The sequence below is a fragment of the Heterodontus francisci genome, unplaced genomic scaffold, assembly GCF_036365525.1.
Source record: "Heterodontus francisci isolate sHetFra1 unplaced genomic scaffold, sHetFra1.hap1 HAP1_SCAFFOLD_93, whole genome shotgun sequence".
Lineage (NCBI taxonomy): Eukaryota > Metazoa > Chordata > Chondrichthyes > Heterodontiformes > Heterodontidae > Heterodontus > Heterodontus francisci.
This window is the reverse complement of record NW_027140438.1, coordinates 5,520,404-5,592,492: the sequence shown is the minus strand read 5'-3', so window position 1 is coordinate 5,592,492 and position 72,089 is coordinate 5,520,404. Positions and strand designations below refer to the sequence as shown.

Sequence of the window (72,089 nt, the reverse complement as noted above, 5' to 3'; positions counted from 1 at the left end):
AGATTTAGATTAGAGATGCAGCACTGAAACAGGCCCTTCGGCCCACCGAGTCTGTGCCGAACATCAACGACCCATTTATACTAATCCTACACGAATCGCATATTCCTACCAACCATCCCCACCTGTCCCGACATTTCCCTACCACCTACCTGTACTAGTGACAATTTATAATGGCCAATTTACCTATCAACCTGCAAGTCTTTTGGCTTGTGGGAGGAAACCGGAGCACCCGGAGGAAACCCACGCAGACACAGGGAGAACTTGCAAACTCCGCTCAGGCAGTACCCGGCATCGAACCCGGGTCCCTGGAGCTGTGAGGCTGCGGTGCTCACCACTGCGCCACTATGCCGCTTTTCCCTGGTTCTGCCTTTGCTAAAAGTAATAATCTCAATCATTACATGGTTCTGAAGAAATCGCATTAACGTGCAAAGCTGGTGCTGTTTCTCTCTCCACAGATGATACCAGACCTGCTCAGTGTTTCCAGCATTATCTGATTTCAAGTCTGATAATGCTCGCCTTCTGCTGGTGGTTACAGGTGTTTCAGTCAGCCGACCAAAAACAAAAATCACCATCAGCTGGAGAGTCAGCACGATGTAGTCGTTCTCCCGACTGAGTAACAATTGCACACCACTGGTGACGAACTAAAATACTTAGAATTAAATTGCAAAAACACATTAATTTCTGATCAGATTCTCCTGCTCTACCGCCATACTCCGGGATAGTGCAGCACAGTAAAACAACATTGTATTGTATCTAGGAATTGGTGTATATTTAGAACTTGAATCATAATATTGGAATTAATATTGACAAAGACACACATTACAGCTAAAACATGGAATCAATGTCTTTATTAATTTTGCATTATTTCCATTGTACATCAACACTTACATTATAAACTGCAGTAATTTGTCCACATCGAGTAGATGGCGGTGGAGGAAGCCGATACAATAAATGCAGATAAAAGAGACAGACCATTTATTCTTCGACAGACGTATTCTAAACATTCTTTAATAGGATATGAACATGTGAAACGGTTACAGAACGAATTTCATACCAACTCTTTATTAATAAGCAATGGATTTAATCTCTGTATCAGTGTTGGTAATTACATGTGGAGGAATGTATCTCAGTATTTGTACAGACAGAGAAATGATCCAAAATCAATTCTGTTTGGTATTTTAATTAAACAGATTACACACACTTTCAGAGAAAATATGGAGAAAAGCCAAATTTGTTATTCCAACACCAAATAATCTGGTGACTGATGAACGCAAAGTGATGCTTATATCGTGAAGTAAAGCACATTCAGCATGTTCACACTGTTGGAAATGTTCATGCCAATGTTTCAGATTTAACACAGAATATTTTCCACCAGTCTGTGAGACACCTTTAGACATCATTTGCTGGATTTGAGGCTGACCTTTTAGCTGAAAGGATAACAGAAACGACTTGAGAGGGTTACAGCAATGCCAACCATCAAATAACCACATCAAATACAGTACATGTTCTCTGCTCAGAATATTTCAGTTTCAATAATCCTCCTATTTCAATAGTAAGTACACAGAATGTTCTCTGCGATACTTTAGAATCACTGACTGCTGAAAACACCAATCATTATCATATTAATATAAGAACCAGCCGGGACTGTACACTGTCAGCACAAATAAATGGAACAAATAATACAGCATTGGTCTTACCGGGTTTATGCAGATGTAAGATGTTGAACCGCACAGTCACTGCCCGTCATTGGTGGAATGTCTGCTGCTGTGAACGTGTCACAGTGAATATCCTCATTGTTTTCAGGATTGGAGGGAACCAGCAAAGCTGTTTCAGTGCGGGTCTGGGAGTTGTATACTATGGAGAGAAAGATGATGGATTAATTATTGAACTAAAAGTGAGTTCAGTGCGGGTCATCTGTATAAGTGTCAATGAGGTGATGGGGACTGGAATTTGAATGGTTTCCATCTCCATTCACCGTGTTGTTATTTTCCCGCTGGGTGATAGCAGATGAAGTGGATCTGCTGAGCCCGAATCAGGGTGTTTAGATTGAGCACCTGAAGGATTTCCAGTGAATGTGTTCATAACAGAGATAACGTCAGGATGTATTTTCTAAAATAAGTCCAGCATTTACTTTTGTTCAGAGATACAGCACTGAAACAGGCCCTTTGGCCCACCCATTTTCGACTAATCCTACACTAATCCCATATTTCTACCACATCCCCACTTGTCCCTATATTTCCCTACCACCTACCCATACTAGGAGCAATTTATAATGGCCAATTTACCGACCAGCCTGCAAGTCTTTTGGCTGTGGGAGGAAACCGGAGCACCCGGAGAAAACCCACGCAGACACAAGGAAAACTTGCAAACGCCACACAGACAGTACCCAGAATTGAACCCGGGTTGTTGGGGCTGTGGCTGCGGTGCTAACCACTGCACCACTGTGCCGCCCCATTGAGGAGACTAATTTGCTTTAATCACAACATGAATTTAAATCAATCAGCAGTCTGTGAGATCGCCGATTGGAATGAAATTCAAAGTAGAAACAGAGAGATGGTGACTGTGGGAGTTTAACTCACTGATAGTGGAGAGATCACCGCCGGCACTTGTCAGTGTGAAGAGATCATCAGGAACACTGTCCAGCAACAAGTGACCATCCTGAGTGTCAATGGCTCCAGTCTGAACATCATCATAATCACCGGGGACCAGACCTGAGAGGAAATAATGATTTTCACAAAAATCACATGGTAACACTGGATATTTAGAATGATATTGTTAGACGCCAATCTACTCAAGCTTGCCAGGTTTGACTGTGATATTCAGCTGGAATGAGATTTGAGGCTGACGAATGGTAGGACCATGTCGTGCCGCAGCAGTTGAGTCATCATAGGCCCGTCATATATTTTAAACGGCAGCCAGCAATCGATTGAAAGACAGGAGCACTGTAGGACATTGGGTGGGAGGACTGACAACTGGTGTGTTTGTAAGATGGCAGCAGTCAGAGCAAGGGTGGAGCCCAGGTTTTCTCATGTCTCCCTGTACGTGTTCCTCCAAGCGGCAATGGCAGGAGGGAAGCGCTTTTCCCATCGGAACGGGTGGAGGAGGCCGGCTAGGCTGGCAGGCAGGGCCTGGCAGGAGGTTGAGGAGGAGTTGAGCAGACGTGAGGTAGTCCCATGTAAGAGGCTTCAGTGCAGGAACAGGATCAATGCCCTGATGTAGTATGGCAAGGTGAGTGCAGTGCTTTACATTAAGCTGACAGCCTTAAATGTCACACAATATGAAAATGAAATTGGAGGAGGGGTGCCCCCACTCATTGGTTCAGATCCTCCTCCATCAGATCCTCCTCCAGCTCAGTGACCACCTCCCTGATATGGCACAATCTTCAGTGACACTGCTGCTCTGACATTTGCAGGAAGCAGAGCCTCTGATGGTAAACCCACTCGTGGGTAGCATCATCTGCACTCAAGAAGCTGCTTGTGTGCTACTGTGCTGCCCTGCTAATCCACACTCTGTTCCAGCCTCACGATTCCTGTCCCTCTCTGGGTGCAGCAGACCAACCCTTGGGGACTGCTGTTCTCTCCATCTCTGATGCTCCTCCACAATGGGAGATCTCAAAACAGGAGTGGATGACACCTATTGTAAATTGCTGCACTCACTTCTCAAACCCTTCATTGTTTTCATTTTTTATACCTATCTTATAAGTCAGAGAGGATGCTCATTCTGAATACCTCTGTTGTGATCGCCAAGATCGGTCAGCCTCCAGATTGCCAATACCGTGATTCAATATCTCTCCCCCTCCCTCCAGTGCCACAATGCTTTTCACAGCCAAAACTGACCTTCCTCTGAACTTCCCCTTGGTTATCGATGGCGAGTCTCTGAAACTGTTAGTCTCGCCCGCCTTTCACTAAATTGTGAATAGTTTGGAAAATTGCCATGAATTTCCTGTTTTCTTTGCTCCGTTATCTGCCCAGCGTCTTAAAGTGGAGCCTCCACCCACGAGATCGGTCGACTCGGGGAATATCACCTAACCGTGTAAGGACGTCAGGTTTCCTTTGCACCGCTATCCAGCGGCATTTTCACTCCCAGACTGTGGTCACTGTGCAACAAAATTCTGCCCTCCATTTAAAAGTCACGTGCATCCCATTGAATCACCCATCCAACATACACGCAAATTTCACATTGCACCGCCAAGACAACAGTGTCAGAAAACATCATGAACTGAAAGTTTCATTCCTGGATACTACTGGATACAATCGGGATGATTTTGTAGAAATCCAAATTATTTCTCAATTTTTTAAAACTAAACTCACTCAGCAAATCTCCATGTCTTCAGCAGCATCATTTTCGGGCGAGCGAGTTCTGATTGATTTAATTGTTGATTTTAGATATCAGACAGAGTGATGGATTAAAAAACGTGATGGTAACAAGTAAAAATGTACCCACCCCGAATTCTAGAGATGTTCCCTTCAGGATATTCTGATCCAGGATCCGTGTCACCCAAACTGTAACTGGTGTAATATTCAATCTGATTGAGGCACTCAATGGAATCAGTAACTGTTAAACACAAACATGGATGGTTATTGGAGAGATTGATTGGCACGTTCGAATAAATAACATAATACCGTCATCATCTGGTGACAATGTCCTGGGACTTTGTATCTGACGTGATTGTGGAAAATTCATCACAGGGACTGCAGTGGTTCAAGAGCAACTAGGGTTGGACCTTAAATGTTGGCTCATACAGCGAGCCGTTAAAACAATACGCAGTACAGCCGGTCGGTCAGATTTCAGACATCAGAGCAGAGACAATAGTGTAAAACATAGTCAGTGAGCACAGTTTCTTAATCCAAAATCCCTCCACCCTGTCTCTTTCCCTTTCAGAGTCTCAAACGGCAGGTGGTGGGGCTCCAAAACCGAGCCCCACCCCGGATAATGGGGTAGAAAAGTGTGAAAGGAGGGCAATAACGGATTTGAAATTCGAGTCATAGAGTCGCACAGCATAGAAACAGGCCCTTCGGCCCACAGCGTCCATGCCCACCATAATGCCTATCTATACTATTCCCCCTGCCTGTATTAATTCCACATCCCTCTATGCCTTGCTCATTCAAGTACCTGTCCAGATGCCTCTTAAATGTTACTACTGTTACACTCTCCACCACCTCCTCTGGCAGCTCATTCCAGATAAACACTATTCCTTGTGTGAAAAATTTTATCCCCTTTAAACCTCCTCCCTCTCACCTTAAATCAATGCCCTATAGTTTTAGTCACCCTTAACATGGGAAACAGACTCTGGCCAGTTAACCTATCTATGCCTCTCATCATTTTATATACCTCTATCATGTCCCCTCTCAGTCTCCTTCGATCCAGGGAAAACAGACCCAGCCTATCCAATCTCTCTTTATTAATCAAGCGCTCCAAGCCAGGCAACAGCTTTGTGAATCTTTTCTGAACCCTCTCTAGCTTAATCACATCTTCCCTGTAGTGCAGCGACCAGAACTGCACACAGTACTCCTAGTGCAGCCTAACCAACGTTATGTGCAACTGTAACATGACGTCCCAACTTTTGTACTCAATGCCTCGGCCGATGAAGGCAAGCATGCCATTCGCCTTCTTCACCACCCTGTCTAACTGTATTGCTACTTTCAGAGAACTATGTACATGCACCCCAAGGTCTCTCTGCTCAACAACACTCCCAGGGCCCTGCCATTCACTGTTTATCTCCTTCCCTGGTTTAACTTTCCAAAATGCATCATTTCGCACTTGCCTGCGTTAAATATACCATTTGCCAATCACTTGCCCACTTTCCCAGTTGATCTATATCCTGTTGTAGCTTTAGATAACCTTCTTCACTGTCCACTATACCACCAATTTTGGTATCATCTGCAAACTTACTAATCATGCCCCCTGCATTCTCATCCAAGTCACCAATATGTATGACAGACAACAGAAGGCCCAGCACCGATCCCTGCGGCGCACCACTGGTCACAGGCCTCCAATCTGAAGAACAACAATCCACTACCACCCTCTGCCTCCGATCACTAAGCCAATTTTGTATCCAATGTGCTACCACACCCTGGATCCCATGTGTTCGAACCTTCCGGAACAACCTACCATGCAGGACCTTGTCAAAAGCCTTGCTAAAGTCCATGTAGACAACGTCCACCGCCCTGCCCTCGTCAATCCTCTTGGTCACCTCCTCAAAAAACTCAATCAAATTCGTAAGATATGTTTTCCCACGCAGAAAGCCATGGTGACTATCCCTAATCAGACCTTGCCTTTCCAAATGCATATAAATTCTGTCTCTCAGAATCCCTTCCAATAAATGCCTCACCACTGATGTAATGCTCACCGGCCTGTAGTTCCCTGGCTTATTCCTGCTACCCTTCTTAAATAAAGGCACAACATTAGCTCTCCTCCAGTCTTCCGGTACCTCACCCGTTGCTAATGATGATACAAAACTCTCTGCCAGGTCCCAGCAATCTCCTCCCATAGCCTCCTAGGATACACCTGGTCAGGCCCCGGAGATTTATCCAACTTAATGTGCTTCAAAACCTCCAACACCTCCTCCCTTGTAATGTTGATATGCTCCAGGATATCGCTGGTCCCTCCCTTGAACGCATTAGCTTCCGTGACGTTCTGCACGGTAAATACAGACGAAAAGTATTCATTTACGACCTACCCCATTTCCCGTGGCTCCACACATCGATTACCACACTGATCCTTAAGGGGACCTACTCTCTCCCTAGCTACCCATTTACTCTTAATATACTTATTGAATCGTTTAGGATTCTCATTTATCTACCAAGGAAATCGTCTTTGTGTGTTTTGTTGTAACCTCAGAAATTTATCTCAATGGTTAAATCGCTCCTTAAATATATCACAGGACAAAGCTTTCATCGATTTTCTAGTGTTGTTGCCCCAGTATCATGAAGTGGAATTTGTAGATATTATGTTAAGCTTCAGAATACAAAGTGTCAGAATAAGTTTTTTTGTAGAAACCACTGATTTCAGGTAAGGAGTTCCTGATGGGAACGTGTTTCTGATCCAGAAATCCAGTCACCTCGAGAAATAAAATCTGAGTCAATGTGACTGTCTCCTCCTGAGAGCAGTGATTATTTATGGTCTAGTTTAAATGGAATAAAATTACATGAAAGTTACAAACAAACTGAAATAACGTTCTTTAACCATTCGCGATGGGTGGGAATCTTCCCAAACCCATTGCTCATCTTACTATACACACTGATATAGACACACTCGCACTGTGATAGGCCACCTTCACAGGGTGATAGTGAACGGATTTCTGACAGTGTTCAGTCAGTAAACTGACCATTAAAATGGGGTATTTAAGTGGAAGTGACATTTGTTTCGACAAAATTCGGTATGAAATATAAGACACAGACCTGAACGCCGGATCTGATAGGAATCCTTGCCAGGTGGAATATTCTCAATCTCTTCATAAATTGCTTGGTATAAACCAGCCGGTGAACCCTTGCCACCAGTGACAGAACCTGTCAGATGAAGGGTAGGGAGATTAAAGTTTAGTTGCAAACCACGAGCGTTTAACAGTAAATTATCTGCGAACACATCCAAATCACAGAGATGCCGATAGTAAAGAGACAAAGCCAGGTATTGTGAATGCAGAGTAGTTTTGTTGTTCATATTTTCGGATAAGTCTATGTATCTATTTTTTTTGCATTCTCATATATTTACCTGCAGCAGACTGGGGATAAATTCAATCAAGTTTGTTAGAAACGATCTCCCCCTGACAAAGCCATGCTGAGTTCCCCGATTAATGCCTGCCTGTCCAAGTGGAGATTAATCTTGTTCCTCAGGATTTTTTCCAATAGTTTCCGTACCACTGATGTTGGATTCACCAACCAGTAATTATCTGGTTTATCCCTGCTGCCCCTCTTGAATAATGGTACCACATTCACTGTCCTCAGTCCTCTGGTACATCTCCTGTGATCAGACAGGATTTGAAAATCTGTGTCAAAGCCCCTGCTATCTCTTCCCTTGTCTCACGTAACAGTATGTGGCACATCTTCCCAGGGCGGTACTGTGGCGCAGTGGTTAGCACCGCAGCAACCCGGGTTCAATTAGATTAGATTAGAGATACAGCACTGAAACAGGCCCTTCGGCCCACCGAGTCTGTGCCGAACATCAACCACCCATCCACACTAATCCTACACTAATCCCATATTCCTACCAAACATCCCCACCGGTCCCTATATTTCCCTACCACCTACCTATACTAGTGACAATTTATAATGGCCAATTTACCTATCAACCTGCAAGTCTTTTGGCTTGTGGGAGGAAACCGGGGCACCCGGAGAAAACCCACGCAGACACAGGGAGAACTTGCAAACTCCACACAGGCAGTACCCGGAATCGAACCCGGGTCCCTGGAGCTGTGAGGCTGCGGTGCTAACCACTGCGCCACTGTGCCGCCCTTACCTGCGTAATGCCTGCGTGGAGTTTGCAAGTGCTCCCTGTGTCAGCGTGTGATTCCTCTGGGTGCTCCGGTTTCCTCCCACATGCCAAAGAATTTCAGGTTGACAGGTAAATTGGCCATTGTAAATTGCTCCTAGTTTAGGTAGGTGGCTGGGAAATATAGGGACAGGTGGGTATGTGGTAGGAATATGAAATTAGTGTAGGATTAGTATAAATGGGTGGTTGATGGTCGGCACAGACTTGGTGGGCCGAAGGGCCTGTTTCAGTGCTGTATTTCTAAACTAAGCTATCTCATCTGGGCCTGAGGATTTATCCATTTTAAGCCCACTAAAACATCTAATACTTCCTACCTTTCAATGTTAATTTATTCAAGTATATCACAATTCCCTTCCCTGATCTCTACACCAACATCATCCATCTCCATGGTGAACACAGATGAAAAGTAATAATTTAAAACCTAATCTATGTCATCCGGCTCCACACAGATGTCTACTTTGGTCCCTAATCGGCCCTACTCTTTCCCTGGTTATCCTCTTTCCATGAATATACTTTAAAAACTCCTTGGTATTGTCCTTTATCTTGCTCACAAGTGTTTTTGCATGCCCCCTCTTCGCTCTCCAAAGTCATTTTTAAAGTACGGCCTGTGCTTTCTATACTTTTTTAGGGCTTGCGCTATTTTCAGCGCTCTGAATCTGTCATAAACCTCCTTTTTATTCCTTATCTAATCCTCCATAACCCTTGACATCCAGGGTTCCCTTGGACTTGTTGCTCCTACCCTTCAACTTTACGGGAATATGTTGGCCCTGATCTCTCCTATTTCCTTTTTGAAGGTAAGAGCCCATGGGATCCAGGGCAATTTGGAAAATTGGATCCAAAGTTGGCTTAGTGCCGGAGGCAGACGGTTAAGGGTTATTTTTGCGATTGGAAGCCAGGGACCAGTGGTGTACTGCAGGGATCGGTGCTGGGGCCATTACTGTTTGTAATGTACATTAATGATTTAGACGTGGAATAGGAGGTATGTCAGTAAGACCGCAGATGACACAAACACTACTGGTGTCATAAAGAGTGAGGAGGAAAGCCTTAGATTGCAGGACGATATAGATGGGCTGGTAAGATGGGCGAGGGAGTAGCAAATGGACTTTAATCCTAAGAAGTGTGAGGTGATACACTTTCGGAGGACTAACAAGGCAAGGGAGTATACAATGGATGGTAGGACCCTAGGAAGTACAAAGGGTCAGAGGGACCTTGGCGTACTTGTCCATAGATCACTTAAGGCAGCAGCACAGGGAGATAAGTTGGTTAGGAAGGCATATGGGATACTTGTATGTATTAGCCGAGTCATATAATATAAGAGCGGGGAGGTTATGATGGAGCTGTATAAAATTATAGTTAAGCCACAGCTGGAGTACTGTGTACAGTTCTGGTCACCACTCCAAAGGAAGGATGTGATTGCACTGGAGAGAGTGCAGAGGCGATTCACCAGGATGTTGCCTGGGCTGGAGCATTTCAGCTATGAAGAGTGACTGGATAGGCTAGAGTTGTTTTCTTTAGAGCAGAGAAGGCTGAGGTGGGACCTGATTGAGGTATACAAAATTGTGAAGGGCATTGATATGATAGATAGGAAGAAACATGCTCCCTTAGCGGCGGGGTCAGTAACCAGGGGGGATAGATTTCATGTAAGGGGCAGGTGTTTGAGAGGGGTATTGAGGAAGAAACTATTCACAAAGAGGATGATTGGAGACTGGAACACACTGCCAGAAGGGGTGGTAGAGGCAGTACCCCTCACAAAATTTAAGGTATTTAGATGAGCATTTGAAATGGGATAGCATGCAAAGCTAAGGGCCAAGTGCTGGGTAACGGGATTAGAATAGATAGGTGCTTGACGGCAGGCACAGACACGTTGGGCCGAAGGGAGTGTTTCTCTGCTGCATAACTCTATGACTCCATGACCTGATCTCGTGCTTGTGATCGTTTGCAAACTACTTCCAGTCTAGTCAAGTTACAAGGCTCGATCTTTTCAGCTTTATGATTATCTTGTTACAGAGGCTGTTCTGGCCGGGTACTTGGCAGAGATAACAGGTCTATGCTGTCCTAGCTATGGACTCATTCTTATTCAGAGAGAGAAAGAGAGATTTTTCTATAAGAACTCTATATTATTATGAAAAGTGCTTTTTATTAAGAGGTCCATTTCTTATAATAAATCAGGAGTGGGTTAGATGGGTGAAATATGAGTGCAAGCGTTGTTTTGGAATGTCGAATCACCGCTGGTGAATACAGGAGGTCCTATACAAGTATTTCTTGTCAAAATAACTGACAGGCCCGGTTAGACAACTCGCGATTGGATGCCCAGAGCCCGAATCTGAAGGGCAGGAATTGATACCCAATGGATGAAGGAAGATGAACAGTCAAATAAATAGCTGAATGCACAGCCCAAAAAATCAAATTATCTTCCTGATCCATTGTTACAATAAGTAAATTCTTCCAGAGTTTCATGTATTATGTGATGAACTCTCACAGTGAATGTGAACACTTCAAATCACTCTCCGTTTTGAATGTCACATTTTATTCATTCTGGAGCACCTTGAATGGAGAAAACCAGCAAAAACGACTGCAATGTATTTCTAACAAGGTCACCTGACAGTCCATAGAAAGCTGCATTGACCGAAAGTCTTGCAAGTATATGACATGAAATCTGCGATTTTCTGTTTGTTCCACGGTAAGATATGAGCCTCACCTCTTCTGATTGACTTTTTCTGTATAACCACCATCAGTGAGACCAACACACAGATTAGCAGGAATCCGAAGCAGACTGCAACTAGGATGGAAGTAGTTTTATATCCCTGTTCTTAATGACAAAAATAAAGAAAGGTTTAGCACAGACACAGTCCATCTTGTGTGATAAAATATTTGCAAGAAGTATTTAATAATTATATCCACTGCTTCCAGGCAATGAGTTGGGCTGAACATTCCCCATTATGTGGTGCACATTGCACCAGAGGAAAGTGTGAAACAATCTAAATTACAGAGACAGTGCCCCCATGTTTCTGATCAGTGCAGGACAGTTCAGGTACAGCCAGAAACTGGGATTAGCGGAATTTAAACTGGACCATTTGAAATATGCGGTGAGGCAACAAAATGTTCCAGTCAATGAAAACGTGCACATAGCATCTTCAGAAAATGACAACAATACCAATTCAACTAATACAAACTCTAATGCTAGCTGGACTATTAATAATGGTAAGTACCTGCAGATGTGGATGGGAAAGCAATTGGAGGCACATCGAACCCTATGGAATATATTGTACAAAAAGTTCAGGAGGATGAAATTTCAGCACTTTCCATTTAAACGATAAATACTGTTCTTAATTTCCCGAACTAATGAGTCAATTTAACAAAACAAGGTACCCTAACCCCACTCTCCAAACCCTGCCACCCTCACCGGAACAAATCACACTGGCATCTTCCTTGTGATCACAGTCAGATTGAGCCGGCGATGAGGAAGGACAGTCGGCCAGAGAAGATTCGCTTCCAGTGCACTTCACCTCATCCAGCCAGATAACACCGTCACCCTGAGAAAAAGTAGCTCCTCCGGGGGCCAATAGAGCGTGACCACAACCCAGCTGTCTGCAGACAACATTGGCATCGGACAAATCCCAGGAGTCATCACAAACCGTGCCCCAGCTGTTATTGCACAATATCTCCACTCTCCCGGAGCAGTTGGTGTTACCTCCAAACAGGCGCAACCAATGTCCAGAATCTGGCAAAGAGAATCAATTATTATTATTGATGTAGTATAAGACAGGAGTACAAGTCAGATAGTTGGTATAATAAAGAGGAAGTAGCACCTGGTGAAAGTACATGTTTACAATCATATTCTCGAATGCAGTCCTCTGATCGATGGAGCTGCTCCTCAGTTACTTTTGCTTCTGTTGAGAAGAGAAACATGCTGACTGTATCAGCCACCAATGTTTGAAATGACACTCACAGATTGAGACGTTTGTTGTGTTACCTGAACAAATAACACCAGCATCCTCCCTGTGTTCACAGTTGTGTTTCCCCCACGGTTCTGTTTGACACTGCCAAAGGAACGATTCGTGTGAAATACACTCCATCCCATGGAGCCAAATGGGTCCAGATCCTTCTCCGAATGACAGAGTGTAATAATCGATAGAACTGAGGGGACCGCACTGTAACTGTTTACAGATCACTTCTGCATCAGGTCCATCAAGTCTATCCGAGCACACTGTTCCCCAGGTGCCATTGTAGAACACTTCCACTCTCCCCTCACAGCGATGCTTCCCATTCACCAGCCGCAGCTCTTTGTGCTCTGTCAATGACACAATTGATATCCAGGTGTTTGGATTGATAACTCGTTGTATGTTCATACTGCACAGCTCAACACATGCTGCACCAGTTGTGTTCACTGATTTCCGGTAATTATTCAAGAAAAGCGAGAGAAAAACACCGGCAGCCCATAATGTATTAAAGAATAATCAACACGGATTGAACAACAGAAAGACAAACAACGTTACTGAATTGTTTTCAGACGTTCCAGAAAGATAACGGGGATAATGCAGTCGATGCAACATGCACGTTTTTTTCAGAAGGCCTCCGACAAGGAACCACATCGTGAGATCATGACTGGGGTCAGAGCATGTGAAGTCAAGAGATCAGTGGAAGAATAGTATAAGACGAGCTACAAAGCACACTGTCGGGTTTAAATGTGGTAACCCAGAATGGCGGAAGGTGGGAAGTCGTGTTCCACAGGTCTGGGGTCACTGCTGCTCAATATTTACAAAAACGATTTTGACTTAGACAAGGGAGACATGATTTCAAAATTTCAGATGACAGCAATTTGGGGATATAGTTAACACTAAGAACAACAAATACGAAATACGGAAGACGTTAGTAAAAGAGCCGAATGGGCAAACAATTGCCAAATGAGTTGAATACAGATAAGTCTAAGGTGGTCAGTGTTGATAGGAAGAATAAAGAGGCAACGTACTTCTTGTAAAATAAGGATTAAAATGATGTATAACAGCAAAGAGACCTCGGGATACAGGGGCACTAATCACTTATAAAGTGACAGAAACCGAAGCTAGTGATCATAAATATAGGATGATCATGAACAAATCTAATAAGATATTCAGGAGAATTATTTTTTTTAGCTCGGAGTGGTTTGAATTTTGAATTCCGAACACATGCAATTGTTGAAGTGATGAGCGTCGATGCCTTCAAGGTAAAGCTGTATAGGTACATGAAGAAGAAAGAAGTAGGCGGATATGCAAAGAGGGTTAGATGCAGTGATATGGGGCGATACTCGTGGGCAGCATAAACACCACATTGACCAGTAAGGCCGAATGGCCAGATTCTGTGCTGTCCATTGTATGTAATTCGATGTCATATCTTCCCTGTGAAGCCATGTGCACAACACTACGGAAAATGGGCACATGGAAGCACCCTTACCTGAACACAAGATCCTCACATCTTCTTTATGAGAACAGTCGTGGTTACCCCACGATGCTGAGGGACATTCCCAGAGAAATGATTCGTTACCGAAACACTTCAGTTCATCCAACCAAACTGGCCCTGAGCCTCGTTCACAAGATGCCGGAAGTGCCAGGTCCAAGGCCTTTCCACAACCCAGCTGTTTGCAAACCACGTCAGCGTCCGCCAGATCCCAGGAATCATCACAGACTGAACCCCATATCCCATTGTAATAAATCTCCACTCGGCCAGTACATGGGCTTCCACCGTCAGACAGCCTTACCTGCACGTGGTCTGTTGGACAACAGTACAGGAGGATTATACTTTCAATAGACATTCACCTCATCACTCAATGCAACTCATTGCACCATCACCAGCTTTAAAACAAGACATGTTAAATGCGCCTGCGACAGGTAAATAAAGCTATAAAACAGAATATCTGTTTACACATGCTTCTTACACAGAATGTAATGAACAGAAATGTTTCAGATATCCTACTTCATCTGGCTTTGACATGTTATGTTCTCCAGTTCCCATTTTATGTTTTGAACGCTGTGTACGTTGTTGTACAGGCGATCACTCACACGAATAACAATTAATTTATACCCATGTTTTATTACTGTATATGTTCGTTGTCCATGTATGTTACCCTTATCTGTTATCTTGGTCAGACATTTACTGTCATCTCCTATTGCCTTTATCTTGAATTGCAAGTGACTTGCATTTATCTAGCGCCATTAACGTAATGCAACATCCCAAGGCGCAGTACAGGAGTGATATCAAAGAAAATTTAACACAGAGCACCAAAGAATATATTAGGTCACATGACCAAAAGCGAAGTCAAAGAGTTTGCTTGTTATGGAGTATCTTGAAGCAGGGAAGAGAGGTTGACAGGCAGGGAGATTTAAGGAAGCAATTCTGGAGCGTGTGACCTTTGCAGCTAAAGGCACGGCCGCCATGGTGCGCAATTGAAATTAGGAATGCTCAAGAAGCCAGAACTGGGAGCTGTCAAACTGGAGCCGATTGCAAAGAGAGGAGCTGCGAGGCCAGGAAGGGATTTGAAAACAAGGATGAGAAATTTAAAACCGCGCATTGCTGGGAAAAGTAGGTCAGTGAGCAGAGGGCAGATGCCTGAGTGGCAATTGGTCGAGACAGCAGAATTTGCAGAGGTTGGAACTAAGGAAGCCAGCCAGGATTACATTAGAATTATCGAGTCTGGAGGGTAAAGGGCAATCGACAAGAATAGATCACGGCAAATTCGGGTGATGTCATGGAGGTGAAAATAGACAGTGTTAATGAAGATATGGAGATTTGGCAGGAGGCTCACCCCGGGGTCAAATGTAACGCCAAGATTACAAGCAGTCTGCCTGAGTCACAGACAGTTGGTGTGGCGAGAAATGGAGTTGGCAGCAAGGAAACATGCGATGGGGACTGATGGTTTCTATCTTTTCAATACTGAGTTGGAGGAATTTTCTGCTGATGCAGTACTGAATGTCAGACTGGAATTCTGACAGTGTCCAGGCTGTGGAGGGCTCAAGAGAGTTGAATGTGAGGTAGAGTTGGATACAGTGAGATACATGTGGAAACTGAGGCTCAGTTTGTGGATATCACTGAAAGGCAGCATGTAAATGAGAAATGAGGTATCAATGGATAGATCCTTTGGTGACACTGCAGGTGACTTTGCAGGAGCGGGAAGAGAAGCCATTGCCGGTAACTTTCTGACTATGACTGTACAGATAAGACTAGAACCAGCTGAGTGCAGTCCCACCCAGCCAGGGGATAATGGAGAGGGGTTGGAGAAGAATTTCATGATCAATCATATCAACATTTGTAGACAAGTCAAGAAATAGGAGGAGGAAACGTTTAGATTTGTTACAATCACTTAGGATGACATTTGTGACTTTGATAAGAGTTATTTTGGTCTTGTGGTGTGGATAGAAATCTGATTTGAGGAATTGGAACATGCAGTCCATAAAAGATGAGCATGGATTTCTGAGGCGACAACACATTCAAGGACGTTGGCGAGCAACGAACAGTTGGAGCTGGGGCAATAATTTGCATGGACAGGTGGTCAATGGTTTCTTTCTGAGGAGAGGCATGATGACTGCCGATTTGAAGGAGAGAGGGCTGAACATGAAGAGAGAAAGAGAGAATCGTTAATATTGTCAGCTGTCATGGGACCCAGGAAGGGAATGTCTCTGTTCAGTATCTTAGTAGAAATAAGGCGCACACAGCAAGACGTGGATTTCATCAACAGCATAGGTTCAGAGAGAGCGTGAAGGACTCTAGGAGAGAAACAAGAAAAGCGAATTCAGGGTGATGGTGCGGGGTGGGGTTGAACAACTGATAGGAAGTTAGGCCCGGTGGATTGGGGAAGAAAGGTAAGTTGTGGAGGCGACTGAACAGATATTTTTGAACTTTGTGACAAAAAGTCTAGGAGTCCTCTCATTTATTTTTGGAGTTCAGGGTGGACGAGGCAGGGGAGTGGTTCAGGGGGAAGATTTATGATGGAGAAGATATGCTGCGCGTTTCCTTTGCCTTCCTGGATGATCATTGTCTAACGGGTGGTTTTAGCAAAGAAGAGCAGGACCCGATGATGCTTTATGTGATTGATCCATTCAGGATTATATTACCAGATTGTTGGCCAGATGTCACCCAGCCTTTCTGTTTTTTTAAAATTCTTTCATGGGGTGTGGGTGTTACTGGCAAGGCCAGAATTTCTTTTATCCACCCTATATATTACTTCCAATTCATACTGGAGAATGTAACGTCCACAAGTTCTACCCTTGAACATCAGTCTTGCAATATACAGTATCTTCGTGTAGAACTATGTTCCAGGGTCGTGTTGATTATAACATTATCATAAATCGATGTAATATTAAATGCATAACAGAATCACTTACTTTTGTAAGGATGGGACTCTGTCTTTGACAATGAAGACATTTGAGTAATTTTAGAGATAAACCATACGTCTGAACAGAGAATATGCAGACCTCTCTGTCCAGACAGGCTGCTGCTATTATGTTCAATGAGCAGACGAAACTTGTGAGGCATATTATCAATTGCTATTGTCTGTAAAATATCAATGATCTAAACTAACAATTATATCAATATATGACTGTTGGAGTGAACAAAGAGGGCAGAAAACAGGATCTCTCTGCAAAATGTTGGACAGGATCAGGAAGTGTCATTGGACAATTGAACTCCAGATGTGTAGACCTCCTGGCTGAGCAGGAAACCAGTATTTAATCTGGACGAGACAGAAATGATTGGACTAATTGCTTCAGGCACTTTGGGGAATAAGAATCAGGATGTGACCCATCAGATAGAGAAGTAGAAGACAAGGAGAAGACACATGGCTTCTGTAGGCGGACATAAATGTTGGGTGGAGCTGAACATCTACCTAACTAAAGAACAAGATGACATACTCTACTCTGTCCAGTGACTGAGTGTGTAATAACCATTCGGCACTGTAAACTTCTGACGTGAAACGATGGAATGTATTGAATGCCGCTGTGTCCGAAAAAAATACTTACTGTAACCAATCGGTATTAAATCTGAATCATTAACTATCTCATATGTTGTAAGTTCCACTCTGTCATATTTAAATAAATGTTCGTTGGAACAACCCCAAACTATCATTAGCGAAATATCAGCACGGTTTTGTGAAGGGTAGGTCGTACCTCACAAACCTTATTGAGTTTTTCTAGAAGGTGACCAAACAGGTGGATGAGGGTAAAGCAGTGGATGTGGTGTATATGGATTTCAGTAAGGCGTTTGATAAGGTTCCCCACGGTAGGCTATTGCAGAAAATACGGAAGTATGGGGTTGAAGGTGATTTAGAGCTTTCGATCAGAAATTGGCTAGCTGAAAGAAGACAGAGTGTGGTGGTTGATGGCAAATGTTCATCCTGGAGTTTAGTTACAAGTGGTGTACCGCAACGATCTGTTTTGGTGCCACTGTTGTTTGTCATTTTCATAAATGACCTGGAAGTGGGTGTAGAAGGGTGGGTTAGTAAATTTCCGGATGACACGAAGGTCGGTGGAGTTGTGGATAGTGCCGAAGGATGTTGTCGGGTACAGAGGGACATAGATAGGCTGCAGAGCTGGGCTGAGAGATGGCAAATGGAGTTTAATGCGGAAACGTGTGAGGTGATTCACTTTGGAGGGAGTAACAGGAATTCAGAGTACTGGGCTAATGGGAAGATTCTTGGTAGTGTAGATGAACAGAGAGATCTTGGTGTCCAGGTACATAAATCCCTGAAGGTTGCTACCCAGGTTAATAGGGCTGTTAAGAAGGCATATGGTGTGTTAGCTTTTATTAGTAGGGGGATCGAGTTTCGGAGCCACGAGGTCATGCTGCAGCTGTACAAAACTCTGGTGAGACCGCACCTGGAGTATTGCGTGCAGTTCTGGTCACCGCATTATGGGAAGGATGTGGAAGCTTTGGAAAGTGTGCAGAGGAGATTTACTAGGATGTTGCCTGGTATGGAGGGAAGGTCTTACGAGGAAAGGCTGAGGGACTTGAGGTTGTTTTGGTTGGAGAGAAGGAGGAGGAGAGGTGACTTAATGGAGACATATAAGATAATCAGAGGGTTAGATAGGGTGGATAGTGAGAGTCTTTTTCCTCAGATGGTGATGGCAAACACGAGGGGACATAGCTTTAAGTTAAGGGGTGATAGATAGAGGACAGATGCCAGAGGTAGTTTCTTTACTCAGAGAGTAGTATGGGCGTGGAACGCTCTGCCTGCAGCAATAGTAGACTCGCCAACTTTAAGGGCATTTAAGTGGTCATTGGATAGACATATGGATGAAAATGGAATAGTGTAGGTCAGATGGTTTCACAGGTCGGCGCAACATCGAGGGCCGAAGGGCGTGTACTGCGCTGAGATATTCTGATTCTAATTCTAAAAAACAAACATCGGTCGAGGCTTTCATTCTGCACAATCCAACTTCCCCAGAACATATGCCTGCATTGACATGCTGCACAATGGAACTTTCAAGCATCTGGTCCAAAACATCTGTCTACTTTTATACACAGCCTAATGAAACTTACACCAGAACAACTCCCACACAGCTACCTGCTCTTATATACTGTACAATGGAACTGATTGCAATCTCGACGCCGGATTTTATACCACAGCTGAGAGTCCAATTCTGTATTCTATTTATCACAAAATAGAGATCTTTCACCTCTATCATCATTCACCTCCCTTCCTGCCGCAGCCCATCTGCTGCTGAAATGCTCACCCATGCTTTGTTGTCTGTGGAACAGCATATTTCAATGTTCTCCCGGGTGATAACCCATCCTGCATCCTCCAGAAACATCAGCTCATCCAAAGCTTTGTCGCCTGCCCTCCATTAAGCCCCTCTCAGGAACGCCACTGCACTCACTGTTATCCCTGCTGCCAATGCATCGAGTTTTCAATTATGATCTTCATGTTCAGACACCTTCATGCTCTCCCCCTGCCATCAGTATAACCTCCTCCAGCCTGAATCATTTCGAGAGCTCTGCATTTATCTGAATCCAGCTTCTTGTACATCTCCCACTTCCATCCCCCACAACTTTCAGTCTAGCCTTTAACTATCTAACCACCCAGATGAGAATTTCCACCCCAAACAGCTCTGTGTCTCCGCCTCTTCAAATCCAACCATCTGACTAAAAATTTAGTCACCCACTCTAACATCTCTTTGTCTGGCTCTGTGTCAGTTTTCTGTCCGATTACATTCCTGATAAACTCTTTGTGATGTATGTGTTTATTGAAAGTTCTGTGAGAAAAAAGTTCTTGTTGTTTAATTGTGTCCGTGTTCTCTCTCCCTGAACACCACCCCATCCATCCCCAGCTCCCCCACCGCCCACCCTGCTCATCCCCTACCCCCAAATGAAATTACTGATTTGAGACACCCAGGAACAAGTAACCTGTACTACCACTTTTCTCAGCAGATTAGACATTTCACTTCTTTGTTATTGTAAAAGCAGTGAAGAATTTGTTTACCTGAACACAGGACCCCAACATCCATACTGTCAGTGAGAGACGAATTCAATGTGAACAAACTGCAGTTCTGGAGCTGCAATTCATTTCCTCCACATTGGACATCATTCACCCAGATGGGTCCTTCACTCTTTCCGTCCTTTGAATAGTTATAAGCGGCTGTCGCTTCACCGCAGCCCAGCTGTGTACAGACCACGTTGGCATCATTCAGGGTCCAGAGTCTGTCCTGCAATCTCCTCCAGCTGCCGGTGTAGTAAATCTCCACTCGCCCATCACACCAGCTTCCCCCGTTAGTCAGCCTTAGTGACCAATTTTCATCTACAATATGAAACACAATGGTGAAATTGAAGCATAATTCACTGCCACCAGAAAAAGTATTAATTTTGATGGTTACTATTTCTGTCATCATTGTTCAGAAGGCGTGTCGGCAGATGTTGCTCACCATCATCTTTTATCAGTAAATACATTTTGGAGACATACCGAGTCGCTTCCGCTGTTTAAACTGGGGGCCAAGGGTAAAATGAACTGGAGGTGAGCGCGGCACATACCGGCAATGGATAAGTGATGAGACCGAAGGGTGGTGCAGGGGCTTTAAATAGCTCCTGACAGATGACAGTTCCTTTCATCCCATATGGAGAGAAACAGACAAGTTTACGTTGCCACAATGCTTCCGATGACATCTCAAGTCGCCTCACAGGCAATGAAGCACTTTTGATTTGTCGTCACTAATGCAATAGGTGACAGACCCGAGGGACTGAAGGTTGTCCTCCTGTCCACATGTACTGATATTTCCTGCTCTCGCCCTGTACTTGAAGCATCATCAACGTTTCTTCCAATTTCTCCCCCTCATTTTCACATAGTCCATCTTCAACTCTTCCATTCCCTTCCACAACATCTGTGTCTCTGATTCTGGGGACTCTCACAGTTATCTTGTCTATGATTCCTCACACCACGAATACTAGAATGACTCTATCACATTCTTCCACTTTCTCCATCTGCATTGTATCTGTCTGGTGATGCAACCGATCATACCAGTGCTTCCAGATATGTCGTCCTTTTTCCACATCCGAGGACTCTCCTCACCTCCTCATCCACCCACCATGGTTGACAGGGCCCCATCACGTCCATTCCATTTCCCATACTTCTGCTTTAACCCTTTCCCCCCTCGCAGAACCATGATAGGATTCTGCTTCTCCTCATCTTCCACTCCATCAGCTTCCATATTCAACAGATGATCTTCCATCATTTACACCACCTTTAATGTGATACCACTACCAAGCACATCTTCCCCTTCCCTCCACTTTTAACATTCCAAAGGGACCATTCCCTCTGTGACACCCTGATGCACTCTTCGCACTCTTCAATCATTCTCAGCAACCCTTCCCACAGGAACTTCCCAGGCAAGCGCAGAAGATGCAACCACTGCCTTGTTACCTCCACCTTTCTCACCGTCCAAGCCGACAAACATTGCTTCCAAGTTAAACAACGATTTGCTCGTACTGCTTTCTCTTTAGTATACTGTATTTACTGTATTGACTGATTATGATGCTTCTCCTTTACATTGGCACAGCAAACACAGTTGAGTGATTACTTTGCAGAACACCTTTGTTTAGTCTGCAAGCTTTACCTTTATCTTCCAGTTGCCTGTCATTTTCATTGTATACTCCACTCCCACTCTGATCTCTCCCTCCTTTTTCTCCTACACAGTTCCAATGAAGGCTAACATAAGTTTGAGAAATAGCAAATTAAAAGCAAAATACTGCAGATGCTGGAAATCTGAAATAAAAACAAGAAATGCTGGAAATACTCAGCAGGTCTGGCAGCATCTGTGGAGAGAGAAGCAGAGTTAATGTTTCAGATCAGTGACCCGCCTTCACAACTGACAAATATTAGAAACGTAAAAGGTTATAAGCAAGTTAAGTGGGGGTGGGGCAAGAGATAACAAAGGAGAAGGTGTAGATAGGATGAGGTTACAGAATAGCTGACCAGAATGACATGGAGCAAAGATGTGTTAATGGTGCGTTGAAAGACAAAGCATTAGTACAGAAAGGGTTTTAACGGACTGAAAACTGAACAGCCACAAGTACAAACATAAAAAAACAGTGGGTAAACCAACTGAACAAACTAAGATGAAATAATATAAAAACAAAAAAAAATTAAAAAGGGAAAAGAAAAAATAACTAAAAATAAAAGTAAAATGGAGGGCCCGTCATGCTCTGAAATTATTGAACTCAATGTTCAGTCCGGCAGGCTGTGGAGTGCCTGATCGTTAAATGAGATGCTGTTCCTCGAGCTTGCGTTGATGTTCACTGGAACATTGCAGTAATCCCAGGACAGAGATGTGAGCATGGGAGCAAGGGGAGTGATGAAATGGCAAACAACCAGAAGCTCAGGGTCCTGCTTGAGGACTGTTGGAGGTGTTCACAAATCAGTCACGCAGTCTGCGTTTGGTCTCCCCAGTGTCGAGGAAACCACATTGTGAGCAGCGAATACATTATAGTACATTGAAAGAAGTACAAGTAAATCGCTGTTTCATCTGTAAGGGGTGTTTGGGGCCTGGAATAGTGAGGAGAAAGGAGGTAAATGGGCAGGCATTACACCTCCTGCGATTGCAGGGGCAGGTGCCGTGGGAAGGGGATGAGGTGGTGGGGTAGCGGAGGAGTGGACCAGGGTGTCACGGAGGGAACGATCCCTTCAGAATGCTGACAGGGGAAGGGAGGGGAAGATGCATTTGTTAGTGGCATCACGCTGGAGGTGGCGGAAATGGCGGAAGATGATCCTTTGGATATGGTGGCTGATGGAGTGGAAAGTGAGGACAAGGGGAACCCTGTCACGGTTCTGGGAGGGATGGAAAGGGGAGAGGGTAGAGGTGCAGGAAACGGGCCAGACACGGTTGAGGGCCCTGAAAGCCACAGTGGTTGTAAGGACCTCCTATCAGGACTCCATTCCATTCTCCCAGTTTCTCCGTCTCCGTCGCATCTGCTCTGATGATGCTACCTTCCATGACAGCGTTTCTGATGTGTCTTCCTTTTTCCTCAACCGAGGATTCCACCCCCACCCCCCCCCCCCCCACTGCGATTTGCTTGTACTTCTTTCAATGTCATATACTGCATTCGCAAAAAAAAACGACTTGAGAGGGTTACAGCAATGCTAACCATCAAACAAATACTCCAAATGTATGATCTCTTCAGAATATTCCTGCTTTAATAAGCCTCCTATTTCTTTATTAAGTATAGAAAATGTACCCTGATACTCTCTTCAATCATTCTCAACACCCCTTCCCACAGGAACTTCCCATGAAAGCGCAGGAGTTCCAACCACTGCCCTGTTACCTCCACCTTTCTCACCATCCAAGCCCCAAAACACTGCTTCCAAGTGAAACAACGATTTACTTGTACTGCTTACTCTTTCGTATACTGTATTTACTGTATTGACGGATCATGATGCGTCTCCTTTACATTGGCAGACCAAACACAGTGGAGTGATTACTTTGCAGAACACCTTTGTTCAGTCTGCAAGCTTTACCTTTAGCTTCCAGTTGCCTGTCATTTTCATTGTGTACCACACTCCCACTCTGACCTCTCTCTCCTCTTTCTCCTACACAGTTCCAATGCAGGATAACATAAGTTTGAGAAACAGCACTTCCTCTTTCCACTAGACTCTTTACAGCATTTTAGAATGAACACTGAGTTCAGCAATTTCAGATCATATTCCCTCCCCCTTTTTTCTTTATTGGACGATATTTGTCTTCCAATTTGCACCTCCTCTAGAAATGTGCTTTTTACTTGGCCCATTCCAACATATTTTTGTTGTGCATTGTCCGTTTTACCATTTCATCTCTCCTGTCTTTCACCACACCACGGAGCGTTCCTTTCATTCTTTCCTTGTTTTCCCCTTTCTTTAAAAAAACTGCTAAATCTCGAAGTTCTGATGAAAGATCCACAAACTGAAAGGTTGATACTCTTTCTCTCACCATAGATGCTGCCGGAACTGCTGAGTATTTCCAGCACTTACTGTTTTTATTACCTATATTTTAAGTTGTGAAACGTGGGAGCACTTTTGCATTGAGCAATGTCCCACATACAGTGATCAGATAACTGAGCAGATATTCTGTTATATGAGGGTGCTGGCTGAGAGATAAATGTAATCCCGGAAACTGGGCGAATTTAAATTTACATCATGTTTGTGACATTTTCAAAGACATAGCACATTGGTGAAATAACGAATTACGTCATTCAATATCATTTTATTGCAATCGGTGTTGTGGAACTTAAAATATATCTCACACTATGTATCTTGCAACAAGTTCACAGTGTTTTCTATTGAACAGCTGATCTTTGCAGAGAATTCCATGATCATTCATATTTGAACTGCCTACATTGATAACAGTTTCAATGCTCGAGCAACATATCCATTCCATGGCAGTGGTCCTGGGAGCATCTTGCTGATTCTATAGCCCATGAAAAATGCCCCAGATTTACCCAGAAATAGATATTATATGACGCGAAGTACTACCAACTTTTCATTGTATGTATTAAATGTTTACTGGAGTGAAGCTTTGATTCATTTGTAATTTAATTCAGACCAATAAACCCACAAACACATCTCAGAATCTTAGTGACAAAGGAAGCATGGGATCAGCAAAACTAGTGAATCAGAGACTTGTGGAAATAGTCAATGATGCTTGAAAGCAGAATTGACTGAGATGACTCACCCGCACAGATGACACTTGCATCGTTTTCATGTGAGAAGCTAAACTGTTCCCAGGATGAAACAGGACAATCCCACAATCGCGTCTCGTTCCCCAGACACCTGTAATTTTCCTTCCACACTGCACCAGTACCCTTTCCAAAGCGGGCTCCTCCTGGGATTGAGTTTACTGTCCCACACTGTAAGTGCTCACAGACCACTTTGGCGTCTTCCATATCAAAGTAAAGGTCACACAGCGTCCCCCACTGGTGTCCATGTAGCACCTCCACCCGACCGGAGCATCTGTCCATCCCACCAACCAATCGAAGTTCAGATTTTCCTGTATTGAAAACAAATACAAATCCAAATAATTTCTAAATCATCCTCTGCACAGAAACAGCAAAATAGAAAATGGGTAAAAAAAAAAAGTAGAATTTTATCTACACGATTATCCAGCCATACTTTACACAAATTATCGATCAAATTGCAATTAGAATTACTACAGCAACACAAAAGTAAAATACTGCGGCTGTTGGAGATCTGAAATGAAATAGAAAATGCTGGAAATACTGAGCAGGGCTAGCAGCAACTGTGGCGAGAACAAGAGAGTTATGTTTCAGGTCTGTGTCCTTTCCTCACAAAAATTACTACAGGACCTCTTTAAGAAGTTTGCTGAATACTCAAAAGTTAACAATTCTTCTTTCAAACGCTGATCAATTCTTGGTCTTTATCTCTTGGTGCTTTGAATATAAAACTCAGAAGGATGTGATGTTTCTGTTGTATCTGTTGTCGCTTTTGTGCACCGCACTTCACAAAACCATTGGCTTTGGAGGTGGTGCTGGACAGAGTCACTGGAATGACAACAATGCTTAAAGCATTACATTATGAAGACAAGTTGCATAAACTTTGTTTACAGTAGATTGCGTTTAGAATGATTAGACATTATCGAGTTGACGTGTATAAAATGTTTAAGGGGTTTGATAGATGCGCTAGAGAAGATCAGGAGAACAAATACAAAACAAGGCCATTTAGGAGCTGCTTTTCTTCATGAGGGATGTGGACATCACTGGCAGTTTTTGTTCAAGTTTATTTGCCATTGAAACCGTTGTCAGAACCTTCTTCTTGAACTGAAATTGACTGCCTGGGCAATGTTCTTCTGCAAGTTCTGAGGTCGGTCGAGTTAAGTCAAAGGTTTTAGGCATAGTGTGTACCTTTAGCTGCATGTGTTATAAACAGAGTGGGAAGTGTAGAATTTGGTAATTAGTGTGTAAGACTGAAATCTAGCCTTAACATTTAGAATTTAACTTGTAATATAAAAAAGCTGCAAGGCAGTTCATGTTAGCAGTTAATCGTGCAAGTCAAGTTCGCAGTAAGCAGTCAATCAGCTGTGATTGTCTGATCTGGGGTAATTACTGTCAGCTGGAAACGGTCTAAACTGTTGCAACTTGAATGAGCCTGCAAAGGCATATAACATTAGACTTCATTGCAAGTGGGTTTGAGTGCAGGAACAGGGATGTCTTACTTCAGGGCCTTGGTGAGACCACATCTGGAGTACTGTGTGCAGTTTTGGTCTCCTTATCTGAGAAAGGATGCCCTTGCCATGGACAGAGTGCAAAGAAGATTTACTAGGCTGGTTTCCAGGATGGCAGGATTTACGTATGAGGAGAGATTGGGTCCACTGGGCCTATATTCACTAGAGTTTAGAAGAACGAGATAGAGCCACATAGAAACCTATAATATTCGAACAGGACGAGGCAGGCTCGATGCAGGGAAGATGTTCCCGATGGCTGGAGAGTCCAGAACCAGGTGTCACAGTCTCAGGATATGGGGTATGCTATTTAGAACCGAGATGAGGAGAAATGTCTTCACTCAGTGGGTGGTGAACCTGCGGAATTCTCTACCGCAGAAGGCAGGGGAGGCCAAACAATTACATATTTTCAAGAAGGAGATGGATATCTTTCTTAATGCCAAAGGGATAAAGGGGTATGGGGACGAAACGAAACAGGGTAATGATTTTGATGATCAAACATGTTTTTTTAATGGCTTGGCAGGCCCGAAGGGCCGACTGGCCTATGCCAACTCCTAGTCCTATTTTCTGTGTTTCTATTTTTAGTCTTCTAGTAAGGCAGAGTGTTACCACAGATTGCAATGTTAACTGAATACATTATGAAAATAGTGGGAAGTTAGAGTTTGCTCAGAGTAAGAATTCGGTGTACAGGGGGAAAAGGAGTTTTTTTTTCATTCGTTCACAGGGAGTGGAGGTTTTTGGCTAGGCCAGCATTTATTACCCAACCCGAATTGCCCTTGCAACGATGGTGCTGAGCCGCCTTCTTGTACTGCTGCAGTGCATGCGCTGTCAGTACACCCACAGTGCTGTTAGGAAGGGAGTTCCAGGATTTGACCCAGCTACGGTGATGAAACGTTGATATAGTTCCAAATCAGGATGGTGTGCGGCTTGGAGGGGAACCTGCAAATGGTGCTTCTACCATCCATCTGCTGTCCTTGTCCTTCTAAGTGGCAGAGGGCGTGGGTTTATAAGGAGGTGCTTTCTTTTGTCTGTTAAGCTTCAGTAAGTGAGTGGAGTCACCGATTTAACAGGGCGCCACGGCCAGCAGCAGCAGAGAGGCAGAGACCAGACAAATAGAGGGGAAGCAGTTGTCAGGTCAGAGTATGAGGGGACGTGGATAATTTGCAAATAAGTACTAAGTTAATTGGTGAGTGCTTAGTGTTTCGGCGTTAGCTACCCAGTAAAATAGCTTTAAAGCTAAAATGCATCTACACATAATTTTACCTTTTAAATAAAGACAGCCTATGTTCTCGCAGAGCAGTTATTTTTTTCTGGATATAGGATTTTGTGGATAACGGAATTATCCCGAGGGAGCATGTCCATAGTAGATGTCTCCACCTGGAAACTCTCTGGCACAGGGTCATAGAGCTGGAGTGGGAATTGGAGATACTCCAAAACATACAGCAGCAAAAGGAGTATTGGACAGTTTGCTGCAGATTTTAGTCACATCTTGTAGAGAGGTGCAAGGTCAGAATGAGGCTGTTGCAGTTTATAGTGCACAGCAATGGAAATCCAGATTTGTTGGTGAACGAGGATATGCAGAAAATGAATCTATCCAACAGGAACAATGTACTGGCTATTTGTGAGGATAAGGATGAAGACTGTCAGAAGGGCAGCCAGAATGTTGACCGGGATACGTTGGAACAGGAGGCTGTGCAAAAGGTGGAGGAGTGGAGCATAATGTGATACTTTTAAGTAGTTCAATCATTAGGGTTTTAGGAGTCCCAAACAGTATTTGCCCAACTTGTGCGAAGTGAGGGATATCTCAAATCAGATTGCGAGAATGCAGGGGAAATATCCAGTCGTTGTGGACCATGCAAGGACCAACAGCATAGGAAAGAAAAGGCAAGAGTTTCTTTTCAGAGAGTACCTGGTGCTGAACTATAAAAGAAGATCTCAAGGATTATAATCTCTGGATTATTATACAAGCCGCTTGCACATTTGAATGGGGAGTGGGGGGTGGGGGATTAGGGAGGTCAACACGTGGTTGAAGGTGTTGATTTTGGAAAGAGGTGTTACTTTTCATGGTACCCACCACTTGTACTGGGATATTAAACAACTGTTCTGTTGGAATGCGCTTCACCTGAAATGGGTTGGGATCAGGGTCCTAGAATAAAGGATAAATAAGGTTGTTATAGGAATCTTAAACTAGTAAGTGGGTGAAGGGAAGCTGGTGGGGGCTGGCTGAGGGGGTAGAGCAAAGTTGGAAATCTAACGTAAATAGGCAATACCGGGAGAGGAAAAACTAAAACATGCAATATCTGAGTAAGACAATTTTACAGCTTTACAACACTTGAATCTGCTCTGAAAACAGCTGTTGCTTTCTTGACAAAACAGTTGCCAGAAATACTGGCAGACCTCGACGTTTTGGGCAGTGTACTCTGTCCATTGTCTGGAGAAACAAGTGGAACTGGTGGAAGCGATCGGTTTATATGTCGTGGAGAATGGGAATATGGACAGGATCTTAGGTTATTACATGTTCTTGTTCTGGCTGCTGTTGGTCTGTTAATTATATTCCGTGAAAGGTCGGTACATGTCATTGTGCTTGCTGCTGTTTGGTCAGCTACAGTGTATCGTGGCAGGTCAATCCATACTGTTGTTCTGCTCGTGGTATGTTGGCTGCAGAGCAGGGGATGGTGTGTCTCTTGAGGAGAGACAATCAGATATCCACTGAGGAGCAGGCCACTGTTAGGGGGACGTTGTGGTGTTTGTAGATCTCCATAGCTTCCCTGATGCAATGAATGAGACAAGCCTGCCATCGTCAAGTAAGCTCAACTCAATGACCACCGCATTGAATGGTCCAATTCCAAACTCACCTCATCTATTATGGACTGGTGTGCAAGACACAGTAACATCATAAGTATAAAAGAAAACAAAAACATGGAAAAATAGGGAAAAGAGACCAGATTCTCGTGAATGGCAGATGTACAAAGAATAGCAAAGGGTGACAAAATAGATCGCAAGAGCTACAATACTTTTACAATAACTTCTAAAATAGGTTGTAAGTAAGAGCAATGTAGCCTCATTAAAATGACAATGGTGATATTATAAATGAAAATAAGGAAATGGCGGGAATTATACATAATTACTTTGCATCAGTATGGACGTGGACGTCACTTTTCTTAAGGTTCCTTGTTGCCACAGTTGACCAAAAGCTGCCTTGACGTCGAGGACAGTCACTTTCATCTAACCTCTGGAATTCAGCTCTTTTTTCCATTTTTGGACAAAGGGTGCAATGAGGCCTGAAGCTGAGTGGTCCGACAAACCCAAACTGAGCATCAGTGAGTAGTTTATTGGTAAGTACTGCTTGATAGCGCTGTAAACAACACCTTCCATCACTTTGTTAATGATTGATAGCAAACTGCTGAGACAGTAATTAGAAAGTTGCAATTGTCACACTGCTATTTAAAGAAGGTTAGCGAGTGAATCGAGGGAATTATAGATTGGTTCACCTAACAGCTGTTGTCAGGAAATTACGAGAGTGTACATTTAAAGATGGAGTGTCTGATCACCTTGAGAAGTTACAGCCAATCAGAGAGAGGCAACATGCATTTGTAAAAGGTAGATCATGCCTGATGAACCTGATCAATTGTTTTGTGGAGGACAGGGGAACCTCAATGGATGTTATTCAGATGGACTTCCAGAAAGCAAACAACAAAATCCCTCATAACCGATTGTTGGCTGAAGTTGCAGCTCATAGGATGTAGGGCAAATTATTGACTACATAGGACGTGAGCTAAGTGGCAGGAGACAGACAGCAGGGATAATGGGCAGATCATCTAACTAGCAGGATGTGATAGCGCCGTCCCACAGGAACTTCCACTATTTATTAATGATTTAGATGACTGGATAGAAAGCCATATATAACTGACATATTCAATATTGCCATTGAAAAAAAATCAACGATATTGTAATTATGCATATTTTAAGCATAAATTTGCAACAAGAAAAAAATAGATTAAGTGACTGTGTGAAGCTATTACAATATTGGCAAGTGTGAGGTGTCCAATTTGGAATTTAAAATGTTCCAGTATTTTCGAAATGGTGAAAAAACGGAAAATAGACTTCAGGGTCATGGGCAAGGACAGGAAAAAAACAGCAAATGGAATGCTGGGCTTTATATCTAGAGGAACGGAATACAAGGGGCTAGAAATGATGCGACAGCTAAAAAAAATCCTGATCAGGTCACATCTACAGTAGTGTTCAGCTGTATGCAAACTAAAAAGTACTTTGGGCAGTTAGAACTGTGCAAGAAGTATTGTGCGACAAGAACTGATGCTGGGAGTACTATTGATCATATTTTGCATAAATGATTTCGACTCAGGGAGGGACGTACAATTCCAATATTCATTAATGACATGTACTTGGGACAATGGTTAATACTAAGGCAGATTGTGATAAAAAAATATGACGTTAACGAAATTGTAAATGAATTCTAATGCAGATAAATGTTCACTTACAGATTAGGGGAGGAAGACTGAGAACACATTTTCCTTGGACAATGATAATCTAAATTGTGTCGAGGAGCAATGGGATTCAGGGGTACAGATAGAAAAATGAATACAATAGCAATACGGGTTAACAAAGCTACAGAAAATGCAAAAACATTGAGGATTATTTTCAGAGAGATACGTTGAAAGGGGAGTCATACCCAGCACAAGCAAAGATTTGCTGTTGATGGGAGTCGGTTGATTGGGTGCGAACTGGTCAGTGTTTCCCCGCTTTTCTAGGCAGTATGCAACTGGGCAATTTTCCACCGTATCAGTTGGATCCTAGTGCTGTAACTGTACTGGATCAGCTGGCCTCCAGTTGTTGCTAGTTTTAGAGCACTGATCGTCAGCCCTGCAACTGGAGTGTTATCGGGCCCCTAGTTCTTATGTGCAGTGTGCTCAGCCGCTTCTTAATGTTGTGCACTGTAAATTTAGGAATGGACCGAAAAATAGAAAGCATTTGCACAGCAGTAGCTCATTGGCATGGATTGTCACGCACTACTTCTCACCTTTTGCCAGTCTGAATAACTACATTTAACCCACACTTTGTTGACTGTTTTGTAGCCAGTTTTCTACAGTCTGTCATGATCACCCTTCACATTATGCAATTAATTACCTTGAAACCACATTCACAGTTTTAGGTTTAAAAACTGGACAGACAGTTTGTGACCAGCAAGATGCAACAGTCAGCTTATAATCATAGAATGTTTACAACACAGAAGGAGGACATTCAGCCCGTTGTGTCCATGCTGGTTATCGGCAAGAGCTCCTCAGCTGGTCCTATGCTTCTGCCCTTTCCCCATAGCAATGCAAAGATTTTCTCTTCAGGTGCTTGTCCAATTCCACATTGAAAGCCACAATTGAATCTGTCTCCATCAGACTCGCAGGTAGAACATTCCAGCTCCTAACCACTCGCTGTGTAAATAACGTATTCCGCATGTCACGGTTGGTTCTTTTCCCATCCACCTTATAACAGTGTTCTCTGGTTATTGACACTTCTGACAAGAGGAACAGTTTCCCTCTATCTACTCTGTCTATTCCCCTCATGATTTTGAACACCTCTATCAAATTTCCTCGCAGCCTTCTCTGTTCTCAGGAGAGCAACCACAGTTTCTACAAACTATCATTGTAACAGAAGTCTTTCATCCCTTCAACCTTCCTTGTAAATCCTTTCTGCACCCATTCTATGGCATTCACATTCTTCTAATGCGCCATGCCCAGAATTGTACACAATATGCCAGTTGAGGTGAAGCCAGTGTTCCACAAAAGTTCATAATAACTTCCTTACTTTTTTACATTATACCGCTACTGAAAAAGGCCAACATCCCATTGACTATTAACCAATTTCTCAACCTGCCCTGCTACCTTCAACGATTTGATCAGAAATACTCCCAGGTGACTCTTGGCTGCAGCCATTTTCTAATTGTACCCTTGAAAGGAGACTGGCAGCAAGCATTAAAAGAAATCCCAAAGTATTCTATAGACAGAGAAATAGTAAAGGGGTGACAAAAGGAGGAGTGGAGTCGATGAGGGATCAGAAAGAGGATTTACATATGGAGGTAGCGGGTATAGTTCAGGTATTATCTAAATTCTCAACGCCTGTCTTTGCCAGGGAAGAAGATGCACCCCGGACAATGGTTACAGAGGAGGTAATTCAGATACTGGAGGGGTTTAAATTAATAAAGAGGATGTATCAGATATACCCTGTTAATAAGAACATACGTATGAACACACAAATTAGGAGCAGGAGGTGGACACTCGACTCGTCGAGCCTGCTCCACCATTCAATACGTTCATGGCTGAACTGATTACTCCACATTTCCACTGACCCCCGATAACCTTCCACCCCCTTGGTTATCAAGAATCAAACTACCGCTGCCTTAAAAAAATTCAAACACACTTCTTCCACTGCCTTTTGAGGAAGAGAATTCCAAAGAGTCACAAACCACTGAGAAAAAAATTCTCCTCATCTCTGTCTTAAATGGGAGACCCTTATTTTTAAACAGTGACCCCTAGTTCTAGCTTCTCCAACAAGGGGAAACATCTTTTCCACAACCACCCTGTCAAGACCTCTCAGGATATTATATGTTACAATCATGTCACCTCTTCCTCTTGTAAATTCCAGCGGAAGCAAGCCTAGCCTGTCAAATCTTTCCTTGTATAGCAGGTCACTCATTCCAGATATTAGTCGAGTAAACCTTCGCTGTACTACCTCCAACGCATTTACATCAGTCCTTAAATAAGGAGACCAGTTTGGTACACAATATTCCAGATGTGGTCTCACCAATACCCTGTGTCGCTGAAGCATAGCCTCCCTACTTTTGTATTCAATTCCACTCGCGATAAATGATGACATTTTCCTAGCTTTTTAAATTACTTGTTGTACCTGCATACTAACGTTTTGCGTTTCATACACGAAGACACCCATATCTCTCTGTATCTCAGAGCTCTGCAATCTCTCACCATTTAGATAATATGCTTCCCTTCTATTCATACTCCCAAAGTGGACAATTTCCCAGTTTCCTACATTATACTCCATTTGCCAGGTCTTTGCCCACTCACTTAACCTATCTATATCCCTTTGCAGACTCCTTATGTCCTCTTCTGAAGTTACATTCTTACCTATCTTTGTGTCATTAGCAAATTTAGCAAGCATACCGTCGGTCCCTGCATCTAAGTCCTTTCTATAAATTGTGAAACTTTGAGGCCCCAGCACAGATCCCTATGGCACACCACTCGTTACATCTTGTCAACCAAAAAAATGACCCATTTATGCCTACTCTCTGTTTCCTGTGAACGAACCAATCTTCCATCCATGTTAATACGTTACCCCCTACACCATGAACTTTTATTTTCTGCAATAGCCTTTGATGTGGCACCTTCTCAAATGCCTTCTGGAAATCTAAGTACAATACATCTACCAGTTCCCCTTTACCAACAGCACATGTAACTCCCTCAAATAACTCCAATCTATTGGTTACACATGATCTTCCTTTCACAAATCCATGTTGACTATGCCTGATTACCTTGAATGTTTCTAAATGCCCTGCCATAACATCTTTAATAATAGCTTGTAACATTTTCCCTAAGGCAGGTGTTAAACTAATTGGCCTATAGTTTCTTGCTTGCTGTTTCCCTCCCTTTCTGACTAAAGGAGTTGCATTCGTTATTTTCCAATCTAAATAAACCTTCCCCGAATCTAGGGAATGTTGGAAAATTCAAATTAACGCATCAACTACCTCACTTGCCACTTCTTTTAACACCCTAGGATGAAGTCCATCAGGTCCCCGGGACTTGTCAGCCTGCAGCTCCAACAATTTGCTCAGTACCTTTTCCCTGGTGTTTGCAATTTTCTTGAGTTCCTCCGTCCCTTCTATTTCCCGACTTACAGCTAAAACTGGGATGTTACTTTTGTACTCAATAGTGAAGACCGATGCCAAATATCTGTTCAATAAATCTGTCATCTCCTTATTTTCCATTATTAACTCCCCAGACTCACATTTTATAAGTTCAACGCTCACGTAGTTACCTCTTTTCTTTTTTTTAAATGTATATATATTTATATATATAAAAACTCTTACTATCTGTCCTTATATATCTATCTAGCCTGCTCTCGTCCTCCAATGCTACCTGACTTATCAATGTTTTTGTCATCCTTTGTTTTTTAAAAATATTCTGTTCAATCTTTTGACCTGCCTCCCATCTTTGCGCAATTACAAGCTTTTTCTTTAAGTATGATACGACCTTTGGCTGTTATACTTAACCACGGATGGTGGGACCCACTCTTGAAATGTTTCTTTCTCGTTGAAATATGAGAAATTGTGTATTCTGAAATATTCCCTTAAATGTCTGCCACTGAAACTCTATTGACCTATCCCGTAACCTGATTTGCCAGTTCACTTTCGCTAGCTCTACATTCATGTCCTCATAATTGCCCTTATTTAAGTTTAAAATATTAGTCTTGGACCCACTCTACTCTCCCTCAAACTGAATGTAAAATTCAATCATATCATGATCGCTGCTACCAAGGGGCACCTTAGCTGTGCGGTCATTAATTATTCCGACCTCATTGCACAATACCAGGTCTAGTATATCCTACTTTCTGGTTGGCTCCACAAGGTATTGTTCCAAGAAATTATCCCGAGAATATTCTATGCAGTCCTCATCTAGGCTATCTCTGCCCATCTGACTTTTCCAGTCTAAATTTAGGCGAAAATCTGCCCCTAATTATCACTGTACCTTTCTGACAGGCTGCCATTCATTTATTCATTTACAACCCGCCCCACAGTGTGGTTAATGTCAGGTGGTCTGTACACCACTTCTGACAAGCAAATTCTTGCCTTAATGATTTTTCATCTCTACCCGAACAGCTTTTACATCCTGGTCTCCTGATCTTAGGTCATCCCTCACCATTGTGCTAATACCATAATTAATTAACAGAGCTACCCCTCCACCTGTTCCTAGCTTCCTGCCCTTCCTAAATGCCATGTATCCTTCAATCTTCAGGTCCCTGTCTATATATATAAGTGAATTAGACCTTGGTGTACAGGGCACAATTTCAAAGTTTGCAGATGATACAAAACTTGGAAGCATTGTGAACTGTGAGGAGGATAGTACAGATCTTCAAACGGACATTGGCAAGTTGGTGGAATGGGCAGGCAGTTGGCAGATGAAGTTCAATGCAGAGAAATGTGAAGTGATTCATTTAGGACGGACTGACATGAAGATAAAATATAAAATGAAGGGTTCAATTCTAAAGGGGTTACAGGAGCAGAGGGACCTTGGTTTAATAGTGCATAAGTCATTGACGGTGGCAGGCTAGGTTGAGAGAGCGTGCAATAAAGCATACACGGCCCTGGACTTTATTAATAGGTGCATAGAGTGCAAGAGCAAGGAAGTTATGTTGAACTTGTATGAGACACTAGTTCGTCCTCAGCTTGAGTAATGCATCCAGTTCTGGGCGCCGCACTTGAGGGAAGATGTGAGGGCATTGGAGAGAATACAGAGACGTTTCATGAGAAACATCAAGGTTCCAGGGATGAGGAATTTCAGTTATGAAGATAAATTGGAGAAGTTTGGATTGTTTTCCTTGGAGAAGAGAAGGCTGAGAGGTGAATAGACAGAGGTATTCAAAATAATGAGGATTCTGAATGGAGTTCGTAGAGAGAAACTGTTTCCACTGGTGAAAGGATCGAGAAGGAAATGGCACCGATTTAATGCATTTGGTAAGATCAGCTGAAGTGACATGCGAAAAACGTTTTTCATGCAGCGAGTGTTTAAGATCTGGAATGTTTGTCTGAGAACGTGGTGCAAGCAGGTTCCATTGCAGCATTAAAAATGGAACTAGACAGTTCTATGAAAAGGAAGAATGTGCAGAGTTATGGAGTGAAGGCCGGCGAATAGAACTGAGTGAATTTCTCTTTCAGAGAGCCCATGCAGTCATGACGGGCCGATTAGTCCCCTTCTGCACTGTAACAGTTCAGTGCTTCTGTGATATTGCCTCTCCTCCGTTTTCCAACCAAAATGCATCAGTTCACACTTCTCTGCAAGAAATTTCATCTGCAACCTGTCCGCCCACTTCACCAGCCTCGCTTTATCCTCTTGAAGACTATTGCAATCCTCCTTACTGGCCATGTTTTCAGGCAAACGCGCCTCTTTTCTTCCATTAGTTCAACGGTGTTGAATTTAATCGTTGCAGCTACTTCCTGAACTATCTTAGCTCCTTTGTTTAATATTCTGTGCATTTTACTTTCTCAGTATTTCCTAAAATTTAAAAGACAATGCGCAGGCAGCGGTGGGATCTTAACGCGCAGTTTCCTCTTGTGATACCCACAATAACTGCGGACTCATTACTTCAGCTCCCCGAGGCTGAGAAACCTGCCTCCCTCCCTCCCCTGCTCCCCAGTCTCAGCTTCACAATCTGTGTAATACATCAGATCTGAGGCCAAGCGATGATTGCAGGCGGACAGCCGGTCTGACAGTGCATGTCAGGTAGCGGCTGCTGGGTTGATGAATGGAGAGTTGGATTGAGGTTGTGACATTTCCAGCCGTTCAGATAATTCACTGCGGATCAAGGGAAAATCTCAATGGAAACTGCTCTGTCTGCATTGTAAATGTGCTGAGTATCAGGTATTTGCTGCTGCCGGTGGATAATGTTTAATAAATATGGTGCTAATGATATAATTTTAAACAGTGATCCGAACATTAACATTAATTCTAACCGGAGATTACTGGAATTATTAACATCTGACTTTCCAGGGACTGACCATCCCGGATTGTTTTACTTTTGCTTCTTCCCAGATTCTATCAGCCGCGGTGGGAGACGGGAGACTGAGAAAGATTTTTACCTGAGCAGATGGCACCGGCATCATAGGAGTGTGGGTAGGAATAGTGATCCCATTGAGCTGACTCACAGTCCCGCAGAGCGGCCTCGGTCCCGCTGCACTTCACACTCAACGTCACAATGGGTCCGGACCCTTCCCCAAAGTGAGCCCAGCTTGGTGCAGAGACCGCAGTTCCGCAGCCCAGCTCCCAACACACAACAGCGGCGTCCTGCAGGTCCCAGTACGAGCCATACACAGTCCCCCACTGTCCCCTGTAGTGTATCTCCACTCTCCCAGCGCACCGACTGCCCCCATTCGCCAGTCTCAGCTTCACCATCTCTGTAAAATATCAGAAATATCATCAAGCGGTTATAGTGTGTTAAACCCACAGGTTCCCAGCGCACCGACTGCCCCCATTCACCAGTATCAGCTTCACCATCTCTGTAAAACATCAGAAATATCATCAAGCGCTTATAGTGTGTTAAACCCACAAGTTCCCAGCGCACCGACTGCCCCCATTCACCAGTCTCAGCTTCACCATCTCTGTAAAATATCAAAAATATCAGCAGGCGGTTAGAGTGTGTTAAACCCACAGGTTCCCAGCATACGAACCCTCCCCATTCACCAGGCATGAATTGATAGGAACATCAGTCTGCACTCAGAACCCTAATAAAACCCGAAGTAAATATTACACATAAAAGAAAAAGGAAACTGAAATACTAATAAACGGTGCAAACGAGCAGGGAACCAGGAGACAGCCGGATATTCCCACCAACACAACTGCTCCAATGGGAACGAGGTGGCGACAGGCTCAGAGTCGAATTAACCGGCAGAAGTGGGGAGATGGGCGTGGCTGTAATGATCTCATATTTAAGTGCTCAGTACTGATTGGGCGAACACAGTGAGATCCCAGCACCACGAAAGAGCAGGGGAAATTGCCCCCTCACCCAACACAGCCAATAAAGATAGGGCTGGATGATGATGTGATCAGGATGTCAGCACAGATCGGTGAGGTGGACCTTTGGACCGGCAACAATGTCAGTGGAGGTGATTCTTCACACTCTGCTCTTCAGAGACCCTTAATTATTGTCCCACCACATGAAGACAGCAGTCATCTCTTAGCTAGGTAACAGTGTGAGTGGAGCTGATTATTCTCACTCTGCTCTGCAGAGACCCTCAGTTACTGTCTCTCCACATGAAGGCAGCAGCCATCTGTCAGCTAGAATTAAAGATCTTTACTATCACAATGAGCGACACACTCCCTTTCTGAGTAGCAACAGGGCAACGTGATCAAAAAGGTGCTGCGACTGTCGCCCAAACTTAATATTTAATGGGATGGGTTGGAGCAGAGAGATAGCAGATAGTGTGAAAAAAAAGGCGATTACCTGACGGGCCAGCCTTACTGTTCCCAGTTCTGCCTGAAATGAGAAGTTAACAATTAGAGTTCACTGGGAAAAGAAATGAATGAAACTGTCAGAAAGAAAAGACACAAATGCAACTAACTGCAGGGTCATTATTCCCAACACTTTGCGGAAGAAATTATAAGGGATATGTGATTTCATTCCTTAAAACAGAAAATACAGTTTCTGCATCAAATTAATATTGGTAATGGGCCTAAATGTATCCAGAATTGTTTTCACATATACACACACTGACACCCGGATACACTCTTCCCTTGTGGCGGTGGGTGGGCCTTATGTAATACCAGTGTGAAGGTGCCTGAGAAGGCGGTGGTGATGATCCTCTCCCTTATAGAATTTTACAATGAAACAGCACAGAGGGATGCCATTCGGCCCTTGGTGCCTATGCTGTCTCTTTGTCAGTGCAGTCTAATTAGTCCCACTCCCTTTCCCCATCGCCCTGTAAATGTGTGCTGATGGTGCTCTGACCATTGATGACCTGTGTAGGTGCCCTGAGAAGAGAGTGGTGATGGATCTGCTTTTCAACTCACTGGTGATGGCACGCTCAGTGAATTCAGTATTCTGATCTAAAGTTCGAGAAGGAATGGGAACATTTAAATTCTATTAAAGATTTTCCGATCCTGTGGTAGATTCCGATGCCTTTTAATTTACTGCAAAGTCTTCCACCTGTAACTTTCAAAGTTTCTATAAAGGTTTAATTGGGCCTTTCTGCTGTTCAATAAAATATATAGCTTCCTCAAACAAAACAAAACAAGATGAAGGATCTGTCAGTCTCCTAACTCCCTGCTGACTGTGTCTTACTAAGTTGCTGCTGTTCCGATTCTCTTGTCACCTGCCTCGCCGACGTGCCCTATTCTTTTACCCGTTAATGATGTTCGATCAATGGTCCTCCCGTTTACTGGTTAAGTGTTTATGCTTTTTAAAAATGCAGTCTGTCGGTTGACTCTCCCAATCCCCCTGATGACAATTTGTCTCACAGATCTCCAGGTGTTTTTCTATTAACACATTATATACGATGGAGGGTGTATTGAGCTGCTCCCCATCTCGCTGATCGCAATGTGTCTCACAGATCTCTAGGTGTTTTTTTAATTCTCAACATTACATACTATAGAGGGTGTGTTGACCTGCTCCCAATCCCCCTGATCACAATGTGTCTCACAGATCTCCAGGTGTTTTTACGATTCTCAACATTATCTACTATAGACGGTGTGTTCATCTGTACCAATCCCCCGATCACAATTTGTCTCACAGCTCTCCGGGTTTTTTTTCTATTCACAACGTTATATACTGCAGACAGTGTGTTGACCTGCTCCCCAACTCCCTGGTGAAAATATATCTCCCATGTATTGTTGTCTCTTTGTATACTCTGGTGATATATTATTGCCAACGGGACACCAATTCCTGTCCTCAGCTGTGCCTTCTGAGGAATCTTGAATGTGTTACATTTTCCCAACTATTATCTCATTGGTCTCTTTATGCTCCTAATTCGATAATGTAAATAGTGTGTGACTTCCTCCCAGTAGGAACCTTAGCATTCCTACCAACTTTTCGTGATAATAGTCAGTTCCCATACATCCCCTTTTCCAGTGACCCAATGACAGACGAGGGGGAATAATCTTTCAGTATTTACTGATAAACGGTTCCAATCTCAGTGTTTCTGTAGAGTCCGTGAATCTTCTTCAATCCATTCAGTCATTTCACCTACTCTTCATGCATTTATCATTTCAGCCTGTAACCACCCATGTAACACTGGACTTTTTTTTCCAGATAATCCAGTGGTTCAAGGAGAAAACCCACGAGCACCTTCTTAGGGAAACTAGGGATAGAGTACACATGGGTGCAGAACAATATCGCCAACATGACGATAGTGCTTCAAGAAAACACCCCGCCATCCCATCTGGCTAAGTAAGGTTGTTCTGTAAATTCTGGCTAGCCAGCGAGCTCATATCCCGAAAATGAATCTAAACAATCTATAACCGAGATTCCCATATTTGTCTATTCGACCAGTTTATTTCTTACCATCTCAGATAAATGTTCTGTCGTTCCCCTTTCTCAATCATTACTATATTTCCATTTATCTGCACTACTCATATCTGCTGACTCCTCCATTTGGCTCTCTTATCCTTCCTCACAATTTGTAACCGCTCTCATTATTTTTCTTGAAAATGTTTGAATGCATTTCTTTGTGTACCGTTTTCCAAATCACCTCCACATACAGGGAATATACCCATTATTCCCAAACTCTTCTGGTCGGCCTCCATCCCGAGGTAAACTTCAACTGATCTAAAACTCTGCTGCTGTTATCCTGGCTCGGACAGTCCCGCTCACCCGTTTCCCCAGCTCTCACCGACAAGTGGTAACTCCCGCTTCCCACACCTCAGATTTCGGCGGTCGCACCATTACCTTCCTGATGTTTAGACTAATGGGTTTGGTGCAAAACTGTTAAGTTATTTTAACATTTTATACTTATGTCAACTTGCTATTGTACCGTATTACTACAAACAGTAACATGGAAATATTAATTATAAATAACAATCAACTCAAAGGAGGTGAACTGAAACGGGATAAACGTGGGATATACAAAGACCAGAATTTAAACTCTTGAATGTGTCACAAAACCAGGGATGGAGTGGTTTAGGGATTACAAAATACAGTCAGTACAAAGAGTTTATCAGTACATGCTTGTCACGGCAGATTATTAGGTGGGTCAAGAATCAAAATAATTATATTTAATCAAACTATTTTAGTTCCAATTTGAACTACTTCCACAATTAGGTGAGCTCTTGTAGATTTCAGAAGCAAATTAATTGATAGAATTACAGTTATTATAGCTTGCACTCACAAGCAAAGCACTGGACAGAAGAAACTCATATCAAACAATCCGGATTCTGTGCGTCAATAGCATTATCTGTAAGTTTTAGCAATCACTATCCATAACACATCAGCTAGTGTCTGAAGAAACGTTGCCACGGTTAGAAATAACCAAACACGCATCAAAAATTTACAGTACCGAGACAATTTGTTCTGGGCCCTGTCTATTGAATTGAAATATGCAAACGAATTCAGGGTTTCTTCCACAGGTGATCAGAGTATGGGACATGTGGAAGGACATTAAAGAATTTAATAGGAGTAGGATTAGGCCAGACTGCCTACGCAGCCTACTCCGGCATTCAGTAAAATCATGGCTGATCTCCTGCCCCAGATCTACTTTCCCACCTTTACCCAGAGACTGGGAAACAACTCCAGATCTTTCATTAAACACTGCATCGCACCATATAAAAAGTATGGGGCATGTGGAAAGAGATTCAGAAACGCGTCTGGATATTAAATATTACATCAAATGTATGAATCATATAGAAAGAGACTGAGAAACACTAATTATTACACAACACCGTGCACCTAAATGTATGAAATAGAAAGCATGATTTAATGTGAAAAGGCTTTGTTTTGAAGATTGTCGGTGACTAAATAAAACTGTTCATACGTCAAATCCCCTGAAAACAGTAGCATCATTTCTGGAGGGTGTAATTGATAACTCTAATAATAATCAGTACAAATGTAGCAATATTGATTGCACCTCCTGTTAATATATTATACAATATTCATTGTCCTTTCTGAACGTTCCAAATTCTGTAAGAACTATTTAATCTAATTCTCTGTATCACACGGCACTTTACTGAGAAATTCTGGGGACAGATATCTCAATGTGGGATGAGTCGGCTAGATGCAGATCGCAGTATACTGCAGTTCTGACTCCCATACACTCGATTTTAACACTGAGCAATTTCTACTTCCAGGAGTCTCGTTTTAAACGCCTCATTAGAATCTTAACTCCAGTCTTCAGCGTCTGTACGACAGCCATAGGAAACAATATAAACCCAACTCTTGCGGCATTTATGTTCAATTTTGGTACTAAAACTGAATTTAACTCAATTCTCCTCTGGAAACACAATTAAATGTTAATCAGATGACAAATATTAGATCCGCTTTTGCTGTCAGCGACAAAAGTGGATAACAGTTGCCTATTTGAATTTGATGAACTTAAAATCAAACAGGACAAAATGTATTTAATGACAAATTTATAAATTAAGGAAACTGTTTCAATATTCACTTTATACGATCTCAATAAATGACAAATTAAAATAAATATGCACATTTCGTATAAATTGATTTTGATCTGGGGCCAATTGCTAAAAAAAAAAGATTCAGGGAGTCAGATAGATTTCATACTTTCTCTTTGTTCTTTGGCTTGCAGAAAATACTCTTAAATGACCTTCAAATTCAGGATTTTAGAATACAATCCATTTTACAAAAACAAAAGACAATTCATCATGGAGGTATGCAATAACATTTAGGGAGAGTTTTCCTGTCGTGAACCAGCATTTGTTGTCGATAGACATTGACAAATGTAACCAAACCCGCACCGGAAACAATGAGAAACTGAATCGAATCATCCACTGAAAAACTCTGCAAAAATATCGAGCAGGTGGAAGGAGACTATTCAAGATATCTCATTAAACAATTCGCGGTGTTTTACATAAAAGGAGCATGTGGAAGGATACTTTGCCACAATTATTATTACTTTACACTGTACATATGAATATGTGAAATAAGTTGAGAATTTACAATGCAAAGTGCTACAGTTGCAAGGTCATCATTAAGAAAACAATAATAAATGGAAAATCCTCCGGAGATTTTGGAATGTTCAGTAACATTATCTTTTGGAGAGGCACGTCACAATTACAGTAATAACTAATGCTAATTGAAACAATATTGGTTCTGCCTCCAGTTAATATTATACAATATGATAAGATCATGTACAACACTCTAACCTGGAACAAACTATTTAAATTATTTCAGTTCCATTCAGTATGTCGCATAGGGTCAGACAACACTTCTACTGTGAAATACCTGGGACAGAAATACCCGTGTGGGTTCATTCGGCAGTAGATTTAGCTTTGACTGCTGTTCTATAATCCCTGCATTACCATCGACCCCACACCCCAAACCGCGAGACCTTCTACTCTCTCAGTGATCACGTTCTACTGCTAGATTGCTGTGTTTAAATCATCTGCTTCGAATTTCAACACCAGTCAGTTGTGTCGGTACAAGAGCATCAGAGGATCAAATAAAACAAATTGCCACGGTATTTGTTTTCAATTTTGGATTTAAATCAAAGTTTTACACATGCCCCACCTGGGGATTTAGACGACATGTTAATCAGACACAAGCTATTATAAAACAATGTTTTCTGATAGCAAAAGAATGAATAATTGTTCCCTATTTAAGACTGACGGAATGTAAAATCAAACCATCAGCTCAAGCTCCGTATTCAATGTGAATTCTACAAATGTGATAAACTATTTCAATATTCTCTTCATATGATAGCAAAGAATAACATTGTTTTATGTCATAAAGCATGCCTGCTTTTAAAAATGATTCTGAGCAACTAACGATTGGGGAAAAGGATACAGGGATTCAACCTGCTTCATTGTTTATATTTTCTGTGGCTTGAATAAAGTTTTCTTTAAATAATCCACAAAACAGGATTTTACTCTCCAATTATTGCATATTCATGGAAATATAATTCGTTAAATACAGAAAGTATCTGATAACACTGGGACTACGTTGTCCTGTCAGTAAACCAATAAAGTATTTTTATAGACAGAGATTAATAAATGGAACCAAACACACACGGGAAATAGTGAGAAACAGAATTGAATCATCAATGGAATAACACAACAAACATCGAGCCGTTGGAACAATAATAAAGAACAATATCGCTAACTCTTTACACACAACATGACACTGTGTGAAAATATGTGATTGGGAAAATTGAACTATCTTTAGGCACTGTACAAAAATGAGGAAATAGTAGAATTAATTTAATATAAAAGATATTGATCTTGAAGATCATCACTAACTGGTCAATAATACAGAGCAAATTCCCCTACGATTTAGGAACTTTCAGTAACATCATTTTTTGCAGAGTGCTCGTGAAAATTATACTAACAATAAAAACGAATTGAAAAACATTGGTTCCATCTCCAGTTGAGTGCTTATTATAGAATGAATATAACACTTCAACACTGAACAAATTACTTTAAAACATTTAGTTTCATGAACTGTATCACTAGGACAGCAGACAGCACTTGTATTGAGAAATATCTGTGACAGGAATGTGTGTGGCAGTTCATGTGGGCAGTTGATGTAGTTTTGACTGATGTTCAACACTCAGTGAAATAACTTACACACAGACCTCGAAACACTCTATTCAAACAAAGACGGCACTCTGCTTCTATCAGACGCGCTTTAAATAATCAGATTAGAATTTCAATTCCAGCTGGCTGTGTCAGTATAAGAAACACAGGGGGAAATATAAAACAAACTCCCGCAGTCTTTGTGTTCGATACAAATTCAACTGGGAATTCAAAATACCCGTTAATTCGATGTAAAATATTCCAAACTCGTTTCATGTAACCAAAACAATATTACTGTCAGCAGTAGCTCACTCTGGCCTCTGAGTAAGGAGATGGTGGGTTCAAGTCTAATTCCAGAGACTTGAGCACAAAATCTGGGCTGCCACTCCAATGCAGTACTGAGGGTGTGCTGCACTGCCCAAGTGCTTTCCATCGGAGGAGAAGTTAAACCGAGGCTCCGTCAGCCCTTTCAGGTACACTATTTGGAGGAAGGGCAGGGGAATTATCCCTAGTGCTCTGGCGAATGTTGATCCCTCAATCAACATCACACACACAAAAAAAGTATTCTGGTCATTATCACATTGCTGTTTGTCGGCGCTTGCTGTGTGTAAATTAGCAGCCACGTTTCCTATATTACAGTATGGACAACACTACAAAACAATATCGAATTGACAGCAAAGCCCTTTGGGACGTCCTGACGTCGTAAAATGCGCGAGATAAGCGCAAGGCATTTTTATATAAATGGAGGTTTATTCCTATTTGTAGTTGAAAGAACTTAAAATTGAAACATTCAATCCAAAATTTGTAGTAAATGAAACTACTACAAATTATATTACACAGTATCCATTTCATACCATCCCAATGAATGACAACTGAAAATAAAATAGATCCGTTTTACGTAAATTGATCTCAGACACTGACATATTCTATTCTAACAGCGAAGTGTCTCTTTTTCTAACAGACCCTGCTTAAATCGACCCATGAGATTTTAAACGCCAGTCTGCTCTGTACGAGCGGCTGGTAGAAGGCAATAAACAAGTGCCAATATTTCATTAAACTCTACACAAGAAAATTAAAATGTATAAAGCATTATTTACTTTCCACATCTCCTGAATGGGTTCTGTATTAAAGATGATAATTAGATTAATAATATACATCTTGTAATAATAATCAGTGTATCAGTAAATAACATAATGCATTCAAAAATCTGTAACTTACAGTTCAAAAGCTGCAGTAGAGACAGGGTCAGGAAGGTTTGCATCATGGTTCTGGCGCTGGGTACAGCGATGAGAACAGAACATTACCCGAACGCAGTTCTCAGACACTAAGAGCTCCTTACAGCAGCTTCTGAAACTTTGGCTGTTGTGGAAATTAATTCTTTGAGAGAAGTTTCTGCAGAAACCAATGTTTCCTTCCAAATAACCAATAGATTTTGACTTGTGTGAACCGTGAATTACAAGCTGGTAAAATACACCAATGAGACGAAATGTGACCATTAATGGATAAAATGAACCCAGGTTCCAACTACCAGCCTATCCTGCGAGGATAATGACGTGTGACAGTGTGAAAAGTAAATGAATCACTGATCTGGCGTCCAGATCATAGATTCATAGATGCACAGGAAAGGCCATTCGGCTACTTTAGTCAGAGTCGTCCCTTTGAAACAGCTATCTAATTTGTTGTCACATATGTAGCTTTTTCTCGTAACCCTGCAAATTATTCCATTGCAATTGCCTTCATAAATTCCTCTGGAATCTGAATTCATCACTCTTTCGGGTCTTGCTTTCCAGATCTAAACAAGCCTCAGTGTGAAGAAATGTCTCTTCACTACCTTTCTAGTTATTCTGCAGGTTCTACAGAAGGTGTCGGACCCAGGCCCATCTCTGGAACTGCAGAGAAGAGGTAGCTGAGGCAGGGTCACCAGAGCAAGTACGCAAGGCCCCGGTGAGAGCGCCTGGGTGGTTTTCTTGTGGTGCAGGAGGAGGGCGGTCCCGGGGAATGAACTGGTTCCTGGTGGGGGTGCTCTGTGCGTCACACATTGGCCATGAAGGAGGCAACGCCCCACCCCACCCACAAGGCCACAGGGAGAATGCTTAGTTTTACAAGGTGTCCTCTCCATATGGTGGAGGACATCGCTGCTGGTAAGATCCCAGCGGGGGTGGAATGATCCCATAATTGTCCCTTAATTGGCCACTGAAGATCCTCAATCTGCCATTGGGGGAGAAGGCTGTTGTAGGCCTATCCTGCTCCAGGATCACTGGAAGACGGTGAGGCGATGGGATCTCCATTCTGCCAAATCCCTTGTCACATACCACATTTCTCCGTGCCCCCTCTCCACCCCTCCCAGCTTCCAATCACGCCTCTGGGGGCCAGTAAAATCATGGCCATGATCTCTGATGACAAACCTATTCATGAGAGGAAATAATTTCCTCATTCTTACTCTACCATAACCCCTCATTATTTTGAACTCTGTTAGATCTGGGATGGCGGGACTGACGTATGAGGAGAGATTGAGTCGGTTAGGATTATATTTGCTGGAGTTCAGAAGAGTGAGGAGGGATCTCATTGAAGCGTACAAAATTCTAACAGGACTTGACAGGGTAGATGCAAGAAGGATGTTCCCGATGTTGGGGGAGTCCAGAACCAGGGGTCACAGTCTAAGGATACAGGTAAGCCTTTCAGGACAGAGTTAAGGAGAAATTTCTTCACCCAGAGAGTGGTGAGCCTGTGGAACTCGTTACCACTGAAAGCAGTTGAGGCCAAAACATTGTATGATTTTCAAGAAGGAGTGAGATACAGCTCTTGGGTCTAAAGGGTTCAAAGGGTATGGGGCGAAAGCGGGAACAGGTTACAGAGTTGGATGATCAGCCATGATCATAATGAATGGCGGAGCAGGTTCGAAGGGCCAATTGGCCTACTCCTGCTCCTATTTTCTATGTTTCTATCCCACTGAACTTTCCCTGCTCCAATAAGAAAAATCCAAGCTCCTGAATTCTCTCCATGTAAATGAATTCCCTCACCCGTGGTGCCTTCTTGATAATCCTCATTTGTACGTTTTGCAGGGCCTTGAAATTCTTCCAAGGTATTCATGCCCGGAATTGTACATAGGACGCCAGCTGAGTCATAACAATTGATCAATCAAGTAGTAGCTTGATGCCCGTTATGTTTGAATTCAATAAGCCCATTTTCAAAGCAAATATCTCGTACATTTTCTCAATCAGCTTCTCTACTTGCCCTGCAATCCTTAAAGATTCATGAACATGCATTCCCCTCTGTTCTTGCACCTCCTGAAAATGGTACTATTTATGTTATATTGACATGATGTTTTCACAATGAACATCACTTCTGACTTGACCACAATAAGTTGCATCTACCGTTGATTTGCCATTTTCAGCAGACTGTCTACCCTGAAGTCTGCTATTATAATATTCACGATTTAATGCAGAGCCATGTTTTTCACCATCCACAAATGTAAAAATTATACATTCTAAACCCAAGTCTATGTAATTTGCATGTCGAAGGAAAAAACAGTAGTCTTAAAACCAACCCCCGGGCAACAGCCACTCTCGCCTGTCAGAAGAACATCCATTCACCACTGTTCTCTACCTCCTATCTCTTACCCAATCGACTGCTCGAGCTGACATCGTCCCTTTAATAATATGCATTCTCATTTTCTGAATAAGTCTGTTATGAGGTACTTCGTCAGCATTGGATCCCAAATACACAAGGCCTGTTTCAGTCTCTTACTTGATTAAAGAACTCAATCAGTTAAGTTACACACGATTGGCCTTTTATAAATCCGAGATGTTTTTCTCATCTTACCTCATGCTTCTGCAAGTGAGAATTAATTTTGTCCTTGATGAAGGCCTCTAGTAGATCTCTCAACTTTCACTGTGGTTAGACAGATTAGCGTGTAGTCACATGGTTTACCCTCTCCTCTCGTTTTGAAAAGGAGTCTAACGTTTGCCAAATTCCAGTCCTTTGGCCCCAGTGCGATATACAAGGAGGATTGAAACATTGTGGTCAGACCTGATCTTATCTCTACCCAGCTTCCTTTATCTCCCAGAATGCTTCCCATCTGGACCAGGGGTGTTGTCGACATTTAGTGACAAACTGTTTTAGCAACGCGTTCCCATCTATTTCATCCTATGCAGGATATCTACATCCCTCTCCTCGATTGGGACATTAATTTCAGCCTCTTCTTTTTTGAAGCCAGTTGCAAATTACTCATTCTGTACCTCAGTCACGACCTCTGCCTCGACAGGAACATTTATTTGCTTCTCCATAATCGGCTGCACCATTCCTTTATTTTTACTTGTATATGTTTTACAAGATTTCTGATCCCCTTTACTGTCAGCTGTTAATCTTTTCTATGCTTTCCCTTTGTCCTTCTTGTATTCTTTTCCAATTCTCCCTGTACACTCTGCTTTCTATTTGGTTTGAGATTATATTCTTGAATTGGAATTTGTAATGAATCCCTCCTTTCTCTTTTCCTTTAACTGACAATTCATTTTTCATCCAGAGAGTGCAGCATTTAATTCCCCATCTTCACCTCTCGACTTGAGTATTCCAATGCATTCCTGGCCAACCTCCCTGTTTGCATCCTCAGTCATCCTGAGGACATCTAAACCTCTGCTGCCTATATACAACTCTCGCCAGGAGACGTTCATCCATCACCTCTGCAATCGCATTAGCTTCTGGTCATGCACCTTAACAATATTGAAATTCCCACGTTTATTTTATAATCTCCCCATGAGCTCTTCTCTCCCTATCTCTGTAATCTCTTTCAGCCCTATCAGATATTTGTCCTCCTTCAATTCCGGATACCTGAGCATTCCCAAATTTAATCGCTCCACCGCTGGTGGTCTTATTTGCATCTGCCTAGATCCGAAATTCTGGAATTCTCTCCATAAACCTCTGCCTCTCGACATCTTTTTCCTCATTTAAGATGCTGCTTAAAACTTACCACCTTGACGAAGCATTTGGTCATCTGCCATTATATCTGTTAACGCTGCTCGCTATCAAATTGTGTTTGATAATATGACTTGGAAATTTTAACTATGTAAGGACACCTCATCAATAAGAAGTTGTTGATCTTGTTTTCCACCTTCTCCTTTACTCTTCTCCAGTTAGAAGTGTGCTTTAGAATGAAGTGTATTTAGCTCTCGGTGGCTGAAAGGGCCTTTGAACCTTTCCATTCCAGTTCCACTATTATTCCTTCCATCCTTCCTTAACTGTAATGAAGTTGCCCTTACCCTCAACTTTCACTCCACCAGACTCTACATTCAATGAAATATCCTCCATCACTTCTGCCAACTTCACCACAATGCTCCCACCAGACATCCTCTACTCCATTTTCAGCATTCTGAAGGTACAGCTTGACCCACTGTTCCTTCACTCAAAACACCCACTACTCTTCCAATGTCACCTTCCCATGCAAGTGTTGGTGATGCATGACCTGCCCTTTTACCTTCTCTCCTTCAACTGTCAGGACCACAAACAGTGATTTATTTGCATTTTTGTCTTTGTTTAATCAATGTATTAATTCTTAACAATTGTCCTCCACACCATGGAGATGAAGCATACCTTCTGCAATTACTTTGCTGAGTACTTCCTTTAAGTCCCTTAGCTTCCATTCACATGCCATTATAATTCGCTGTCCCACTCACAGCTGACCTCTCTGTACTCAGCCTCCTACATTGTTCCAATTTTTCTGACTCAGCATCAACTTCAAAAATAAACACGTGGGAACTACTGCCACCATTTCTTTTTGACAGCAGGTTCTGGTAATGATTCTGTTCTTCATTTAATCGCGACTGCCTTCCACCCCATCACAGTTTCTCTCTTTATCTCCTTCCTCTGTTCCCATTTTCCCTGCCTCTGTCCTTACTGAAACACTGTTACAGCACAAACTTTTCCTGTTCTGAAGAAAATTCTCTTTCTCAAAATGCTGCCTCGCCTACTAAGTAGTTCCAACATTTTCAGTTCATGATTTAGATTTCCAGCATCTGCAGAATTTTGACTTTTTAAAGAAGTTGATGTCATAGAGAAATGTGGTGAGGTTGCAATTGAATGTAAATACATACACACAATAGATAAATAACTTCGGAGAGAGTGGCACATGGGAATATGATGGGATCAGGAAAGTAATCTTCTTCGGCACACACTTGGTCAAATGTTGACTTGTTGCCCAGGGTAGTCACCTCGATTGCCATGACCACCATTACGAGCAATACAGCAATCACTGTTTTTCTGCTCAGTTTTGCTGTATTTGCCCACTGTGGAACAGCAGAGTGTATCTGAGACATTCCTCTCAAAACTGCTGCACTCCATATCAGGACTGTGCAGCTTTATTGGGAAAACTGCCAAATATTTGAGGAAATGTGATCTCTAATTGAGACTGTCGAGAGACACAGAACACACTGAGACACTGAGTGGTCATCATAAGTTGTGAATGTTCACCATCGTTGAACTATACAGGGAGGGATGTGATGTGTTTCCTCTAAAACAAAGGAATCTGTTTTCTGGAAGGTGATCACTTGGAATCAGGAACGGCTTTCCATTGCCGAAATATGTGAAAAGCAGCTCACAGTCTGCAGAGCCTCAGAACAGCCACTGCGTGTTTTTCTGTTCTGTTGAACTGAGAGGAAGCACCTGGCATTGCGGTGATTTCTCTGCTTCCGTTTTTCTTGCCTGCTGCTCTGTAATGTCAAGAAACTGCAGCAGCATATTAAAACTCGGAATTTGAAATTACGTTGTTTAAAATCCAGAAGGCCAAAGTATCGGGGGAAGCATTTCTGGGCAATATCATTAATTCATTGGAAATATTTGACAGCTTAGTGTCTGCAAATAAACGTAATTCATCACAAAAACTGAATCACAGCACAGAATATCTGTAATCTGTGTACAATTTCCAAATGTATAACACACAATATCAACGGGCCATGATAAATCACTCTGAGTCCAAATCAATCAGCAAAGTCAGATACACCAATGCATCAATTCTCGCTGTGGTTTTAATTTAAAATAGAAGAACCCATGAGATGTTGAGGCTGTTGCCTGTATAGGTTCATGAAGCAGGAATACTGTTAACAATCAAATACAATCAGGAGGATTGAGCCTGTGTTAATGTAAAGTGTTAACTCGCTGTGGTCCGATCACTGGAAATGCAGCCTGTGTCAATGTCAGTAGTTAACTTGCCGTGATTCAATTCAAAGAGGGGATCTGAAGGTGGACAGTGGTTTCAATAAACTAGCCACTGTGCCCCAATAAATAACATTTAATGTCAGCCTGATTTCTCTGGGAGCGAAAGTAGACCTGGGTAATGAAAAGAGTCTGAAGAACTAAAACAGATCAATAAATGAACACAGCTGAGCAGCCACCATAGAATTATCACAGGTAGAAAGTGTTCAAATGATTAATTCCTCCGGATCTCACATAGAATGAAACAAAAACTCCCCAGAAATGGACATTTAATAAAGGAATTCCACAAACTGCATTGTCAATCTAGACAAAAATGATTTGAAACAAGGTAAATCCCCCATAACACTGCCACACACTCTTTTGTTTCTGAGGATATGTCCGGTACTTTCCCAATATTATGGACTTGTCCCCCTGAGGTGTGTTTTGCAGAAATCACAGACTGACAATTTCATTATGAGCCAAGGGTTGTCAGAGAAACTTGAAACACAAGCACAGAATGGTGGGGATTGGAGATATTTGGGTCAATCTCTTGTTTCTGTGAGGAGCTGATCAATCCTGTAAACAGTGGCACTTACACATGAACATACTGAGAAATGGTAGCACTAACCAGGGAACTTGCAGTAAACACTGATACTCAGCAAAGAACCTTGATAAATTATGTTATACATGCAAGATCTCCTCAGACATTTTAAATACTTAAGAGAATGCAGTATGAAAGTCGAGATCTGAGGATCTCTCTGCCAATACTGTCATTTTCTGGGGTCCCTGTTAATAATGTGACACGCAGGCAACCAAATAAACACTGATCTCAAATCAGAAAGTGCTAGAAATACTCAGCAGATCTGACAGCATCTGTGGAAACAGTTAGCATTTCAAGTCTGTGACCTTTCATCAGAACTGGAAAAGGTTAGAAATGTAACTGTTTTTTTCACAAAGTGAAAAGAAGGCGGCAAGAAGAAATAAAATTTAGATGTATGATAGGATGGAGGGCAGGAGAGATTTTTTGTTGTGACTATTCATTCATGGGGAGTGGGCGTCCCTGGCGAGACCAGCATTTATTGACTATACTCGATTGCCTTTGCGATGGTGTGAATTGCCTTCTTTAATTGCTGCAGTCCTTGGGGTGTAGGTACACCCAACAGTGCTGTAAGGAAGGGAGTGCAAGAACTTTAATCCAGCGACAGTGAAGGAACGACGGTCTTTTTCTTAGTCAGGATGGTGAATGGCTTGGAGGGGAATATTAAGGTGGTGGTGTTCATATGCATCTGCTGCCCTTGTTCTTCTCGGTCATATGGGTAGCGGCTTTGGTATGTGCTTGGTGTGTTGCCGCAGTGCACCTTGTTCTTGATACACGCTGCTTCCACTGTGTGTCGGTGGTGGAGGGAGTGAATGTTGGAAGTTGTGAATAGGGTGCCAATCAAGCGGACTGCTTTCCTGGATGGTGTCGAGCTTCTTGAGTGTTGTTGGAACAGCACCCATCCAGGCAAGGGGAGAGTATTCCATCATACTCCTGACATGTGCCTTGCAGATGATGGACAGGCACTGGGGAGACAGGATATGAGTTACTTGTGGCAGAATTCCTTAACAGCTGACTTGTGTCTGTAGCCACAGCGTTTACCTGGCTGGTCCCGTTCAGTTTCTGGTCAACGTTTACCCACTGGGTATTTATAGTGGGGGATCAACCTTTCTAATACCAGTGAGCATCAAGGGGAAATGGTTAGATTACCTCTTGTTTGAGATGGTCGCTGACAAGCACTTGTCTGGTGCAAATGTTACTTGCAACTCATTAGCACAAGGCTTGATGTGGTCCATGTGTTGCTGCATATGAACATAGGCTGCTTTTGTATATTATGAGTCGCAAATGGTGCTGAATATTGTGCAATCATCAGCAAATATCCCCACTTCTGGCCTTATAATGGAGGGATGGTCATTGATGAAGCAGCTGAAGATGGTTGAGCCGAGCACACTGCCCTGAGGAACTCATGCACTGATGTCCTAGGGCTGACATAATTGAACTCCAACAACCACAACCAACTTCCTTTGTGCTAGATACTACTCTAAGTGGAGAGCTTTCCCTCTGATGTCCTTCGGTTCCAGTTTTGCTGTGGCTTCTTAATGCCATACTCAGTCAAATGTTGCCGTGATGTCAAGAGCAGTCACGCTCCCTTCATCTCTCGCATTCAGCTCTTTTGCCCATGTTTGGACCAAGGCTGTAATGAGATCAGGAGCTGAGTGGCCCGGCGGAAACTAAACTGAGCGTCAGTGAGCTGGTTATTGCTGAGCAAGTGCCGCTTGAAAACACGATTGATCACCCCTCCCATCTCTTTGCTGATGGTCGAGAGTAGACTGATTAGGCGACAATTGGCCAGGTTGGATTTGTCCTGCTTTTTGTGCACAGGACATACCTGGGCAACTTTCCACATCGCCAGATAGATGTCAATTTAGTAGCTGTAATGCAACAGCCTGGTTCAGCGTATGGCTAGCTCTAGAACACAAGTTATCAGTACTATTGCCAGAATATTGTCAGGGTCCAGAGAATTTACAGTATCCGGTGCCTTCGACTATTTCTTGATATCAGGTGGAATAAATAAGATTGGCTGAAGACTGACATCTGGGATGCTGGCGACCTCAGCAGGAGGCCGAGATGGATCATCCAATCTGCACTTCTGGCTGAAGATGGATGTATATATTGCAGCCTTGTCTCTTGCACTGATGTGCTGGGCTCCACTCTTAGTGAGGATGTGGATATTTGTGGAACCTCTTCCTCCTGTTAGTTGATCATTTGTGCTCCACCATTCGTGACTGGATACGGCAGGACTGCAAATCAGTTTCAGTGTTATTGGACCTGCACTCATCCAGGTAAGTGAGTGGGGACAGTATCAATAATTACTTTTTAACTGTTAGCTTGTAGGTATAAGAGCGTACACAAAGCTTGTGGGAGGGGGAGGAGGAGTTTTATATGAACTGTGGAAAAAATGGAGTTCATCGACCAAAGGATTTACCTGTTTTCTCGACAAGTTATTTTATCTGATGTGTCATCTTGCTGGAAACCTTGCCTGATTCAACAGGCTGAATTTTTCAAGCTTTTTGGAGATGGCCTGGGAGTCAGGACGGCTGGCAATACGAGTAGGGCAGGCATCGGGTTGGGAGCTGATCTGTGTGTTGTGGAATTGTTTAACTCTGTCTATCACATGTTGCTTCCTCTGCTGGGCATGCAAGTAGTTCTGTGTTGTAGCTTCACCAGGCTGACACCTCATTTTTAGGTATGCTTGGTGCTGCTTCTGGGAAGCCCTCCTACACTCTCATTGAACCAGGGTTGATCCTGCGGCTTGGTGGTAATGGTAGAGTGGGGGATGTGCCGTGCCATGAAGTTACACATTGTGTTGAATATAATTCTGCTGTTGCTTAAGGCACAAAGCGCCTCATGGATTCCCAGTTTTGAGTTGCTACATTAGTTTGCAATCTATGCCATATAGCATGGTGGCAGTGCCAGACAGCACAATGGTGGGTATACCTCAATGTAATGACAGGACTTCGTCTCCAGAGGGACTGTGCGGTGGTCAGTCATAGAGTCATAGAGTCATACAGCACAGAAACAGGTCCTTCGGCCCAACGTGTCTGTGCCAGCCATCAAGCACCTAACTATTCTAATTCCATTTTCCAGCACTTGGCCCGGACCATTGTATGCTATGGCGTTTCAAATGCTCATCTACATAATTCTTAAATGTCGTGAGGGTTCCTGCCTCCGCCACATCTTCAGACAGTGCATTCCAGACTCCAACGAGTTCAAATTCGTTCCCTCAAATCCCCTCTAAACTCCCTGCCCCTTACTTTAAATCTATGCCCCCTGGTTATTGATCCCTCAGCTAAAGGAATAAGTTTCTTCCCATTTAACCTATAAATGCCCTCAGAATATTGTATACCTCAATCACGTCCCCCCACAGCCTTCTCTGCTCTATGGAAAACAACCCTAGCCTTTTCAGTCTCTCTTCATATCTGAAATGCCCCAGCACAGGCAACATCCTGGTGAATCCCCTCTGCAATCTCTCCAGTACTATCACATCCTTCCGATAGTGTGGAGACTGGAACTGTACACAGCACCCTAACTGTGGCCTAACTTACATTTTATACAGCTCCATCATAACCTCCCTGCTCTTATATTCCATGCTTCAGCTAAAAAAAGCAAGTATCCCATGTGCCTTCCGAACCACCTTATCGACCTTTGCTGCTGCCTTCAGTGATCGATGGACAAGTACACCAAGGTCCCTCTGATCATCTATTTCCTAGGGTCCTACCATCCATTTTATAGTTCCTTGCCTTGTTAGCCCTCCTATGCATCACCTTTTCAGGATTAAACTCCATTTGCCACTGCTCCGTCCACCTCACCAGCACATCTATATCGTCCTGTCATCTAAGGCTTTCCTCTTTCATTATTTACAATGTCATCAATTTTAGTGCCATTTGCAAGCTTACTAATCATATTTCCTATATTCACGTCTGAATCATTACTCTACACTACAAACAACAAGGGTACCAGCACCAATCCCTGCGGTACAACACTGGTCTCACGCCTGCACTCCCAAAAACAACCCTCGGCCATAAGCATCTGCCTCCTGCCACTAAGCCAAATTTGGATCAAATTTGCCAAATTACCCTGGAACCCATGGGCTCTTACCTTCTTCACCAATCTCCTATGCGGGATCTTATCAAAAGCCTTACTGAAGTTCATGTAGACTACATAATCTGCTGGACCCTCATCTACGCATCTAGTCACCTCCTCAAAAAATTTCAATCAAGTTTGTTGGACAGGAAAATCCTCTGACAAAGCCATGCTATCTATCACTGATTAATCTCTGCCTCTCCAAGTGAAGATTAATCCTGTCCCTCAGAATTTTTTTCCCAATAGTTTCCATACTACTGATGTAATTATCTGTTAGATCCCTGCTCCCCTTCTTGAATAATGGTACCACATTCAGTGGCCTCCTGGCAACCCTCCTGTTTCCAGAGAGAATTTTAAAATTTGTGTCAGGGCATCTGCTATCTCCTCCCTTGCCTTACATAACAGCCTGGGATGCATCTCGTCTGGTCCTGGGGATTTATCCACGTTAAATCCCACTAAAACAGCTAATACTTCCTCCGTTACAATGCTAATCTGTACAAGTATATCACAATCCCCCTCCCTGATCTCTATGCCTACATCCAACTTCTCCATAGTCAAAACAGATGTGAAGTAATCATTTAAAACCATACCTATGTCCTCCGGCTCTACACACAGATTGACACTTTGGTCCCTAATGGGCCTAATCTTTCTCTAGTTATCCTCTCGCTCTGAATATCCTTAAAAAACGCCTTGGGGCTTTCCTTTATCTTGCCCAGCAGTGTTTTTTATGTCCCCTCTTCGCTCTCCCAATTATTTTTTTAAGTACACCCCCTTGCACATTCTGTAGGCTCGAGGGGCCGAATGGCCTACTCCTGATCCTATTTTCTATGTTTCTATTCTCCTCCATGGCTTCCACTGTTTTCAGCGCTCGAAATATGCCACAAGACCCCTTTTTTCCTCATCCAATCCTTGAGATCCTTTGACATCCAGAGTTCCCTGGACTTGTTAGACCTACCCTTCATCTTTACGGGTACGTGCTGGCTCTGAACTCTCACTATTTCCTCCTTGAATGACTCCCAATGATCTGATGTAGACTTACCTTCAAGTAGGTGCTCCCAGTCCACTTTAGCCAGATCCTGTTTTTCATATTGATATTTGCCTTCCCCCATTCGGTACTTTTATTTTCGGTCCCTCCTGACCTTTTTCCATAGCTACCTTAAATCTTACAGAGTTATGACCACTAAGCCCGAAATGCTCCCCCACTGATACTTCTATTACTTGTCCTGCTTCATTCCCTAGGATTAGGTCCAGTGCTGCCCTTTGTCTTGTCGGACGTTCTACATACTGGCTCAAAAAATTCTCCGATATGCATTTTTAAGAATTCTGCCCCCATTAAGCCTTTTGCACAAAGAATATCCCAGTTAATATTGGGGGAACATGAACTCCCCTACTATAGCCCTATCAGTGTTACACCACCCTCAGATTTGCCTACGTATCTGCTCTCTATCTCTCTCTGACTGTTTGGAGGCCTGTAGTACACTCCCAGCCAAGTAATTCCCCTTTTTCTGCTTTGAATTTCTACCCATATGCCCTCATTTGAGGATCCCTCTGAGATATCATCGCTCCTTACTGCAGTAATTGACTCTTTGATCAACAGTGCCTCCTCTTTTACCCCCTCTTCTGTCTCACCTGAAGATTCTATACCCTTGAATACTGAGCTGCCAGTCCTGCCCTTCCCACAAATATGTTTCTGTGATTGCATTAATATCATAATCCCATGTGTTAATTAACGCCCTCAAATCATCTGCCTTGCTAGAAAGACTCCTCGCATTAAAAAGATAGATGCAATCCATCCTTGCATTATTCACTCGTGCCTTAACAGGTCTGTATTTGCTCTACCTTCCAAACTGACTTAGATTTTCTTCTTTATTTGACTGTGCATCACCCCGACTGTACCTCCAGTCTTATACCATTGCGCTGCCAAATTAGTTTAACCCCAACAGCCCCCCTCCCACCACAACAGCACTAGCAAATCTACCAGCAAGGATGTTGATAAAACACACACACAGGCAAACACACACTGATCAGACCCCAGGCACTGAGCGAGACAGATATACAACCAAATACACAGACTGACAAAGAGAATCACACACACATACACCGATCATACCCCAGATTCTGAGCCAATCAGATATACACACACACACACACGGAGGGAGGGGAACTTTTGCAAAGAGTCAGAGGAGGGATGATCAAAGACAAGGACAAAAGACAGTAAGGGGGATAGGAAAAATGAAAGGCAGAGAATTCAAGGGCCAGAATTAAACAAGGCCGCAGTGAAAAATAGTGGAAAGGGGCAAAATAATGTTAAAAAGACAAGCCTTAAGGCTGTGTGCCTTAACGCGTGGAACATTCAAAATATAGTGGATGAATGAATCGCGCAAATAGATATAAACGAGTATGATACAGTCGGGATGATGGAGACATGGCTGCAAGGTGATCAGGGATGGGAAATGAACATCCAAGGGTATTCAGTGTTTTGGAAGGACAGACAAAAAGCAAAAGGCTTTCGAGTTGCATTGCTGGTTAAAGAGGTTTTTAATGCAATAATGAGGAAGGATATTAGCTCTGACGATATGGAATGTGTATGGGAAGAGCTGAGAAAATCTAAGGAGCAGAAAAGGATAGTGGGGGTTGCATATGGATCCCCAAACTGTAGTGGTGATGTTCGGATTGGCATTAAACAGGAAATTAGAGACGCATGCAATACAGGAACATTTGTATTTTCTGGTGTCTTTAATCAGCCTATCGAGTGGGCAAATCAAATTTGTCACAATACCGTAGAGGAGGAATTCTTGGAGTATATACGGAATGGTTTTCTGGACCAATACGTTGAGGAACCAACTGGAGAAGAGGCCATCCTAGACTAGGTATTGTGTAATGACAGAGGAATAATTGACAATCTGGTTGTGCGAGACCCCATGGGGAAGAACGACCATAATATGATGGAATTCGACATCAAGATGGGGAGTGACATAGTTGACTCTGAGACGAGGGCCCTGAATCTTAGTAAAGGAAGCTATGAAGGTATGAGGTGTGAGTTGGCTGTGATGGATTGGGAAACGTTACGTAAAGGGATGATGGTGGAAAGGCAAAGGCAAACATTCAAAGTGCGCATGGATGGACTGCAACAATTGTTTATTTCTGTCTGGTGCAAAAGTAAAACGGGAAAGGTAGCCAATCAATGGCTTGCAAGGGAAATTAGAGAAAGCATTAGATCCACGGAAGATGCAGATATATTCGCTGGAAAAAAAACAACAAACCTTAGGATTGGGAGCAGTTTAGAATTCAGCAAAGGAGGATCAAGGGATTGATTAAGAAGGGGAAAATAGAGTACGAGAGCAAGCTTGTGGGGAACATAAAAACTGACTGTAAAGGTTTCTATAGGTATGTGAAGATAAAAGGATTAGTGAAGACAAATGGAGGTCCCTTACAGTCAGAAACAGGTAATCTATGATGGGGAACAAAGAAATGGCTGACGAACTAAATGTATACTTTGGTTCTGTCTTCACAAAGGAGGACACTAATATCGTACCAGAAATGTTAGGGAACGCAGGGCTTAGTGGAAGATGGGAACTGAAGGAAATCGGTATTAGTAGAGAAATGGTGTTGGGAAATTGGTGGGATTGAAGGCTGATACATTCCCAGGGCCTGATGGTCTGAATCCCAGAGTACTTAAGGAAGTGCCTAGACATGGTGGATGCATTGGAGGTCACCTTCCAAGATTCTGTAGATTTGGGAGCAGTTCCTACAGATTGGAGGCTAGCTAATGGAACTCCACTATTGAAAAAGGGAGGTCTAGAGAAAGCAGGGTATTATAGACCAGTCAGCCTGACATCGGTAGTGGGGAAAATTCTAGATTCCATTATTGAAGATTTTATAGCAGAGCACTTGGAGAACAGTGGTAGAATCGGCCAGAGTCAGCATGGATTTACGAAAGGGAAATCATGCTTGACAAATCTACTAGAATTCTCCAAGGATGTAACTAGTAGAGATGATGAGGGGGAGCCAGTGTATGTGGTTTATTTGGACTTTCAGAAGACATTTGAAAAAGTCCCACATAAAAGATTAGCAAGTAAAATTAAAGCGCATGTGATTGGGGGTATTGTATTGCGATGGGCAGAAAATTGGTTGGCAGACAGCAAAAAAGGAGTAGGGATAAATGGGTCTTTTTCCGAGTGGCAGGCAGTGACTAGTGGGGTACCTCAGGGATCGGTACGAGGACCCCAGCTATTCACAATATATATTTATGATTTAGATGAGGGAACTAAATGTAATATCTCCAAATTTGCAGATGACACAAAACTGGGTGAGAGTTGATTGAGTGGGCAAATACATGGTGGATGCAGTATAATGTGGATAAATGTGAGGTTATCCACTTTGGCAGCAAAAACAGGACGGCAGATTATTATCTGAATGGCTATAAACTGAGAGAGGGGATTATGAAATGAGTCCTGTGTGTTCTCGTACATCAGTCGCTGAAGGCAAGCATGCAGGTCCAACAGGTGATAAAAACTGCAAATTGTATGTTGGCCTTCATAGCGAGAGGATTCCAGTACAGGAACAGGGATGTCTTGCTGCAATTATACAGGGGCTTGGTGAGACCACACCTGGAATATTGTGTGCTGGTTTGGTCTTCCTTTCTGAGGAAGAATGTTCTTGCTATCGAGGGAGTGCAGCGAAAGATTACCAGATTGATTCCTGGGATGGCGGGACTGACGTATGAGGAGAGATTGAGTGGGTTAAGATTATATTCGCTGGAGTTCAGAAGATTGAGGGGGAATTTCATAGAAACCAATAAAATTCTAACAGCGCTTGACAAGGTAGATATAGGAATGATGTTCCCGATGGTGGGGGAGTCCAGAACCAGGGGTCATCGTCTAAGTATACGGGGTTAACCTTTCAGGACTGAAAGGAGGAGAAATTTCTTCACCCAGAGAGTGGTGAGCCTGTGGAATTCGCTACCACAGAAAGCAGTAGGTTTTCAAGAAGGAATTAGACAGAGCTCTTGGGTTTAAGGGGTTCAAAGCATATGGGGCAAACGCGGGAACAGGTTACTGAATTAGGTGATCAGCCAAGTTCATATTGAATGGCGGAGCAGGCTCGAAGGGCCGAATGGCCTACTCCTGCTCCTACACACATACACACACCGATCACACCACAAGCGCTGAGCCAGATAGATATACACACACACTCATTCACTGATCAGACTCCAGTCACTGAGCTAGAGCGATATACAAACACACACTCACAAAGAGAAACAGACAGACACAAACACACAGCATACACACACATACACTAACACACACACACACACGCACATGCACACATCGATCAGACCACAAGTACTGAGCCAGACAGGTGTACACATGCACACACGCACACACAAACACATACAAGCAAACACACACAAGCACTGATCAGACTCCAGGCACTGAGCTGGAGCGATATACAACTAAATGTACACAAACTGAGACAGACACCACACACCCACAGACACACAACAATCAGACCCGCAGCACTGAGGCAGACAGTTATCCAAACACTTAGACACAAACAGAGAAAGACACAAACATACACACCCCGATCAGACCACAAGCACTGAGCCAGACAGGTATACATACACACACACAAACAGACACAAGCACTGATCAGACCCCAGGCACTGAGCAGGAGCGATATACAAATAAATGCACACAAAGAGAGAAAGACACTACACACCCACAGACACACACCAATCAGAGCCCCGGAACTGAGGCAGACAGTTAGACAAACACTTAGGCACAAACAGAGACAGACACACACACACACACACACTGATCAGACCCCATGCACTGAGCTAGACTGATATACAAGCACAGACACACACCACACGCCCACAGATGCACACCGATCAGACCTCAGGCACTGAGCCAGACAGATATACAAACAGACACACGCACGCATACACACTCACGCATACACACACACACACACACACATGCACACACACACACACAAACATAGACAGACAGACAAATACTCACCATACACACACCAATCAGACCATAGGCACTGAGCCAGACAGATATGGAAACAGATACACATAGACACAGAGAGAGACACACACACCGAACAGACCCCCAGCTATGAGCCAGACAGATATACAAATATACATATGTAAACAGAGATAGACAGATGCAAACAACACACACACACACAGACACGCGCGCACACACACACACGCGCACACACACACACACACACACACAATCGCACCAATCAGAACCCAGGCTCTGAGCCAGACAGATCTGCAAGCACACAGAAACAAACAGAGACAGACTCACACACAAACACGCACACACACACACCGATCAGAACTCAGGCAATGAGCCAGACAGATATACCAACACATAGGGCCTGTACTGCGCTGTAATGTTCTATGTTCTATAGTGTAGGTCAGATGGTTTCACAGGTCGGCGCAACATCGAGGGCCGGATGGCCTGTACTGCGCTGTAATGTTCTATGTTCACACACACACACACACACACACACACACACACACACACACACACACACACACACACACACACACACACACAAACATGCACCAACCCACACAGGCCAGATTTGATTAAAGCCTAACCTGCTGCTGTTGGGGCATTGATTTCTACAATCCCTTCCAGCCTCGAAAAATAGAGAGGCAGCATTGACAGATTTAGTGGTTCGAATGGAGAGGAGCTTTGGTCGGATCACTGATGTCCTTAAGTTTTCTGTCATGCTGATCAGTGAGAGATAATGTTCAGCCCCATGGGTGCAGACTGGTGCTATGGGAGATGCAGACGGTGTCCTCTTTCAAGAGGGAAGTGCATCTACGCCCTTGACAGACCCTCGTTCGATGCCCATGCAGGCACCACCAAGTTAGTCGAGATGCACCAACCTGCATTCAGTCGCCACTCTCGGTCGCACTGCCGAAAATGCAGGTTGTAAGTATCTGCAGTGCCATTTTTACAACTGCAGCAAGCGTCCACCACGCTAAAGTCAAAGGGGCAGCTCTAGAATTAAAAAACACAAAGCCTTCAAGGAAACACTGTTGGGTGGCACATGAATGAATATTCATTTGAGTGCAATTTGTTAACATAATATTAGTCAAATGTTTATCCATGTCAATTTGTGAAGATTGTTTTGTTAATATCTTTAGGGCCATCACAGCATGTGAAGGAATTTCTCTGTCCAAGTACAGTGGAGATCTGAGCTAAATATAAGAGAAGAATGATGTTCGTGGATCACTGGGTGCAGGGATGAGAGGAAGGAGTGTGGGTAATCATTAGTTCTCAGACATCTCTTGTTACTCGCTGTATCACCGTGTAATGCCAGGCACCACATGGTCAGCTCTCGGTGTGGTCTCCAATTCGGCCTGCACGATGACAGTGCAGTGACTGGCTCGACAGAGCCATCCCTCAGTGTGGTCTCCAGGTCTGGCTGCTGACACAGGACAGTAGGATGGAAATATGAAATATCTGTCAAAGAGGAGGAGTGCTCTTGTCATCCCCCACTGTGGTCGGAAAGAGGAAGGTTGATCCCAGGGTAACTGCTCCTGTTATGTGTCGATAAGGGATCCCCACACCGAGCATGAACCCACACCTCCTGCAATTCACCTTGCGCATCCATTATAATACCCGCTATTCAAAAACACAGGAGCGCTTTTCAGGCTGAAAAGTGCCAATAGAAAGTTGACGTGTTCATTGTCGCCTCAACCAATCTACCTATCTATCCTCAGTTTGGTCTCTGCAAAGCAGACTGTACTGTGAGTAACGAATACCATGTAACTCAGTTGGAAGAAGTACAATTATATACCTGTTTCATCAAGAAGGAATGTTTGGGAGACTCTCTGTGAAAAGGGAGGAGAGAAAAGTATGTGGCATCATTCGACAGTTGCATGAGATGTTTATATGGGAACAGGAGTGATTCTGGGATTGACAGAGGATTAAACTAGAGCTTCACAGAGGGAGTAGTGCCTTTGGATTGTTTAAAGGGGAGGGGAGGGAATTTTGCATTTGATGGTCGAAATTGCAGAAAACTGTTGAATGTGTCGGTGTTGCTGTGGCAAGTGAGGACAAGGCGAACCGGATCATGGCTCTGGTGGTGGCGAGGAGGGATGAGGGTGGAATTGCAGGTTATGTGCCTAAAGAAGGGAACCCTTCAGTTGAACAAAGACAGAAGCCAATTCGGAAACAATGACGTGGAAGGTGGCATCGTTGGTACTGATTTAACAGAGACGTAGATGCCTGGAGAACAAATTATTGACCTGGCACGAAGCAGGATGTGGGAGTTCGGGGAGCATATCAAGGGAGGTCACTAAGTTGGTGGCTATAAATAGACATTGTGAGCTACCTACCTGTCCTCAGTTATGGCGATAGGAATTCGAGGAATCGAATTGGAGATGGGTCGTGTAAAGGGACGGTAGGGTTGGCAGATCGAAGCAAATTTAATTCCTTTCAGTTGAGAACGAGGTCAGGAAAGGACACTGAAACAGTCATCAGTGTAGCTAAACAAGATGCCATGGGCTGGTGGGAGATAAAGGTGTCAAATGAATGGATGGCGTGGCGAGAGATAGCGAAGCAGAGAGGCTGCACGTCCTGGTAAGAGGTCCAGGTGTAGGTGGAAGACATATCCTGGTGAAAGATGAACTGTAAAGCGACTGGACATCCCGGTGTGCGATGGGAAAGTAGAAACCTGAATATTTTGAATGGGTTAAGCTGTAGATGGTTTGAACATCCTGGTAAGAGATGTAAGTGTTGAGGGACTGGCCATCCTGATTAGGGATAGAGTTGTCGGGACCCGAATTTCTTGAATGGATTGAGTTTTAAAAGGATTGATTGTCCTGGTGAGAGATAGAGGTTTAGCAGAATTACATGTTCTGGAGAGAGAGAGAAGTTTACAGGGAATGGACATCTTGGTGAGAGATGTAAATATAGAGTGTTTTTTTTTGATTTAGAGATACAGGACTGAAACAGGCCCTTCGGACCACCGAGTCTGTGCCGACCATTAACCACCCATTTATACTAATCCTACACTAATCCCATATTTCTACCACATCCTCACCTGTCCCTATATTTCCCTACCACCTACCGATACTAGGGACAATTTATAATGGCCAATTTACCGATCAGCCTGCAAGTCTTATGGCTGTGGGAGGTAACCGGAACACCCGGAGGAAACCCACGCAGACACAGGGAGAACTTGCAAACTCCACACAGGCAGTATCCAGAATTGAACCCAGGTCGCTGGAGCTTTGCTAACCAATGCGCCACTGTGCCGCCCTGTGGAGCTGTAGGAGTCTAACTGTCCTGTTTACAGTGTTGGACTGGTTGCCAATGGCGAAATGGAGACTGTTCTGAACAGGAAACCATAATAGCTAAAATCGTGGATGGCAACAGAAGAAGAAAAGCGGAGAAAGTAGTGTTGTGATAGGAAGAATTAAGATCCATCGGAAAGGAACAGGTTGAAATGTTAAGTCTATTGAGGTAGCCTTGTTAGTTGATGTTCGGAAAGATTTAGAGGGGGCTGTGTGAGGTTGGTAGACAGTGCGGTTGCAGGCTGTGAGGTGAAGATCTCAAGAGGAGATAGGTTCAATGATAATATGGGAAAGGATGACATGATGTTCGGTGGTGGGGTCATGATCCAGAGGGAGGTGGGATGATATGTCAGAGAGTTAGTGTTTTGGCTTCCCAAGGTATTGGTCTTTTCAACAAATAACAGCAGCGATTCCATTCTCAGTAGGTTGAATGACAATGTCAGGGTTGAGAGATTGAAGTGCTGTAGATCACAGGGGCATAGATAAGAGAGATTAATAAGGGTGGGGTTCATTTAATCACACATGCCTCCATCTTAACACAAGCCTTAACTATTTCATTCTCTCCATACCCCCTTTTCCCTGGTTCTGTATTTGCTAAAAGTAGTTTATCTCCAATGTTATGTATTTCTGAAGAAATCGCATTAACGTGCATAGCTAGTTCTATGTCTCTCTCCACAGATGATACCTGACCTGTTAAGTGTATGCAGCATTATCTGTTTTCAATTCTAATAATGGCCGCCCTCTGCTGGTGGATACGGGTATTTCAGTAAGCCGACCAATCACAAAAATCACAATCTGCTGGAGAGTAATGCACTGAACTCCATAATATCATTAGTAGCATACACAACACCGGACACCTATTCCTGCTGGGGAACTTTAATGCCATGGTTGGGACCCACCATGACTCATGGCCTTCCTGCCTTGGGCGAAATGGCATTGGAAGGATGAATGAGAATGGGCAGAGACTGCTTGAGTTGTGGACCTATCATAACCTCTGCATCACCAACTCATTCCTTCACACTGAACCCTGTCACCAGGTTCCTTGGAGGCACCCAAGACCACGTCGTTGGCACCAGCTGGACCTCATCGTCAGAAGGCGAGCCTCTTTAAACAGTGTTCAAATCACACGCAGCTTCCAAAGTGCGGACTGCGACACAGACCACTCCCTGGTGTGCAACAAGGATATACTCAAACCAAAGAAGCTGCATCACTCCAAGCAGAAGGGCTACCCACGCATCACCACTAGCAGAATTTCACATCCACAGCTGTTACACAAGTTTCTAAATTCACTTGAAAATTCCCTCCACAGCACTCCCACAGGGGATGCAGGTACCATTGGGCCCACATCAGAGACGCCATCTATGATTCAGCAATGACCACCTATGGCAACTGTGTGAAGCGGAATGCAGACTGGTTTCAATCTCACATTGAAGAGCTGGAACCTGTCATAGCCGCTAAGCACATTGCACTGATGAACTACAAGAAAGCCCCCAGCGAGGTAACATCCATAGCATTAACGCTGCCAGAAGCGCTGCACAAAGAACAGCCAGGCGCTGCGCAAATGACTACTGGCAACACCTATGCAGTCATATTCAGCTGGCCTCTGACACAAGGAATATCAAATGGCATTAAGAGAGCTTTTGGGCAAACCGTCAAGAAGATTGCCCCCCTCAAATCTAAATCAGGGGACACAATCACTGACCAACGCATGCAAATTGAACAGTGGGTGGAACACTACGTGGAACTGTACTCCAGGGAAAATGCTGTCACTGAGACCGCCCTCAATGCAGCCCTGACTTTGCCAGTCATGGATGAGCTGGACGTACAGCCAACACAATCGGAACGCAGTGATGCCATTGATTCTCTAGCCAGTGGAAAAGCCCCTGGGAAGGACGGCACTAAGCCTGAAATAATCAAGAGTGCCAAGCCTGCTATACTTGCAGTGCTCTACGAACTGCTTTGCCTGTGCTGGGATGAGGCAGCAGTACCACAGGACATGCGCGATGCCAATATCATCACCCTCTATAAGAACAAGGGTGAATGCAACAACTACCGTGGAATCTCCCTGCTCAGTATAGTGGGGAAAGTCTTCGCTCGAGTCGCTTTAAACATGCTCCAGAAGCTGGCTGAGCGTGTCTATCCTGAGGCACAGTATGGCTTTCGAGCAGAGAGATCCACCATTGACATGCTGTTCTCCCTTCGCCAGCTACAGGAGAAATGCCATGAACAACAGATGCCCCTCTACATTGCTTTCATTGATGTCACCAAAGCTTTTGACCTCGTCAGCAGAAGTGGTCTCTTCAGACTACTAGAAAAGATTGGATGCCCACCAAAGCAGCTGAGTATCATCACTTCATTCCTTGACAATAGGAAAGGCACAATTCAGCATAGCGGCACCTCATCAGACCCCTTTCCAATCCTGAGTGCCGTGAAACAGGGCTGTGTTCCCGCACCTACACTGTTTGGGATCTTCTTCTCCCTGCTGCTCCCACATGCATTCAAGTTCTCAGAAGAAGGAATTTTCCTCCGCACACGATCAGGTGGCAGGTTATTCAACGTTGCCCGTCTAAGAGCGAAGACAAAAGTACAGAAACTCCTCATTTGGGAACTCCTCTTTGCTGAAGATGCTGCATTAACATCTCACAATGAAGAGTGCCAGCAGAGACTCATCGACAGGTTTGAGGCTGCCTGCAATGAATTTGGCCGAACCATCAGCCTCAAGAAAACGAACATCATGGGACAGGACATCAGAAATGCCCCATCTATCAATGTCGGCGACCACACTCTGGAAGTGGTTCAAGAGTTCACCTACCTGCCTCTCGATGCAGAATTAAACAAGCGCATGGGAAAGGCTTCCTCTGCTCTGTCCAGACTGGCCAAGAGAGTGTGGGAAAATGGCGCACTGACACAGAACACAAAAGTCCAAATGTATCAAGCCTGTGTCCTCAGTACCTTGCTCTGTGGCAGCGAGGCCTGGACAACGTATGTCATCCAAGAGCGACGTGTCAATTCATTCCATCTGCGCTAACTCCGGAGAACCCTTGGCATTAGATGGCAGGAGCATCTCTCCAACACAGAAGTCCTCGAGGCGGCCAACATCCCCAACATATACCCCCTACTAAGCCAGCGGCGCTTGAGATGGCTTGGCCATGTGAGCCCCATGGAAGGTGGCAGGATCCCCAAGGACACATTTTGCAGCGAGATCGTCACTGGTACCAGACCCTCCGGCCGTCCATGGCTCCGCTTTAAAGACATCTGCAAACGCGACATGAAGTCCTGTGATAAGCAAAATACTGCGGATGCTGGAAATCTGAAGCAAAAACAAGAAATGCTGGATTCACTCAGCAGGTCTGGCAGCATCTGTGGAAAGAGAAGCAGAGTTAACGTTTCGGGTCAGTGACCCTTCTTCGGAACTGACAAATATTAGAAAAGTGCTTTTCTAACATGAAGTCCTGTGACATTGATCACAAGTCGTGGCAGTCAGTTGCCAGCGATCGCCAGAGCTGGCGGGCAGCCATAAAGGCGAGGCTAAAGCCTGGCGAGTCGAAGAGACTTAGCAGTTGTCAGGAAAAAAGACAGAAGCGCAAGGAGAGAGCCAACTGTGTAACAGCCCCGACAGCCAATTTTATCTGTAGCACCTGTGGAAGAGTCTGTCACTCCAGAATTGGCCTTTATAGCCACTCCAGGCGATGCTGCACACACCACTGACCATCTCCAGGCGCTTACCCATTTTCTCTCGAGACAAGGAGGCCAAATAAGAAGAAGATTCACTGTGCAGCATTCCCCCGTGCCCTGTGTTTAATCTTGTGAGTATTCACTGTGCAGCATGCCCGCTCGCCCTGTGTTTAATCTTGTGAGTATTCACTGAGCAGCTTCCCCCGGGCCCTGTGTTTAATCTTGTGAGTATTCACTCTGCAGCATTCCCCCTCGCCCTGTGTTTAATCTTGTGAGTATTCACTGTGCAGCATTCCCCCTCGCCCTGTATTTAATCTTGTGACTATTCACTGTGCAGGATTCCTCCGGGCCCTGTGTTTAAACTTGACATGACTGACTGTGCAAGATCCCCCCGGCCCTGTGTTTACATTTGTGACTATGAATTGTGCAGCTTCCCCAGGGCCCTGTGTTTAATCTTGTGACTATTCACTGTGCGGCTTCACCCCGCGCCCTGTGTTGAAACTTGTGAGTATTCACTGTGCAGCATTCCCCCTCGCCCTGTGTTTAATCTTGTGACTATTCACTGTGCCGCATTCCCCCTCGCCCTGTGTTTAATCTTGTGACTATTCACTATGCAGGATTCCTCCAGGCCCTGTGTTTAAACTTGACATGACTGACTGTGCAAGATCCCCCCGGCCCTGTGTTCAAATTTGTGACTATGAATTGTGCAGCTTCCCCAGGGCCCTGTGTTTAATCTTGTGGCTATTCACTTTGCAGGAAATCCCCGGGCCCTGTGTTTAAACTTGACACGAATCACTATACGGGATCACACCGGGCCCTGTGTTTATACTTTACACGAATCACTGAGCAGGATCCCCCGAGCGCTCTGTTAAACTTGACTTGAATCACTGTGCAGGTTTCCCCCGGGTCCTGTGTTTAAAATTTACACGAACCACTGAGCGGCATCCCCCGGGCCCTGTGTTTAAACTTTACACGAATCACTGAGCAGGATCTCCCGGCGCTCTGTTTAAATTTGACACGAATCACTGGGCAGGATCCCCTCGGGCCCTGTGTTTAAACTTGTGACTATTGACTGTGCAGATTCCCCTCGGGACCTGTGTTCAAACATGTGACTATTCATCCTGCTGGTTCTCCCGGTCCCTGTGTTTAAACTTGACACAAATCACTGAGCAGGATCCCCCCAGGCCCTCTGTTTAAAATTGTGTCTATTCACTGTGCAAGATCCCCCGTGCCCTGTGTGTAAACTTGTGACTATTTACTGTGCAGTATCCCCTGGAACCTGTGTGTAAACTTGTGACTATTTACTGTGCAGTATCCCCTGGGACCTGTGTTTAAACTTGTGACTATTTACTGTGCAGTATCCCCTGGGACCTGTGTTTAAACTTGTGACTATTTACTGTGCAGTATCCCCTGGGACCTGTGTTTAAACTTGTGACTATTTACTGTGCAGTATCCCCTGGGACCTGTGTTTAAACTTGTGACTATTTACTGTGCAGGATTCCCCAGGCCCGGTGTTTAAACTTGTGAAATTCACCGTGCACGTTCTTCCCGGGCCCTGTGTTTCAACTTGTGAATATTTCCAATGCCGTATCCCCTTGGACCTGTGTTCAATCATGCGACTATTCACCTTGCAGGTTCCCCCCGGACCCTGTGTTTAAACTTGTGACTATTCACTGTGCAGGATCCCCCGGGCCCTGTGTTTAAACATGTGACTATTCATTGTGCAGGATTCCCAGGGCCCTGTGTTTAAACTTGTGACCATTCATGGTGCAGGATCCCCCTGGCCCTGTTTTAAACATGTGTCTATTTATTGTGGACGTTGCTCCTGAGCCCTCTGCTTAAGCTTGTGTCTATTGTGTTCAGATTCCCCGAGGCCCTGTTTTCAAACTTCTGACTATTCATTGTGCAGATTTCCCCCATGGTGCCCAGTGTTTAAACTTATGGCAATTCACTCTGCAGGTTGTTCCAGTCCCTGTTTTAAAAATGTGTCTATTCACTGTGGGCGTTGGTCCCGAGACCGTCTCTTTAAACTGATAACTTTTCACTGTGCAGATTCCCCTCGGCCTTGTTTTTAAACGTGTGCATATTCAATGTGCAGACATCCGTATTTTTTGCAACCATATTTTTTGCAACCTTGGTCATTTGGTTGACTTCGGGATGAGCTTACAACCACAAGCCTGCGCCATCTCAATGACCCATTCCTTGTCCCCCGTTTCACCTCAAATGCTGCTGAAAACTTATCAGTGTCTTTGCCAGCTCCAGATTTGAATGTTCAAACACACTCCTGGCCGACCTCTCACATTCTACACTCGTATTGTTTCCTCTATTTATTTGGAGGAATCATACTCACTGTGTCCGCTGTCAGAACCAGCTGCTGCCCACGTTCACTAAAGCTCATGAATGCTAACCAGGGAGGAAATCTGATCACAAAGCCAGGAGCCAATCAAACAGCAGCCAGCACAAGTTGTCCCTACTTCCAGTAAGTCAGGGTCACATGACCAGGCTCTGCTCCTGGTCAATCCCACCAGCCCTGTCTCCGACTCCATTTTTTGTTCTATCCACGACCAAATCAGGAGCACAGCATAAACAACAGG

The 72,089-nt window shown here is 43.6% G+C and overlaps 1 protein-coding gene across 1 annotated transcript; it reads right to left on the bottom strand.

The window, feature by feature from the left end:
* Nucleotides 1–13,283: 13,283 nt before the first annotated feature.
* LOC137359808 (deleted in malignant brain tumors 1 protein-like) lies at nucleotides 13,284–45,913 on the bottom strand. Its single transcript, XM_068025506.1, has 7 exons — nucleotides 45,839–45,913; nucleotides 38,385–38,417; nucleotides 37,024–37,338; nucleotides 24,645–24,959; nucleotides 19,934–20,248; nucleotides 13,924–14,232; nucleotides 13,284–13,324 (listed from the first exon to the last, which is right to left on the bottom strand). The coding sequence occupies exons 1-7, from the start codon at nucleotides 45,882–45,884 to the stop codon at nucleotides 13,284–13,286; spliced, it is 1,374 nt and encodes a 457-aa protein (XP_067881607.1). The 5' UTR covers nucleotides 45,885–45,913.
* Between the last annotated feature and the right edge of the window lie 26,176 nt (nucleotides 45,914–72,089).

Coding starts and splice junctions, on each gene's coding strand:
- LOC137359808 (XM_068025506.1), bottom strand. CDS start 45,884: ATGATGCAAACCTTCCTGACCCTGTCTCTACTGCAGCTTTTGAACT. Junction 20,249..24,644: donor TGCAAGTGTCATCTGTGCGG/GTGAGTCATCTC, acceptor TTCATATTGTAG/ATGAAAATTGGTCACTAAGG. Junction 14,233..19,933: donor TGTTGGGGTCCTGTGTTCAG/GTAAACAAATTC, acceptor GTTGTCCAACAG/ACCACGTGCAGGTAAGGCTG.